Source organism: Squalius cephalus, assembly GCF_949319135.1.
Source record: "Squalius cephalus genome assembly, chromosome: 22".
In the NCBI taxonomy this organism is placed as follows: domain Eukaryota; kingdom Metazoa; phylum Chordata; class Actinopteri; order Cypriniformes; family Leuciscidae; genus Squalius; species Squalius cephalus.
In genome coordinates this window covers 8,952,379-9,024,467 of record NC_137143.1, presented here as the reverse complement: position 1 = coordinate 9,024,467, position 72,089 = coordinate 8,952,379, and the positions used below count along the sequence as shown (strand labels likewise).

At 39.4% G+C, this 72,089-nt stretch overlaps 1 protein-coding gene across 1 annotated transcript; it reads right to left on the bottom strand.

Moving 5' to 3' along the window:
• Positions 1-43,343: 43,343 nt before the first annotated feature.
• LOC307150149 (general transcription factor II-I repeat domain-containing protein 2A-like) lies at positions 43,344-44,750 on the bottom strand (the record flags this gene model as incomplete). The annotated part of the gene is made up of 1 exon (XM_079857003.1): positions 43,344-44,750. One exon carries the CDS (start codon positions 44,748-44,750, stop codon positions 43,344-43,346), a length of 1,407 nt encoding a protein of 468 aa, XP_079713129.1.
• Positions 44,751-72,089: the final 27,339 nt, after the last annotated feature.

Here is a 72,089-nt window from a genome sequence, read left to right as displayed (position 1 = left end):
AGGACGGACAGAAGAAGCCCCGTTTATGCGTCTCCTACCTGGGCTGCTAATTTCAGCTGATAGGTGACAGCGTGTCACTAGAGCACACACCTGCGCTCTAAACCTGCTATCTGTATTGACGGGGTGCTATTGCTGTGGCTTAGAGCAGCCCTGGTTTATAAAGCAGACTATTGGTGAGAAAAAGGTTTAAACAATACACAAAAGAACTCTGAAAAACAATGGAAGGGTGAAGAACAGACATGGAGAGGATGTTAAAAGACAAGCTCTACCCCAGCGCACAGTCATGCTCCACAAACCTGAAATCAGCGGCTATGTCCGTCCTTTGAACCAGCGGCACGCCAAACGTTGCTATCAGCTTTTCTACCGCTACTGTCAATCAGTGTCATTCTGGATCAACAATGCAGAACCCCTCCATACCTCCAACCATTCCCTGGGCAGAATTCCCCACAAACTGTCTTCACATTTATTTATTTCTTTAATAGTGGTCGCAGATCAATAAAACGTACTCGGTTACTAATGTAACCTCGGTTCTCTCTAGAAGAGGGAACGAGTATTGCGTAAGGTTAGCTTACGCATCGGGAAAGTCTTCTTTCTTCGAGATCTGAAGCCAAAAAATTATCCTTAATTTTGTATACATTGTCAACGCAGTGCAGCAGCCGACAGACCTAGGCAGACTGTATAAGCGTGCTCATAGGCTTCGCGCCCTCCACACCCTTCTAACCGTCAGAATGGGTGTGGCCAGCGTGTATAAATTCAGCGCTCACAGGCTAAAATTCTGGTTTTCGCAGTCTGAAGCGCAAAAGCTCGTGGCGCGACACGGCAGGTTACGCAATACTCGTTCCCTCTTCTAGAGAGAACCGAGGTTACATTAGTAACCGAGTACGTTCTCTTACGAGAGGTCTCTCGTATTGCGTAAGGTTAGCTTACGCATCGGGAACCCTTTGTCAACGCCGTGTGCGCCGAGCATCCAGCCCATGAATCCCAGGGAAACCGGGGAAAACACTCTGCTGGGAAAAGTGGCCGGTCGGAGAGACGGGCCAGCGCAGTACAGGCACTTCATGCAGCATATGAAATAGAGCGGCGCGGCCGGTCTATAAACATATAACAGTACAAACAGTAGGGCCGGCAGAGCGAGCCCATACAGTACATAAGCACTCATAAGGGTAGGAGAAAAACGACATAGTCGGTCTCACATGAAGGGAAAAATTCCCGCGCGACAGAGAATAATACGGGCGGCCAGCAACGCGGGCCAGCACCGACAACAGCGCGTAACGGGAAATAGGAAACAGAGCGGATCAGCCGGTCTGAGTCAAACACTTCACCCTGAGTATAGTACCAGAATAGCGCCAGCATATGAACGTAGTCTGCACACGAGAAATGGGCAGAGCATACACGTCACTTATACTGACAGTATTTTTGCCTGTAGGGCAGGAACTTCCAGGTTATAAAACCTCACGAATGTTGACGGGGAGGCCCAGCCCGCCGCCATACAAATATCGTGAATAGAAATTCCGCTGGACCAGGCCCACGACGAGGCCATGCCTCTAGTGGAGTGGGCTCTGATGCCCACAGGGCACTGCAGGTGTCTGGAGGCATAAGCTGCTGCTATCGCGTCCACTATCCACCTGGACAAGCTCTGCTTCGAGGCGGCGAGACCCTTGGTGCGTCCGCCGAAGGAAACAAAGAGCTGCTCTGAACGCCTGAAAGCGGCGGAGCGCGTGATGTAAACTCTCAGCGCCCGGACAGGGCAAAGGAGGTTATCACTGTCCCCACTATCGGATGCTGGCAGAGCCGAGAGGGAAATAACTTGTGCCCTAAACGGGGTTCCAATCGCTTTGGGGATGTAACCGTGTCTCGGTCTGAGAATGACTTTCGAGTCATTCGGCCCGAACTCAAGACATGCAGGGCTAACAGATAGCGCGTGCAAATCACCCACTCGTTTGACTGAAGACAGAGCTATCAGAAAAACGGTTTTAAGCGACAGATATTTTAGATCCGCGGATTCAAGCGGTTCAAAGGGAAAAGCCTTTAGGGCCGCTAGGACCAAGGACAGATCCCACGAGGGAACCGAGGGGGGCCGCGGGGGGTTCATCCGTCTAGCTCCTCTGAGGAAGCGGATAATGAGCTCATTCCTTCCCATTGCCCGGCCGCGCGTCGTCTCAGCGAACGCTGCAATAGCGGCCACATACACTTTGAGCGTGGAAGGGGATCTGCCCTTTTCCAACAGCTCTTGCAAGAAGGAGAGCACCCGCGGGACCCCGCATGCGCGCGGATCCAAGTTTTTAGTAGAGCACCATTTAGAAAACACCGACCATTTAGACGCGTAGAGCCGTCTCGTAGAGGGGGCTCTCGACTGTGTGATCGTGTTCACGACCCCGTCTGACAGGTCAACGGGTATCCGTTGATCACCCATGCATGCAGCGACCAGCGCTCTGGATGGGGATGCCAGATCGACCCACCGGCTTGGGAGAGGAGATCCTGTCTCACCGGGATCGGCCATGGGGGTGAGTGCGACAGCCTCACTAGCTCTGGGTACCAGGTTTGGTTTTCCCATCGCGGGGCTATAAGCAGCACTGAGTGGTGCGTTTCTCTGATCCTCGAAATGACCTGTGGCAACAGGGAGATCGGAGGAAAAGCGTACAGCGGGAGGCTGGGCCATGTCTGGGACAGCGCGTCCTCGCTCTTCGAATAAAACTTCTGGCATTGAGCATTGTCTTTCGACGCAAAGAGGTCGATTTCCGCTCTGCCGAATAGGCGCCAGAGAAACTGGACTGTCTGGGGGTGCAGAGACCATTCTCCCGGGGGAATGTTGTCCCTGGACAGTCTGTCTGGACCGACATTCAGGTGGCCCGGCACGTGCGCGGCTCTCAGCGAGCGCAGCGAGCGGTAAGCCCACACGAGAAGGCGTTCTGTCAGCCTGCACAGATTCCTGGATCTGACACCGCCCTGTTGGTTCACATAGGATACCACGGCCGTGTTGTCCGAGCGGACTAGCACATGGTGATCCCGTATGAATGGGAGGAAGCGCCTGAGCGCGTTCTCGACCGCCATCATCTCCAAACAGTTTATGTGGAGGCATTTTTCCCGGTCTGACCATAGGCCAAAAGCCGGTTTGCCCTCGAACAGAGCGCCCCAGCCGGAGGTGGAAGCGTCCGTCGAGATAACTTTGCGGTGTGAGATAGCTCCCATTGTCACTCCCCGCTGGTACCAGTCGGCCGCTAACCAGGGCTTCAGAGCTGAAACGCAGCTCTGAGTCACTCTGATGCGAATACCGCCGGAAGCCCATGCTCTGTGAGGCACTCGGGCATTCAGCCAGCGTTGTAGCGGGCGCATTCGTAAAAGACCCAGCCGAAGCACTGCTGCGGCTGAGGCCATACAACCCAGTAACCTCTGAAATGTTTTGAGAGGTACGGTGCTGCCCGGCCGGAGGGACGCGGCCAGGCGTCGAATGCAGCGCGCACGCTGTGTCGACAGGCGGGCCGTCATCGCTACAGTGTCCAGATCCAAACCCAGAAAAGAGGTTGATTGACTGGGCACGAGCGAGCTCTTGGTCCAGTTGACCGTAAGCCCCAGGCTGTCCAAATGGCTTAAAAGCACTGTTCTGTGGGCGATGAGTTCGGCCTCTGACTGTGCTAGGATCAGCCAATCGTCCAAGTAGTTCAAAATTCGCATTCCCCGACCCCTCAGGGGAGCGAGAGCCGTGTCCATGCACTTCGTGAATGTGCGAGGTGCCAAAGACAGGACGGTGTACTGATATACCTGACCGTCAAAGGCGAATCTCAAGAATGGCCTGTGACGGGGTATTATCTGGATCTGAAAGTACGCGTCTTTTAGATCGAGAGATATAAACCAGTCCCTCGGGCGAATTTGCGCGAGGATTTGTCTGGTTGTGAGCATTTTGAACGGTCTTTTCATAAGAGCCTTGTTCAAACGTCTCAGATCCAGAATCGGTCTGAGAGCTCCGTCCTTCTTGGGAACGAGGAAATAACGGCTGTAAAAGCCCGACTCGCTCATGGAAGGGGAAACCGGTTCTATTGCCCTTTTGCACAGCAGTGTGGCTATTTCTGCTCGAAGTAGATGTGCTACTTCCCCATTCACTCTGGTCTCGATACGCGCTTGAAAGCGCGGAGGGCGGCGAGCGAACTGCAGAGTATAGCCTCGTTTTACTGTGTTCAGCACCCATTCTGACGCGCCTGGAATAGCTTCCCACGCTCTCGCGTGTGCAGCCAGGGGCAGAATGGTCTCTGGGCTCTGATCGCCGCTGATCGCGGGCTCGAGAGCTCGAGACGGAGGGGCGGGCGTGACGCGCGCGCTCTTGGTGCTTAGATACGGCGGGTCGCACACAGCGGTGACTGGCCGTTTTACACACAGCGTCCCGGTGGCTTTTGACGGGGAACATACAGTGTGAAGCACGACGCTCGAAGGCGGCGTGGGGGGCGAAGTAAGAGAGCGGATGTGTGAGCGCGTGGAAGCGGGCACAGCATCCGTGTTTATAACTTGACCGGTTGTGAGGGGTTGTGTAACAGAGCGGGTAGTGAGTAGGTGTGGGCACAGCGGGGTGGACACGTGACCTACTTTTATCACTCGAGCGGCTTGTGCCAGCTTTATGCGAGTGGGCTCTGTGAGAGACACGGAGTTTACAGTGCTTGTGTGCAGAGGTGAACACAGATAAGTGGGCACATTTTCTGCATTTGAAACACTTACAGCGCGAGGCGCGCGACCAGGCATAATACTCTCTTTGAGATTTCTCTGAGTCGCCGTGAAAACGGCGGTTGTGTGCAGGTGAGAGGGTGAATTCACCGGCTCGTTGGCTGCGAAATGAGTGTCTGCAGTAACCGTAGCAACGGGGACTGACAGAACGTGAAGCTTTGACGACGGTCCGGCCGCGGCGGGACCCAGTCGTCGCTTTTCTCCTCGGGCTAGGAGGATTTTGGAGGCTCAGGCTTCACCGCGATCCTCTGCCGGGGTCCCCGGGGAGGCGGCGGTCTGACGCGGCTGGTCGAGCGAGAGCGAGGGCGGCCGCCCTGTCGTCGCTGCGAGGACGGAGGTCGAGCTGGGCGCTGGGCAGAGCTATGTGCAGGCTGGTCCGAAGGACGGCGTGCAGCAGGTCTGGAGCGTCGAGGCAGAAACAAATTCATTGCCTGTGTAGTTTTTTGAACCTCCGAAAAGCGGTCGACGATCCCGCTAACCGCTGGGCCGAACAGGCCGGTGGGGGAGAGGGGGGCGTTGAGAAACACCGCGCGCTCAGACTCCCTCATGTCCGCGAGCGTGAGCCAGAGATGCCTCTCTGTAACTGACAGAGAGGCCATGCACCTTCCGATGGCCTGGGCAGCGGATTTCGTGGCGCGAAGGGAAAGGTCCGTCGCGCTCCTCAAATCCGTGATGGAAGCAGGCTCCGAGCGCTTCTCGTCCAGATCACGGAGGAGGTTAGCCTGGAGAATCTGCAGTACTGCCATAGAGTGGAGTGCTGATGCGGCCTGCCCCGCGGCGGCGAAAGCGCGGCCGACGAGGGCTGAAGTGGTCCTGCATGCTTTGGACGGGAGGGCAGCCTTTGAGCGCCAACGAGAGGGCGGGCAAAGGTGCGCTGCGACCGCCTCCTCCACAGGGGGGATGGAATTATACCCCTTCTCAGCGGCGCCGTCAACCTGTGAGAGCGTCGATGAGGCGTGTGAAGACACTCTCGCGGAGAATGGAGCATTCCACGATTTAGAGAGCTCGCTGTGAAGCTCAGGCAGGAAGGGTGCTTTTCTGGACGCCAGCTGTCGGCGGCGTTGGTGAAGGAAGCAGCCGTCGAGTCTGTTCGGGGCTGGCTCTTCCGGGGAAGACCAGTCAAGGCCCAGCTGTTCGACAGCACGCGTGAGGAGGCGTAAAAGTTCCGCGTCCTCGCCCGCTCGAGATCGGCCTGAATCCTGGACTGAAGAGGAGGCGGTAGACCATTCCTCGCTGTCAGAAGCCAGGAGAGAACAGGTATCCGCGGCGCGTTCACCAGGCTCATCCGCCTCATCCCCTGAAGCGGCGGCGGCCGGCGGCTGCGCGGCCGTGAGGGGGGGCGGGGAAGGCGAAGGAGAAGCTCGAGGGAAAGGCTCCGGCGAGCTTCTGTACGCCTGGTTGGTCTCCGGTGGTCGCTGTGAGCGGCGCTTTTTCTTGCGCGGCCCAGCAGGGACGGGCGGGGAGACATGTAGGTCGAAAACTCCAAGCCGAGCCCGCAGGGTCGACATTGGAAGTTCCTCGCACTCGGGGCAGCCGCCCGTGGAGAGTGCGGTGGCGGCGTGATCGCGGCCCAGGCAGAGAGCGCAGATGAGATGGCGGTCTCCGTCGCTGAGCGGGGCGTGGCACGAGCCGCATGGAAAACGGGGCATTTTTAGAAAAACGCCCCGCGCTCTTTTAGAAGGAGAGGGTGTGATGCAGTAGGCAAACACACAGCAGTGAAAAGGATATGACGCCGGATAGCGTAGCAGGCACGGAAGGCTGAAGGCGGCGAAGGCGGCCGGCTTCTTCAGGCGCTGTCCTAGGCTTGCTGGTCGCTGGTTTCAACGGCGGCGGCTTCTCCAGATCCAGCGATGCGAAGTGCTTCGCTGAAGACAAGAAAATCAGAATTTTAGCCTGTGAGCGCTGAATTTATACACGCTGGCCACACCCATTCTGACGGTTAGAAGGGTGTGGAGGGCGCAAAGAGCGCTCACCGATAGGCTTAAGCAGTTGCCGCCGAGCAGCCAATGAGCACGCTTATACAGCCTGCCTAGGTCTGTCGGCTGCTGCACTGCGTTGACAATGTATACAAAATTAAGGATAATTTTTTGGCTTCAGATCTCGAAGAAAGAAGACTTTCCAGATGCGTAAGCTAACCTTACGCAATACGAGAGACCTCTCGTAAGAGAACTATTCTTTTCTGCAGCAACATCAGGTTCCCATATCAGAAAGAGTTGCCTGCCAGAGAAAGGCCCTGAGTGACACACACACACAAAAAAAAAAAAAAAAAAAACAGTGAAAAGTAGAAAGAGAACCAGAGAAAAGTAAATAAAAAGAAAGCCCTAAGACAACAGTCATTAAAGGGGTGGTTCAGGATTTTGGACATCGGACCTCATTTCCAAGTTAGCCTGGGTGTTATTTATCAGTGGAGACAATATTCAAAAATGTTCACCCAGTCCTCCCAGTTGCATAGTTCGCCGGTGCTAGGCTAGCGCAAGTCAACGGTAACTGCTAGCCTGCCATTAAAACAGTTTTACCCACTCCACAGTACACCAAAAGCAAATAAATTATAACGCCAGACTATCGATGTAAATGTCTGTTGAGAGAATAATCAAGAAATCAAACTACCCTTTCATCGCATTGCAATAGTTATACTTTGTTCCCTGTATTTATTAGCACAGTCTACAGCAGCGGCTGTAACGTACGGACAGAGGCGGTCGGATCCATATGCAGCACTTTATTTCAGCATCAAACACAAGCAGACATAAACTCCGGCATACAGTTAAACAAGGGGCAATCCAGTAACTCGTAGTGAAAACAGGCTTAGGTCGAGGCAGGCAGCACAGATTCATGAACAGTCCAGAAAGCAGGCAAGGGTCAAAAGTCCAGAGAAACACAGAATACTAAAACAGGAAACAAAGCTCAGAGATGTACGCTTACAGTGTAACAAGACTTCGCGCCGGACACAGAGATCACTCAGACTTATATAAGGAACTCAATAACCCATAATCAAACACCACTGAAACATAGTTAAACATAATGAGTCCATGGTGAAACAATACAGGGAGAGAGTGCCCTCCAGTGGCTCACACGGGCACTCCACATCACATAGCCCCCCCCAAAGGAGCGGCTTCCAGACGCTCCTAAAAGCTCTGGGGGGAGGTCAACGGGGGCTGGGATGGAGGGCCAGGCCCGTGGAGAGGCAGGAGGCCAGGCCCATGGAGAGACCTAGGGCCTGGAAACCAGAGCAGGGTAAGAGACCATGGGGAAGCACGTGTCGTAGGCAACCAGGGTAGAACACACTTGACCGGAAACCAGGGTTGAGCACACTTGGAGAGGTACCAGGACGAAGCACACTTAGGCGGAGACAAGGACGGAGCAGACTCAGGACTGGACGTAACCAGTGGCATGGGAAGCACAGGACCAGACAGGACTAGCGACATAGGAGGCTCAAGTGAAAATAGCACAGACAAAGTCCATGTCAGCGCCACCTCCATGGCCCTCTCAGGATACCTACTGCCCCCCCCCCAAAAAATACTTGGGGAAATCCATGGGAAGAACCTCCTGGCTGTAAACGGGTTCAAGAGAAGCCTCCCGGAGCTTGAAGGGTGCAGGCAAGGCGAGGCGCAGAGGCGGGGCCGGCAGGGCGAGGCGCAGAGGCGGGGCCGGCAGGGCGAGGCGCAGAGGCGGGGCCGGCAGGGTGAGGCGCAGAGGCGGGGCCGGCAGGGCCGGCAGGGCGAGAAGTCTAGGTACGCTCACCGGAGCCTGGCAAGCCGAGCGGGTCCTCTTCCTCCTGCGACGGCGCGCTGTAGGAACTGATAACTCTGAATCCAGGAGAACAGACTCGTTTAGCTTAACTGGACCGGACTCCATAGATTCAGCCGAACTTGATTCACTTGACTCACTTGACTCACTGGATTCCCTAGATTTGGGACTGAATCCATTTGACTCAGGGCTAGATTCACTTGACTCAGGACTTGACTCGGAATTCGGTTCACTTGACTTGAGATTCGGTTCACTTGACTCAGGATTCGATTCACCTGACCCAGGATTCGGTTCACTTGACTTAAGATTCGGTTCACTTGACTCAGGATTCGATTCACTTGACTCGCTTAACCCACTCAATTCACTCGACTCGACACTTGATTCTTTCGAGTCGGCTGGCACGCGCTCGAACTCCGGTTCAGCCGGTGAAACCTCCACTGTCTCTGGATTAACAAATTCAATAGGACCAGTGCGGAATACGGGCTCGAGGGGTCCGACACGATGAATGGGTTTGACAGAAACTGTATACTTGAAAGCCCCTCTAACGGTCATCAAGGGAGGATCGAACAGTTTGGCGAGATGAGGCTTTAGCGGCGTTCGGAAAGAGTGAGAGAAATCCGCCGCAAACGAACCTCCCCGGTGCAAGGACAAGAACAGTTCCTCGGGATCCTCTTCTCCTGCGGGGAGTTTCAAAAGCCTCTCTGAATAGGGCGATAAACACGTCATAAGAAGGGAGCGATATCCGACCTGGTTCCCAGAACGCGCCTACCCACTCCAGAGCCTTTCCAGTGAACAGTGAACAAATGAAGGAAACGCGGTCATCATCCGAGGTGTAAAACTGGGGCTGATGATTCATATACAAGCTGCACTGCTGAAGGAATCCTTCACATGCCACAGGTGAGCCATTAAACCTTTCAGGAAATGACAGACTAGGATAATTAGATACAGCACTCACACTGGGTTGCGGTGGAACAGGTGCAGCGAGAGCTTGGGCTTGATTATTGGTTGTGCTTGAGCTCTGCGAAGACACAGATTGCATAGAGCTTGTAAGTTCCTCGAGGAGAGATGTTAGTCTCGTCAGCTGTAAATGATGAGAGGCTAGCATGGAAACTTGGGTCTTGGTCACGGTGGATAGATGCTGAAAGTCCGCTGGATCCTGTAGAGGCGAAGTCTTCTGTAACGTACGGACAGAGGCGGTCGGATCCATATGCAGCACTTTATTTCAGCATCAAACACAAGCAGACATAAACTCCGGCATACAGTTAAACAAGGGGCAATCCAGTAACTCGTAGTGAAAACAGGCTTAGGTCGAGGCAGGCAGCACAGATTCATGAACAGTCCAGAAAGCAGGCAAGGGTCAAAAGTCCAGAGAAACACAGAATACTAAAACAGGAAACAAAGCTCAGAGATGTACGCTTACAGTGTAACAAGACTTCGCGCCGGACACAGAGATCACTCAGACTTATATAAGGAACTCAATAACCCATAATCAAACACCACTGAAACATAGTTAAACATAATGAGTCCATGGTGAAACAATACAGGGAGAGAGTGCCCTCCAGTGGCTCACACGGGCACTCCACATCACAGCGGCGGAGTGATATTAAGTTACCTAGGCAACCGAGACTACTACTAACTAGCTAGATGTCCCGACTGTAGTCCGCTTCTGTTCTGTGTTTACTTTTCGGCGCAGTACTAACCGGAGCAAAGTAAAATTCCGCCGCTGCTGAGAAACTAGTTCCTGTAAATGTAATGCGATCATTGAGATGCAAGAGTAGTTTGATTTCTTAGTTTGAAAACTGTCTCCACTGATAAATAACACCCAGGCTAACTTGGAAATGAGGTCCGATGTCCAAAATCCTGAACCACCCCTTTAATACAATTGGTACTCATTATAGAGAGACTATACTTGTCACACAGGGAAGTTGTGGGCGTTTTCACTCCGAACTCGTCACATATTGAGGCTTGGTCGGGATCCCTTAGTGTCTCTTTTTAGCGCACTTTAACTTCATTTCACTATTGTACCATTTTTGCAATAAATAATAAATTATTCCAATAAATAAATTACTTGTGACTGTACTTTTATTTGCCTGTTAACAGACAACTGAAACCAATGGAGTACCCTGCAAGGGACACTAAGGAGTCCTGCCCAAGCGTCTGTATTTGACGTGTTGGTAGTGAGAATGTGTTGTTGTGGCAATGTCCAGTTGGTTTCAAACACCTAGTTTGAAGACCTCTTAAATTAATATCAGTTCTGTCCTCCAAAATAAAATTACAGTATCTTCATATTTTTGCAATAGCTGGATTACTACACAATAAAAACAACATACATCAATTCAGACAACAGTCTACTTTATAAACATTATTTATTGGCTAGAATAATGGTTTGATATTTCTGTATGTTGCTTCTTAGACTTTTGCTGTTTTAGAATTGTTTTTATGTTCATTATTGTTTTACTGTTTTGCTAAAAAGCATGTAATAGGCTGCTTAGATGCTTCCATTGTGACAACTCACCTAATTGACTGCGACAAAAATGGGTGTTCAGAAACCTGTATTTTTTTCCCCCTGGGCAATAACAATGTATCAAATGATTGTAGGTTCAAAATGTTCATTGTCTCTTTGTTTAAAATCTGTTTTATACACTTGGACTGAGATGGACTTCAACCTCAAATGGACTTCACCTGCAATTGGGTCTCTGTGATTCCTGCTGATGCATGGAGGTGGTGTGTTTCGCTCTCCTGCTTGCTATGGTCCTTCATCCGGCCTGCCTGATTCCACCTGACGGTGTTTGTCGCATGGTTGCTGCGGACAAAGCGTCTTTGATGGGAGGATTTCGTGGCGTGGTGGCCGTCGTCGTCAGGTGTTCCTGTTCTCCATTTGGGATCCAGGTGTTTATACTCATTCGGGCTGAATGGCATTCAAGATGCAGTTTGAAGCGGGTGGCTAGTTGTACCGACTACTACTCTACGTACTTCATTTTATTCTGCTGCTCATTCCATATAGACTGTTGGTGTCAGGTTTGCATACACGAAGCAGACAAGATGGTAGGTTTGATATTTTAATAGCAGAATGGATCGGATACAGCGTGAAAGGTGAGTAAACAGAAAGTAGATAATTAGATGAAGCTTAACTGAATGATAGCCAAGTCTATCTCTCTCTTGCAGATGAAGATGATGAAGTTACTCTGAAGACAGTTCTGAAGAAGATCGGGATCGACGGTGAGTATGCAGGTAGGTAATGTAGAGGGTCTGTGTGTCATGAATCGACATATTGACGAGACCAGACAAAGAGTGAGTGACTGAGTGCTGAATATAAAGGTGAGCTGGTGATGGGATCCAGGTGACGTTGATTACTACTTAGAGGAGAGTGAGTGCAGGTGTGCGCCAAGAAGGATTCTGGGGAGCGTAGTGCAGAGACAGATGAGGAAGACAGACGATGGATGTGACAGTTGGTCAGATATTTGTATATTTTTCATTCCACTCAATGCATCTGATTTCATTAAAACCTGTGGCATTTAATGTGTAGCCTGTATTGTATTATTCATTGTATTTGTCCTGTTTTTAAAAAAATTTTTTTTATGGATTTATGTTTAGTAATTATAAAGTGTTTGAGCTTGGGAAAAGCGCTATATAAATTAAATATTTTTATTATTATTACATTACATATTATTACATTATTACATTACATTACTTATTATGTACATATTTGTTTACATTGTACTTATACTTACTATAGTACTTACTATAGGGTTAGGTTGAGGGTTAGTTTCATGTAATTATGCATAACTTACTGTTATTACTATGGTAAGTACATGTAACGTAATAAGGAGAAAAAAACAAACAAACTATGCATGTAATTACATCTGTATTTACAATGTTGACCCCTACACTTTTCTTTATTGGCATCGATGGTTCCATGAGAAACATTTAACACTTTTTTCCCCCATTCCATTGTACAAAAGGTTCTTCAAAAGAACTGTTCACTGAAAGGTTCTTTCAGGAACCAAAAATGGTTCTTCTCTGGAATCACAGTAAAAAACCTGGAACCTTTATTTTTAAGAGTGTTAAGCCACCCTTAAAACTAACCATGCAATCCTGTCCCTAACCTTACCTGTATTCCAACCTCAATAGCAGCAAAAGTGTTTTGCAATACAAAACGAACACAATTACATTGTACCAAACAATTATTAATAATTATTATTTTTAGTTTTTATTATTTTTATCCAAGTATATTTATAGCCACATAATATAAATTTAAACATAAGATGTAATATAAGAAATAATTTAATTTAGATTTTCAGAGCCTACAACAATAAAAATTGATCTAACAGTTTTTAAAATCTAAAAAAATCTCCATCAGGCTCTCAAGGCTGCACAACTTATTTTCTTTGCCATTATTTACAGAGAAATAAATAAAGGAAATGAAAACACAGAACACCATTTGGAAGGATCTTTTGACATATCCAAGGTAGCTAAATATGGATATATGTATTAATATTTGTGTTTGTGTGCATCAGTGCATTCAACTTCATATTCATATATGTATCTTTTGGCTGCTGGTTGGATTGCTCTGCTGATCGATTGCTCCTGTCTGCCTCGCTGCCTGCTGTGAGTTTGTTTGCTTCGGTGCTGTAAGCTCCGTCTTAGCCTCGTATTTCTTAGTTTTGAACCATCATTTACTACAATTTGTAGTTGTTTATACTAAATACAGCTTACCCAACATCTCAGATTAACCTGACATCGCTAGCTTCCGTTACTAATAGCACAACACGCTAGTAATTCGCTACTGCTAGCCTGTTAACGCGCCACCCGTGCGCTCAGCTATTTTTTTATTTTTTTATTTTTCTCTCGGGCGCCCGTGCCTTTGAGTTCATTAAAAGCTCAGGTGAGTAAGAATCAGTCAACAAACACGGTGAGTAATGTCTTGTCCTGTTATTGTCACCTGCACTTCATGTCACATGTTTAGCATAGCCTTCTCTGTTGGAAATATAGGATTTATATGTGATAAATGCAAGGAGTCACTTAGGCTGACAGAGAAGATTTCAGAACTAGAGACATGCATCCAAACTTTAATTGAGGATAGTAAGAGTGCTAGAGCTTTAGATACTATTTTGGATGCGCATAGCGTGAACTCTTTACATGGTGCTGTTCCAGCTGAAGTAGTGCCTGTGCAGCCAGGCAAATGGGTGACAGTGAGTGATCGCTCTAGTCGCGGATCAAAAAAACACTCTTCCGTTCCGATTACCATAACAAATCGATTTGCCCCACTCAGTGAAACACCCACTGAGAATTCTGTTGATTGTGCCCTAGTAATTGGTGATTCAATCACATGGAACGTGAAAATAGAGACACTAGCGACCATAGTCACATGTTTGCCGGGAGCCAGAGCGCCTGACATCAAAGCAAATTTAAAAGTGCTGGCTAATGCTAATCGTAAATTCTCTAAGATCATTATTCATGTCGGCATTAATGATGTTCGACTCCGCCAGTCGGAGATCACCAAAATTAATATTAAAGAGGTGTGTGAACTCGCAAGTACGATGTCAAGCACTGTAATTTGCTCTGGCCACCTTCCTGTTCGCAGGAGTGATGAGATAGTTAGTAGATTGTGTTCACTGAATCGCTGGCTGTCTAAGTGGTGTCCGCATAATAATATAGAATTCATAGACAATTGGAAAAGTTTTTGGGGCAAACCTGACCTGTTGAAAAGAGATGGTATTCATCCCTCCTGGGATGGTGCTGCTCTTCTCTCTAGTAATATGGCTCATAGTCTTAGAGCTAAAACATGACAAATTGGGCACCAGGTCAGGAAGCAGACAGACTGGCTAATCCGACTGTCTGCTAGCGGCCTCGCGTCACCCAGGTCAGATAAATCCCATCACATAGAGCCTCTTTCACCTAGCTATCATCATATAGAGACTGTAGCCGCGTTTCCATTAAAGATTCGCGCAAAACTTTTGCGATTTTTTCTAAATATCGATAAAAAACTATTGCGAAATGACGGTGTTTCCATTAACCGATGTTATGCGACTAAAACGTCATTTTTTCCTCTCGCGATAACTCATTCCAAAAATCATGACAACGGACGTTGGTAAATTTATATATATATCACAGCAAAAACTGTTTCCATTGCAGTTTTGCGAAAATATTTCTTTTTCGAATTGCCTGAAAAACCACCTCATGTGAGCGTAAAAACTTTTTTGCGATAAAAGCGAAATTGACGTGTTTCCATTGAGCGCATTTTAAATTCGCAATTTCAATTTGCGCAATTTGAAGGGTAATGGAAACGCGGCTTGTGTCTGTTCCCCGAATTTGGAAATCCAAAAAACGTTAAACCCATCTAAGGTTAAAAATTTAATTGATGTTCAACAAATAAAAAACAGCTATAATACAGATGAGCAAATGCTAAAGCTTGGGTTGCTGAATATTCGATCGCTTACTTCAATAGCACTCATTGTTAATGATATGATTTCAGATAATAACCTAGATGTGCTGAGTTTGACAGAAACCTGGCTAAAACCAAACGATTATATTACTTTAATTGAGTCCACCCCGCAAGATTACTCTTATAAACATGAGCCTCGTCTGAAAGCAAAGGGGGAGGTGTTGCTGTAATTTATAGTAATATTTTCAAAACCACTAAGAAATCAAGTTTTAAATATAATTCTTTTGAAGTGTTAGTGCTTAATGTAAAAATATATAGTATAAATGATAAAACATGTTTGAGATTTGTGCTGGCTACTGTATACAGGCCACCAGGGCACCATACAGACTTTATCAAAGAATTTGCGGACTTTCTATCAGAGTTAGTATTGGCTGCAGATAAAGTACTAATTGTTGGTGATTTTAATATACACATCGATAATGAAAAAGATGCATTGGGTTTGGCATTTAAAGACATTGTAAACTCAATTGGAGTTAGACAACACGTGTCAGGACCTACTCATCGTCGTAATCATACTCTAGATCTAATATTATCACATGGAATAGATGTTGATGCCGTTGAAATTCTGCAGCAGAGCGATGACATCTCAGATCATTATCTAGTCTCGTGTAAATTACATTTAGCCAAGGCTGCAAAGCCGACTCCGTGTTTCAAATATGTTAGACCTATCACTTCTGCCACTAAAGATTGCTTTATTAATAATCTTCCTGATCAGTTTCATCATCTTAGCATCCCGGATAGCTTAGAAGAACTCGATATTGCAACAGAAACTTTTAACTCTCTCTTTTCCAGCACTTTAGACACAGTTGCTCCTTTGCGCTTAAAGAAGATTAAAGAAAATAATCCAACGCCATGGTACAACGAGCACACTCAGGCCCTTAAGAGAGCAGCCAGAAAAATGGAGCGCAACTGGAAGAAAACAAAACTAGAGGTATTTCGCATTTCATGGAAAGAGAGCTCGATTGCATACAGAGAGGCTTTAAGGCGAGACACGGCAGGCAAAAACATCGATTTTCATGCAGTGGTCAATTTTGAGATTTTGGGCTAGTTTACTCCTTCAATATGTGTTCTTTCAAGCTGCTATAAAGAAAACGATGAAAATATACATTAAGATGTTTATTTTATTACATTTTGTTTACTTGCGGCTGTAAGTTTCTCCCGAATTTACCAGGAAGTTAGCATTACAACGCGACACGCCGAGCTCCGTCTGTTTACTGAAGTCTGTCATGACCGGTATCACTGTGAAGCTCTGAGTCTCCTGCACAACGCTATGTAACCCAAATATGGGCATTTCCTTTCTATCAGTAACCAATCGTGAATGTCCAAAGGGGGATTTAAAGCTACGACGATTTCTCATTTAGAGCTATTTAAATCTTTAACTGCCGTTTTCTCAAAATGAGTTTTTGTCATTCTCCAGTAGAAACATCTCAGCCTATGTAGCACCTATGTACACCAAACTTTCCAGTTATACACTTAGCAGTATTCTGAAGATATTTTCAGAGGGATTTGTTAATAAATAATTCCTGGCCTGATTTATGTGACATTGTAATCAAAAAAATATGGTGAAAATCTATTTTTTATGGCTATGGACAGTATATTTTGATTTCCTAGGTAATGAAAGCATATATCCTGAAATCCCTCTGAGTTTTAATTTTCATCTTGTTTGTAAACAAAATGAAAAAATAATTTTTCACCTGGCTTTATCATATGTTCAGATCTATCTACCGAAAATATATGCAAAATCGTGCATATTTAATGAGATAATGCCTAATTTGCATAATTAAACATACAAATTTCTAAAACTTGTAATACATTTTTTTTATATACTTGTGAAAGTAATCAACTGAGGAAGTTTCATGGTGATATCTATTATTTTAAAATTTTACCCTATTCACCTGTAGTGTCTCGCCTTAAAAGCTGCTAGATCTGCTTATTTTTCAACCCTATTAGAAGAAAATAAACATAATCCTAGGTTTTTATTTGAAACAGTGGCTAAACTAACGAAAAAGAAAGCTTTAAACACAGAAGTTTCCAAGCAGCACAGCAGTAATGATTTTATGAACTTCTTCACTTATAAGATTGATAATATCAGGGACAAAATTATAACTATGCAACCGTCTACTACAGTATCGCATCAGGCAGTGCATTGCAGTCTCCCTGAGGAAAAATGTGATTAATTTGTTGCTATAGGAGAGGAAGAATTTACTAAACTCGTTAAATCATCTAAATCGACAACATGTATGTTAGACCCTATACTGACTAAGCTACTGAAAGAGATGCTCCCAGAGGTCATAGATCCTCTTCTTAATATCATTCATTCGTCTTTGTCTCTAGGATACGTACCAAAAAACTTTAAGCTGGCTATTATTAAACCGCTTGTTAAAAAAACGCAACTTGATCCTACAGAATTAGTCAATTACAGGCCGATCTCGAATCTACCTTTTCTGTCAAAGATACTAGAAAAGGCAGTATCTTCACAACTGTGTTCCTTTTTAGAAAGAAATGATATCTGCGAGGATTTCCAGTCCGGATTTAGACCGTACCATAGTACTGAGACAGCTCTCATTAGAGTCACAAATGACTTGCTCTTATCATCCGATCGTGGTTGTATCTCTCTATTAGTGTTACTCGATCTTAGTGCTGCATTTGACACCATTGACCACAACATTCTTTTAAATAGACTATAAAACTATGTTGGCATTAGTGGAATTGCACTAGCATGGTTTAAATCATACTTATCTGACCGTTATAAATTTGTAGCAGTAAATGAAGAGATGTCTCATCGATCACAAGTTCATTATGGCCTACCACAAGGCTCAGTACTAGGGCCGCTGCTGTTCACTCTGTAGATGCTACCATTAGGAGATATCATTAGGAAATATGGAATTAGCTTCCACTGTTATGCCGACGATACTAAAACCTAACGAAACTTACCAATTCACAAAATTAACGGAATGCATAGCTGATATAAAAAATTAGATGACTCGTAATTTCCTACTTCTAAATTCTGAAAAAACAGAGATTCTAATTATTGGACAAAAAACTTCCTCACGTAATAACCTAGAATACTGTCTAACACCTGATGGCTGTTCTGTTAAGTCTTCGTCGTCAGTTAGGAACCTGGGTGTGCTCTTTGATACCAATCTTTCATTTGAAAGTCACGTGTCTAGTATCTGTAAAACCGCATTTTTCCATCTTAAAAATATATCTAAATTACGTCATATGCTCTCATTGACAAATGCGGAACAATTAGTTAATGCTTTCATGACATCAAGGCTAGATTATTGTAATGCTCTACTGGGTGGTTGCCCTGCATGCTTAATAAACAAACTACAGCTAGTTCAAAACGCAGCAGCTCGAGTTCTTACCAGAACCAGGAAGTATGACCATATTAGCCCAGTTCTGTCAAAAATGCACTGGCTCCCTATTAAACATCGCATCAATTTTAAAATATTGCTGATTACTTACAAAGCACTAAATGGTTTAGCTCCGCAGTACTTGAGCGAGCTCTTAACGCATTATAGTCCTTCACGTCTATTGCGATCTCAAAATTCCGGCCAGTTGATAATACCTAGAATATCAAAATCGACTGCTGGCGGTAGATCCTTTTCCTATTTAGCACCAAAACTTTGGAACAATCTTCCTAACATTGTCCTGGAAGCAGACACACTCTGTCAGTTCAAAGCTAGATTAAAGATACATCTCTTTGACATAGCATTCACATATAGACTTCTATAATTCAATGTTAGGCTGCATAGATTAGGTCAGCTGGAACCGGGAACACTTCCCATAAATCCTGATGTACTTGTTACATCATGAAAAGAATGGCATCTACGCTAATTTAGTGTCTTTGTTTATCCCGAGGTCTTCCCGCAGCCTGCCGGATCCAGGCCGTATCCAGATCTGATGAAGGCCCTTGGCCTGGACCCAATGACAACGCAGTGCTGAAGTGCCACCTAGTCTCTCCCTATGGAGGATCCCTTTCCCACTCTACAGATAAAGCGTCGTCGGGAAAACTTAATTTGCGTATCTACCCCGAATTGATAAAAATAAAATAAAATTCAGATTCAAAACTATAAGGAAACACCAGTAATTTGTTTAGGCTTGGTTTGTAGGGAATTACAAACCTGCACACATATATTCAAATGCACATAACTATAGAACCAATTCTTAATGCGCATGTGAACGCCATCAGCGTTTCTCACAGGTTCGCGTTTAAAGTTTGTGTAGAGAGAATGGTGTCGTCTTGGCGGCCCCTAATTTAATAACAAATGATCGTTGCGACGGAAGCGAATCAATCAAAACTAACTTTAGCTGGAAAATAACTTTATTAAAGAACCGCTATAAAGCCAAAACAATCTTACCTTACCTTAATCTTATCTTACAATCTTAAATTATACGTTTATCTCTGTAAAGCTGCTTTGAAACAATCTACATTGTTAAAAGCGCTATATAAATGAAGATGACTTGACTTGACTACAGAATCTACTCTTCTGTTTTTTTTTCTTTGTAATAAGATGGACATTTTTTATATATTTCATATGTAGTGTTATTTATTATTATTATTATTATTATTGTTTATGACTTTATAAAGATTTCTATCTTTGAACAGAAAGAGCAGCCTTGAAAGGTAAAGACCCCAATTGACACATGGCTGAGAGAGAGAAAGGGAGGCAGAAACAGCTGAAATGCAGGAGGACAGAGAAATGGGACCCAGCAAAAGAAAGATGGGACAGAAAGACAGAAAACGAGAAAGACAGAAAGTAGCTGCTCACTGCATTGTCTAACCTCTCTCCCAGCACATGTAGCAGCAGTGACACCATGTCATTATAGAACACCGCAGGCATCTGCTCCCAGAGAGAGAGAGACGGAGGCCAGCATGACAAACACAGACTTGTGCAACTGTTTACTGTAAGTTTAATGATCATAACCATGACTGGCAGTCATAATAATAATAACTAGGGCATCACTTATGATCTGTGACGCCTCTCATTACTGTGGCTGGCAGGGTGAAGTTTGAACATGCAAGCGATGAAAACACTTTTAAAACTGATCCCTGATCAACATCAAGAAAATTTAGTCCAAGTCATTAATGCGCATAAAATATTTGCAGTACCTTGTAATGAACTGTATTTAAAATACATGTAGTTTACATATGATTACTATATGTAGAGCAATACAGGTATGTTAAATATATGAAAAAAAATGTTTTTATTATTATGGCTTCTGTTAAGTAGCTCTTTAAAATAAAATAAATAAATAAAAAAAGTTACTGAAATTGTTCAAAGAGTTTTATACAATTAATTGCTTACACTTATTTTTGAATAATGAAATGTCAATATATGTACACAAGTAACAATGTTTCTTTTCCTGAAAGAAATACCAGTTCCAAGGAATACAACTGGGTTTTTTATATTGCTAAATAAAAGCATGTCAATTTCATGATGACATCATTGCTTTTGCTTAGATTGTGAACATTACTGTTGTACTTCTTGCTACAGATTTTAATGAAAATATCTGGTTTTGGTGCAGTGGATTTTCGTGACAAATGGTTGTTTAATGCATTATGCGTAAGCTGTATGTCAAGTCAAATTCATTGTATGTACTAATAAATAAATAAATAAAATAAAAAAATGTCACAAATTTCAGTTTCCAGTTCCAATTTTAAATACAACAAACCATCTCTATAGAGCATACTACAATGTCAATGACTTAAGTGATACAATAGTTTCAATCACAGATAGCTTCACTGATAAGTTATACCAACTATTTCTCTTTGTGTCCCAAAATGAGCAATCCAAAGGCAACAATGTGGCAAGAAACAAAAACCCCATCAGTGTCACGGACACGCTAGGCTCCCTTGTCACGGACACTCAGTGCTCCCTCTCTCCTGATTTTTGATCACTGGCACCTGTCCCTCATCACCTCAGTACTCAGAACAGGCATGTAAGCACACACATCTGAGGCCTTGTCCACACAGACACAGGTATTTTTATAACCGTGACTTTTTTTATGCGGTTCGGCCATTCGTCCACACGGAAACGCAGTATCTGGTCACTGAAACCGAACATTTTTGAAAACCCCTGCCAGGGTGAGGATTTTCAGAAACGCTGGTTGCAGTGTTGTCGTGTAGACAGTAAAACCGGGGTTTTTGCCTTGCGACATCAGAGTTTTTAAAAAAAAAAAATTTTTTTTTATTGATATTCCTTTAACAAAGAAATACAATATACAGCACTGCATTGAATACATTAACAAAAATAATAATAAAAAATAAAATACAAATAAAAATAAAATAAATAAATAACTGCCTCCTCAAATAAGAAAAAAACTGTACATAGTACTTAAGAAACTTCTTGTTCTTACTATTATCAATGAGTTTAAGAGATTTAACAATAAGGGAAATCTCAGCAATAAAGGCCTCAAGTCTAGGCAAAGTCTTGAGAAATTTGTTTTTGTGAATAAAAAATTTACAATGCAACAAAGAAATTAACAACACTATCAACAGCACAGTCACTCCCAGAAAAGTAGAGGAATACATCCCCCAATGAAAAGCCCAAATCACATTTGACAAAATGAGAAAGATAAAGACCCAAGCTCTGCCAAAGAGGCCCAACCTGACCGCAGTGGTAGAACAAATGAAGCAAAGTTTCTTTCTCAACTTTGCAAAATACACAAAGGTCAGAGACATCAACAAAAGAGGAAATTCGTGAGTTAGTTGGGTAAACACCATGAAGAATCCCAAAGTGTACCTCTCCTATCCCATTGGACATACAATATTTCTCAGGGAGTAACCACGCTCTCCTCCAGTGAATAAAGGAAAAAAAAATATTCCAGAAAAATTTACATCGAGGGGATGTGTAAACAGTGTAATGTAACAATAACTTTATAAGTTTACCACTACATTTTTGTATCAAGAATACTAACTCCATCCAATAAAAGTTTGGGCAAAATAGTTTTTCTCTCATTAAAGAAAAGGTGTGTTTTAAATAAATGCTTTCTAGCAGGCAGAGGAAAATTATACAAAGTCATAAATTCTTCATATTCCAATATACTGTAACAACTGAGACAAGTCAGACACGAATATTTGTTATAGTTTAACAACTGATATTTAGAACTCACTCGGGGAATCTGTGTCCCAGCCCCCAAAACAGGGCAAGAAGATCTCAGTTACCCTGGTTGCCATGGCTGTGATCAGATAGGATGTTTTTTATGGCTCTTAGGAATGCTAACAAGCAACTAACTCAGACACAGATATCAGAACAGAGTCTCCTGCGTTTATTTAATCGTAGACAAACTGATCTATAAATGAACATGCATCCCAGAAACTGTGTGAATGATTTACTGGCTTGTGTACCATTATGTATATACTTTGATATATATTTGATTATACAACCAAAACGGGACTCTCACTTAATTCTCGCTGAGAAGGAGAGATAAACCCTATTAATCATACGTATTCTATGTATAACCTCTTGAGAAATGTGTAGACATGTATCCAATCTTCCCACCTCATGACTTTCAGACTTTGTTGCATACTATGGTTTACCAAAATCAGAGGTGTGGCGTGTTTGGTCTCTATAAACTCCAATCTGCATCCCCAATTTGTTCATTTACATTACATTTTGCTAACTTTGTGACGCATTAGAATTATAAGGATCTTGAAGATTCTTTTCTTAAACACCCAATGAAAGTACACATTGCAAATGAGCATGCTTGAACAAAGGTCATAAAAATGACATTTTCCCTCCAAAGGAAGACACTTCTTATTGGCTCTTACAGCTCCAAATGGGTGTGCCATCTTCACGCTTTAAAAGTCACTGACTACAAGATCTGGCCCTCTTAGCTCTTGTCCTCAGACCTAAACTGCAGCTCCAAGTGAATCCTGTGGGGGAGGGAGGGAACCTGAAAGATACACTTTTCTTAGAATAAATGAATAATCAAAGAGTTCTTTGGAACTGATAAATTGATTGTAATATTAATTTAGCTTACCTCAAAGTTAATCTAATTAATCAACCCAAATATTAATAATTAATCATAATTGGTAATTATGGATTATTATTAATATTTCCCCTTTGAGTTAATGTCCTTACAATACTGCCATCATTTTTAAATAAATCCAAAACAAAAACAATACCTCTATCATACCACTTAGACATAAAAACTGATTTGTTTCGGATTAAAATGTTCAAATTATTCCACATAATTTCTTTATGGGGAGAAAAATTGTGCACATAACACAATTTCCAAGCAAGTAAAACTTGTTGGTGAAATTTGGAGAGAGAAATAGGTAATTTAGAAGGAGTGAAATTACATTTTAAAAGAAACTCTAAACTGCCTAATCTACTAAAAATGGCATTGGGGATATAGTACCAAATTGAGCCATTACTACAAAGACATTTTTTTAACCAACTCATTCTGAAAGAGCTGACTAATTCTTTAAAGTTTAAAACTTCCAATCCACCCTCAGAACGTCTATTAGACAAAACAGATTTCCTAACTTTATGAGATCTGTTCTTCCAAATAAAATTCAATAAGATTTTGTTAATATCATCACAGATTTTGTCACTAAAAAATAAAGATAAAGAGGGATAAACACAACGAGACAAACACTCTGCCTTAGAAATAAGTACTCTCCCATAGATTGAGAGATCACGTTGCAGCCAAAGATTAAAGATGGTTCTTGTTTTCTTTATTTTAGGTGAAAAAATAAGTTGTTGGCAGAGCAATCTATCCTTAGTAAGGAAAATCCCCAGGTACTTGATACAATCTTTTACAGGTATATTGTGCAACATTGATTGTTGAGTGTCATAAAGACAGAATAATTCACATTTTGATACGTTTAAATATAAGCCTGAAGCTTCAGAGAAAGAATTAATAATATTGATACACAAGGGAATTTGACTTTGGTCTTTAAGAAATATAGTTGTATCATCAGCTAGTTGAGATATTTTAAATTCTTTACCAAATATAGAGATACCTTCTAAACTGGGATTTTGTAAAATAACGATTGATAACAATTCAACAGCTAGCAGAAAAAGAAATGGGGAAATGGGACAACCTTGGCGCACTCCTCTATCACAATTAAAGCGTTTAGGTTTGAAGGCCAACCAAAACTGAAGAGTTAATGTCATTATAAAGCATGCTCACCATGTTGATAAAAGTAGATCCAAAACCAAAAAGGCTAAGAGATTTAAGCAAAATTTTGGTGTTCTAAAGAGTCAAATGCTTTATAAAAATCTAAAAACATTATAATAGCTTCTGAATCAATATTCTATGAATAATCAATAAGATCAAGAACTAATCTTATGTTGGAGCTAATATGCCTATTTTTCATAAATCCATTTTGTGTTTCGCCAATTATACTATTAAGGCCAGATTTTAAACGAACCGCTAAAATTAAAGCAAGTAATTTATAACATTTAACAGTGATTTAGGTCTCCAGTTTTCAATTAAAAGTGGGTCTTTATCAGTTTTGGGGATCAAAGAAATAAGACCCTGCTTCATTGAGGAGATCATCTCTCCTTTTTTAATACAGTCTTTAAACAAATTATGTAAAGGTTGCTTTAAGATGTCCCAAAAATATAAATAAAATTAAAGCTGCAAGCAGCATTTATCGGGGTTCAAGCATTTAAGGCCTTTAAGCACATAAGCATTTAAGACATTAAGTTTTATTCAGCAATCTTTTAACCACTGAAATATTAGATGGGAAAAGTCAATTTACAGCCAATACAGGCAATTTACCATAGGAAATATGTGGTTTTAAAAAGTTTTAACAGTTATAGCGCCACCTATGGTCCGATCTCCATAAAATTGTCCATGCTTGTTAATGATGTTATGTCACATATGCTCACCAATTCTTGTGAAGTTCTGAGTTTTCATTTAGGATTTATAGGCTTTTTAATGTATTTTGCCACGCCCATTTTCTAAATGACCCTATTACAGCCATCCAAATGCAAAAGTTCAACTTTTTTTTGATCCGTTCCAATCGGACTTTGTTAACCTTGTTTAATAGGTGCTCAAACCTCATTGGCCAATGGTGGCCATGTTTTTCGAGATACGCCAATATCCTTTTAGACATACATGGCCCCTTAGGCCACGACACTGCATACCAAATTTCAAATCATTCGGAAAAACGGTTAGGTGTCTATAAGTTTTTTTTGTTTTATAGCGCCACCATGTGGCCAATCGACGCAATTTTTTTACTGTGACCTTAGATTGACCTCCTACACATTTGTACTAAGTTTGGTGAAGTTTACTCAATTACTTCTTGAGTTATAGCCATTTTAGTAAAATAGGCTCCTCCCACAACGTTAATTTTGCACCCCCTAGCGACCGTGAATCGAAATCTCAACAATTTTCGATAATTATTGATCTTCAGACTCCAGAGAACAATTCTGCACTGGTTTGGTTCCGATCGGGCAAAAAACCAGGGACTAGTTCGCAAAAGTAGGTTTTCGACAAAATTCAAAATGGCGGAAAATCTATCATGGCGGAAATAAAATCGGAGATATACGTTTTGTTCGTCAGGCGTCCAGCGTTCCACTGATATAAGACACTTGAGTCTATGACTTACGGTCTAGGAGTTATGAGCAGTTTCACGCTTTTGGTTGCTATAGCGCCACCTATGGGCCAATCGGGGTCATAATTTGATAACCTCTCCTCGATTTTTGTACTACCATCTGGCAAAGTTTCGAAGCTCCAGCTCTTACGGTTTGGGCTGCACGATGCGTTTTACGACAGAAGAAAAATAATAATAATTAAAGCTGCAAGCAGCATTTATCGGGGTTCAAGCAGTTAAAGCCTTTTAAGCATTTAAGCACAAAAGCATCAAAAGTTAAGATTTATTTAGCAAGCATGTAACCACGGACATAATAGATGGAAAAGACCATTTACAGCCAATACAGGCAGTTTACCATGGGATATATATGGTTTTAAAGCTTTTTAACAGTTATAGCGCCACCTATGGTCCGATCTCCATAGAATTGTTTACTGTGACCTCAAATTGAACCCATACACATGTGTACTGAGTTTGGTGAAGATATCTCATTTACTTCTTGAGTTATAGCCATTTTAGTAAAATAGGCTCCTCCCACAACAATTTAGCACATTCTAGTATTATTTACTATGATTCTAGCATGATTTGCCATATTCTAGCATAATTTACCATGATATACTACATTCTAGTATGATTTACCATTGTTTACTGTGATTCTAGCATGGATTACCATAGTTTATCATGATTTATCATAGTTTACCATGATTTACCCTGTTCTAGCATAGTTTACCATGATTTACCATGTTCTAGCATGATTTACCATGATATACCACATTCTAACATGATTTACCATAGTTTATTATGATTTATCATGGCTTACCATGATTTACCCTGTTCTAGCATAGTTTACCATGATTTACCATGTTCTAGCATGATGTACCATGATATACTATGTTCTAGAATGATGTACCAGGATTGTAGTATGATTTACCTTGATACACCACATTCTAGTATCATTTATTGATTTACCATGTTTTTAGTGTGATTTAACCATGATTTACCACATTGCTAGCAATTATGTGAAGTATCAGTAAAAATGAAGTGATAAACTCTGACAAAATATGATTGTGCTACAATAGTAATTGTTATATAAGTGATTTTTTAGTGTTTTATTGTTATATAAGTGATTTTTAGTGTCTAATGAATGCAAAAGCATATGTGGGTAGACATTAATAAGTAGAATGGCCAGCAGAGGGCAGTAGAAGACCACATATTGGCTCACTTTCACTTTAAACTTCTTGATTTTCACCATTTTTCTGCACTAAAGCAAACCAGTTTTTCCATTTTAAATCCATAATGCATGTTAACACACACACACACACACACACACACACACACACAAGACAAATGTTGTTTTTTCAATGCTATTGGGATATGTCATTATGAAAATATATTTGAATGGTCTATAAACATTTCACAAAGTCTTTGTAAGCTATTAATCAGATCATTCAGAATTTATTCAGAAACCTAAGACTACACACACACATTATATTGTAGATACAGACATTTGAAATATATGATGTGATCAAACTGTCAATACTAATAATTTAACAGATGGATTTTTGACTAAATGTAATTGTAAATGTTAAAATAGTGATTTTATAAAGTCTAAATATAAATTATAGAACAATATGACAACATGACTATTTTAAACAGCAGGGGGCAGTAAAATACCACTTCTTGGCTTAATATGTCATTATATTCATATCATTTTCACCTTTTTAACTGTTATAGAGGCAAATTTTGTCAGATCTGTCTGAAAATTTTCATGCATGTTCAGAGTGATATTTCACATGTTCTGACTTGTTTTTAAGAAGGTTTGAACATTCATTAAAGAGATATAGGCTTTCGGGGACACTTGGTAAAGGCCACATTTTGAAGTGAACCTATTATAGCTATCCAAATGAAGTAGTTCAACTTTTTCTGACAATTATTGTTCTAGTGAGTCCAGAGAATTGTATTGCACTAGTTTTTAACATTATGATATGAAAATTATATATTCAGAGATGGAAAAGACCATTTACAGTCAATACAGGCAGTTTACCATAGGAAATATATGGTTTTAAAGATTTTTAACAGTTATAGCGCCACCTATCGTCCGATCTCCATGAAATTTTGCATGCTTGTTAATGATGTTATGTCACATAAGTTCACCAATTTTTGTGAAGTTCTGGGTTTTTATTTAGGATTTATAGGCTTTTTAATGTATTTTTCCATGCCCATTTTATAAATGATCCTATTACAGCCATCCAAATGCAAAAGTTCAACTTTTTTTTGATAATTATTGATCTAGAGAGTCCAGAGAATTGTCCTAGACTGGTCTGGTTCCGATCGGGCAAAAAACCTAGGACTAGTTCGCAAAAGTAGGTTTTAGACATATTCATGAATATTTAATGAACGGTTTGATTGACAGAAATGGTTCTTGAGGCAAAGTTGTTCAGCATGAGCAGATATATCAAATGATATGCTGTTTGTGACGATAAGTGTAACACCACGTGATTACAGAGCCAAAAAACTCGTTAGCGCCAACTAGTGGCCGATTTCTTTCAAAATTCTTACAGACCTCTAGGGCCATGAGTCGAACATGCCCATCAAGTTTCGTTCCGATCGGCCTCCGTTAACCTTGTCTAATAGGTGCTCAACTTCATTGGCCAATGGCGGCCATGTTTTTTGAGATACGCCAATGTCCTCATAGACATACATGGCACCTTGGACCAAGACACTGCATACCAATTTTCAAGTCAATCGGACTAACGGTCAGGTGGTTATAGCCCTTTTCATGTTTTTTTCATGTTATAGCGCCACCTAGTGTTCAATCGTCGCGATTTTTTTACTGTGACCCCAGAATGAACCCATACACATGTGTACCGAGTTTGGTGAAGCTATCTTATTTACTTTTTAAGTTATAGCCATTTTAGTAAAATAGGCTCCTCCCACAACGATTATTTTGCGCCCCCTAGCGTCCATGAATCGAAATTTCAACATTTTTTCGATAATTATTGATCTTCAGACTCCAGAGAACATTTCTGCACTGGTTTGGCTCCGATCGGGCAAAAAACCAGGGACTAGTTCGCAAAAGTAGATTTTCGACAAAATTCAAAATGGCGGAAAATCTATCATGACGGAAATGAAATCGGAGATATACGTTTTGTTCGTCAGGCGTCCAGCTTTCCAATGATATAAGACACTTGAGTCTGCGACATACGGTCTAGGAGTTATGAGCAGTTTCGCGCTTTTGGTTGCTATAGCGCCACCTATGGGCCAATCGGGGTCATAATCTCTGAACCTCTCCTCGATTTTTGTACTACCATCTGGCAAAGTTTCAATGCTCTAGCCCTTACGGTTTGGGCTGCACGATGCGTTTTACGGCAGAAGAATAATAATAATAATAATAATTAAAGCTGCAAGCAGCATTTATCGGGGTTCAAGCAGTTAAGGCCTTTAAGGCATTTAAGCACAAAAGCATCAAAAGTTATTAAGATTTATTTAGCAAGCATGTAACCACTGACATAATAGATGGAAAAGACCATTTACAGCCAATACAGGCAATTTGCCATGGGATATATATGGTTTTAAAGCTTTTTAACAGTTATAGCGCCACCTATGGTCCGATCTCCATAAAATTGTTTACTGTGACCTCAAATTGAACCCATACACATGTGTACTGAGTTTGGTGAAGATATCTCATTTACTTCTTGAGTTATAGCCATTTGAGTAAAATAGGCTCCTCCCACAACGATTTGCCACATTCTAGAATTATTTAATATGATTCTAGCATGATTTACTATCATATACCATGTTCCAGAATGATTTATTAGGATTCTAGCATGATTTACCTTGATACACCTCATTTCAGTATTATTTACTATGATTTACAATGTTTCTAGCATGATTAACCACATTACTAGCAATTATGTGAAGTGTCAGTGCAAATGAGGTGATGAACACTGACAAAATATTATTGTGTTATAATAGTTAGTTATATACGTGATTTTTAGTGTGTGTCCAAGTATGAATGCAAAAGCACTTGTAAAATATTTCATTATTAAGTAGAATGGCCAGCAGAGGGCACTAGAAGACCACTTATTGGCTCACTTTCACTTTAAACCAGTTTTCTGCACTAAAGCAAACCAGTTTTTCCATGTTAACTCAATGCATGCTTACACACACACACACACACACACACACACACACACACACACACACACACACACACACACACACACACACACATACACACACAGCATAGTTAACCATGATTTACCATGATATACCACGTTCTAGTATTATTTACCAGGAGATAAACGACAATCTAGTATTATTTACTTTGATTTACCATGTTTCTAGCCTGATTTATCACATTACTAGCAATTATTTGAAGTGTCAGTGCAAATAAAGTGATTAACACTGACAAAATATGATTGTGTTATAATAGTTATTGCTATATAAGTGATTTTTTTAGTGTGTATTCAAGTATGAATGCAAGCACATGTTGAAATATTTCATTAATAAGTAGAATGGCCAGCAGAGGGCAGTAGAAGACCACTTATTGGCTCACTTTCACTTTAAACCAGTTTTCTGCACTAAAGCAAACCAGTTTATCCATGTTAACTCAATGCATGCTTACACACACACACACACACACACACACACACACACACACACACACACACACACACACACACACACAGCATAGTTAACCATGATTTACCATGATTTACCACATTACTAGCAATTATTTGAAGTGTCAGTGCAAATAAAGTGATTAACACTGACAAAATATGATTGTGTTATAATAGTTATTGCTATATAAGTGATTTTTAGTGTGTATTCAAGTATAAATGCAAGCACATGTGGAAAAATTTAATTAATAAGTAGAATGGCCAGCAGAGGGCAGTAGAAGACCACTTATTGGCTCACTTTCACTTTAAACCTCATGATTTTGACCAGTTTTCTGCACTAAAGCAAACCAGTGTTTCCATGTTAACTCAATAATGCATACTTGCTACATATGCTACACACACGAATGCTACACACACACACACACACACACACACACACACACACACACACACACACACACACACACACACACAAATGTTTCAGTGATATTAGTGTCACATTCACCTTCATCACATTCACCTTCTGTCTTCATCACATTCACCATCTGTCGTCATCACCTGCACCTGCTCCTCATCACCCTCCTCATCATCACCTGCTCCTCATCATCATAACCGTCACCTGTTGTCCTTGTCTTGATCTGTGTATTTAAGTTCCCCTCTCATCCATTATCATTGTCGGTTATTGTTTGTGCACTAGCACTCTGTTATGTTTGTTTTCATGTTGGAAAATAAAACCTTTGTTATATTTGTACCACACACACACACACACACACACACACACACACACACACACACACACACACACACACACACACACACACACACACACCATCATTTATCATGATTTACCATGGCTGATACCAATACCAATATGAGAAAATGACTATTTTAAACAGCAGGGGGCAGTAAAATACCACTTATTGGCTTAACATGCCATTAATTCATATCATTTTCACCTTTTTAACTGTTATAGAGGCAAATTTTGTCCGATCTGTCTGAAAATTTTCATGCTAGTTCAGGGTAATATTTCACACGTTCTGACTTGTTTTTAAGAAGGTCTGAGCATTGATTAAAGAGATATAGGCTTTCGGGGACACTTGGTAAAGGCCAGATTTTGAAGTGAACCTATTATAGCTATCCAAATGAAGTAGTTCAACTTTTTCTGACAATTATTGATCTAGTGAGTCCAGAGAATTGTATTGCACTAGTTTTGAACATTATGATATGAAAATTATATGATCAGAGATGGAAAAGACCATTTACAGCCAATACAGGCAGTTTACCATAGGAAATATATGATTTTAAAGCTTTTTAACAGTTATAGCGCCACCTATCGTCCGATCTCCATAGAATTTTTCATGCTTGTTAATGATGTTATGTCACATATGCTGACCAATTTTTGTGAAGTTCTGAGTTTTTATTTAGGATTTATAGGGTTTTTAGTGTATTTTGCCACGCCCATTTTATAAATGACCCTATTACAGCCATCCAAATGCAAAAGTTCAACTTTTTTTTGATAATTATTGATCTAGAGAGTCCAGAGAATTGTCCTAGACTGGTCTGGTTCCGATCGGGCAAAAAACCTAGGACTAGTTCGCAAAAGTAGTTTTTTAACATATTAATGAATAATTAATGAACAGTTTGATTGACAGCAATGGTTCTTGAGGCAAAGTTGTTCAGGATGAGGAGATCTATCAAATGATATGCATATTGTGTGGATATTTGTAACACCACGTGATTACAGAGCCGTAAAACTCGTTAGCGCCAACTAGTGGCCAATTTCTTTCAAAATTCTTACAGACCTTTAGGGCCATGAGCCGAACATGCCCATTGAGTTTCGTTCCGATCGGCCTCCGTTAACCTTGTCTAATAGGTGTTAAAATTTCATTGGCCAATGGCGGCCATGTTTTTTGAGATACGCAAATGTCCTCATACACATACATGGCACCTTGGACCAAGACACCGCATACCAATTTTCAAGTCAATCGGACTAACGGTCAGGTGGTTATAGCCTGTTTTATGTTTTTTTCATTTTATAGCGCCACCATGAGGCCAATCGTCGCGATTTTTTTACTGTGACCCCAGAGTAAGCTCATACACATGTGTACCAAGTTTGGTGAAGATACCTCATTTACATCGGGAGTTACAGCCATTTTAGTAAAATAGGCCCCTCCCACAACGTACGTTTTGGCGCCCCTTAGTGACCGTGAATCGAAATTTCCACTTTTTTTCGATAATTATTGATATTCAGTCTCCAGAGAACATTTCTGCATTAGTTTGGTTCCAATCGGGCAAAAAACCAGGGACTAGTTCGCAAAAATAGATTTTTGACAAAATTCAAAATGGCGGAAAATCTATCATGGCGGAAATGAAATCGGAGATATACGTTTTGTTCGTCAGGCGTCCAGCTTTCCAATGATATAAGACACTTGAGTCTACGACATACGGTCTAGGAGTTATGAGCAGTTTCGCGCTTTTGGTTGTTATAGCGCCACCTATGGGCCAATCGGGGTCATAATCTCTGAACCTTTCCTCGATTTTTGTACTACCATCTGTCAAAGTTTCAAAGTTCCAGCTCTTACGGTTTGGGCTGCACGATGCGTTTTAGCGGAGAAGAATAATAATAATAATAATAAAAATCCTTACAATTACAATAGGGTTTCAGCACTTCGTGCTTGAACCCCTAATTAAAGCTGCAAGCAGCATTTAGCGGGGTTCAAGCATTTAAGGCCTTTAAGCACATAAGCATTTAAGACATTACGTTTTATTTAACAAGCTTTTAACCACTGAAATTATAGATGGAAAAATCCATTTACAGCCAATATAGGCAATTTACCATAGGAAATATGTAGTTTTCAAACCTTTTTGCCAGTTATAGCGCCAGCTATGGTCCGATCTACATGAAATTTTGCATGCTTGTTTAGAATGTTATGGCACATATGCTCACCCATTTTCGTGAAGTTCTGAGTTTTCGTTTAGGATTTATAGGCTTCTGAGTGCATTTTGCCACGCCCATTTTCTTTATGACCCAATTATACCCATGCGAAAAATGCAAAAGTTCAACTTTTTTTCGATAATTATTGATCTAGAGAGTCCAGAGAATTGTCCTAGACTGGTCTGGTTCTGATCGGGCGAAAAACCAGGGACTAGTTCGCAAAAGTAGGTTTTTAACATATTCATGAATATTTAATGAACAGTTTGATTGACAGTGATGGTTCTTGAGGCAAAGTTGTTCAGCATGAGCAGATCTATCAGATGATATGCATTTTGTGATGATAAGTGTAACACCACGTGATTACAGAGCCTTAAAACTCGTTAGCGCCAACTAGTGGCCGATTTCTTTCAAAATTCTTACAGACCTCTAGGGGCTTGAGCCGAACATGCCCATCGAGTTTCGCTCCGATCGGACTTCGTTAACGGTGCTCAAACCTCATTGGCCAATGGCGGCCATGTTTTTCGAGATACGCCAATATCCTTTTAGACATACATGGCCCCTTGGGCCAAGACACTGCATACCAAATTTCAAGTCATTCGGAAAAACGGTCAGTTGTCTATATGTTTTTATTTGTTTTATAGCGCCACCATGTGGCCAATCGACGCAATTTTTTTACTGTGACCTCAGATTGACCTCTTACACATGTGTACCAAGTTTGGTGAAGTTTACTTAATTACTTCTTGAGTTATAGCCATTTTAGTAAAATAGGCTCCTCCCACAACGTTAATTTTGCACCCCCTAGCGACCATTAATCGAAATTTCAACTTTTTTTCGATAATTATTGATCTTCAGACTCCAGAGAACAATTCCGCACTGGTTTGGTTCCGATCGGGCGAAAAACCAGGGACTAGTTTGCAAAAGTAGGTTTTTGACAAAATTCAAAATGGCGAAAAATCTATCATGGCGGAAATGAAATCGGAGATATACGTTTTTTTCTTCAGGAGCTCTGGATTTCAATGATATAAGACACTTGAAGCTACGCCTTACGGTCTGGGAGTTCTGAGCAGTTTTGCGCTTTTGATTGCTATAGCGCCACCTATGGGCCGATTGGGCTGAGTCCGTGTATCTGAGTAGCGAGCAATAGTACTACCATCTGGCAAAGTTTCAAGTCTCTAGGTCTTACGGTTTGGGCTGCACGATGCGTTTTATGGCGGAAAAATAATAATAATAAAAATCAGGACGATTACAATAGGGTTTCAGCACTTCGTGCTTGAACCCCTAATTAAAGCTGCAAGCAGCATTTATCGGGGTTCAAGCAGTTAAGGCCTTTAAGGCATTTAAGCACAAAAGCATCAAAAGTTATTAAGATTTATTTAGCAAGCATGTAACCACTGACATAATAGATGGAAAAGACCATTTACAGCCAATACAGGCAATTTGCCATGGGATATATATGGTTTTAAAGCTTTTTAACAGTTATAGCGCCACCTATGGTCCGATCTCCATAAAATTGTTTACTGTGACCTCAAATTGAACCCATACACATGTGTACTGAGTTTGGTGAAGATATCTCATTTACTTCTTGAGTTATAGCCATTTGAGTAAAATAGGCTCCTCCCACAACGATTTGCCACATTCTAGAATTATTTAATATGATTCTAGCATGATTTACTATCATATACCATGTTCCAGAATGATTTATTAGGATTCTAGCATGATTTACCTTGATACACCTCATTTCAGTATTATTTACTATGATTTACAATGTTTCTAGCATGATTAACCACATTACTAGCAATTATGTGAAGTGTCAGTGCAAATGAGGTGATGAACACTGACAAAATATTATTGTGTTATAATAGTTAGTTATATACGTGATTTTTAGTGTGTGTCCAAGTATGAATGCAAAAGCACATGTAAAATATTTCATTATTAAGTAGAATGGCCAGCAGAGGGCACTAGAAGACCACTTATTGGCTCACTTTCACTTTAAACCAGTTTTCTGCACTAAAGCAAACCAGTTTTTCCATGTTAACTCAATGCATGCTTACACACACACACACACACACACACACACACACACACACACACACACACACACACACACATACACACACAGCATAGTTAACCATGATTTACCATGATATACCACGTTCTAGTATTATTTACCAGGAGATAAACGACAATCTAGTATTATTTACTTTGATTTACCATGTTTCTAGCCTGATTTATCACATTACTAGCAATTATTTGAAGTGTCAGTGCAAATAAAGTGATTAACACTGACAAAATATGATTGTGTTATAATAGTTATTGCTATATAAGTGATTTTTTTAGTGTGTATTCAAGTATGAATGCAAGCACATGTTGAAATATTTCATTAATAAGTAGAATGGCCAGCAGAGGGCAGTAGAAGACCACTTATTGGCTCACTTTCACTTTAAACCAGTTTTCTGCACTAAAGCAAACCAGTTTATCCATGTTAACTCAATGCATGCTTACACACACACACACACACACACACACACACACACACACACACACACACACACACACACACACACACACACAGCATAGTTAACCATGATTTACCATGATTTACCACATTACTAGCAATTATTTGAAGTGTCAGTGCAAATAAAGTGATTAACACTGACAAAATATGATTGTGTTATAATAGTTATTGCTATATAAGTGATTTTTAGTGTGTATTCAAGTTTAAATGCAAGCACATGTGGAAAAATTTAATTAATAAGTAGAATGGCCAGCAGAGGGCAGTAGAAGACCACTTATTGGCTCACTTTCACTTTAAACCTCATGATTTTGACCAGTTTTCTGCACTAAAGCAAACCAGTGTTTCCATGTTAACTCAATAATGCATACTTGCTACATATGCTACACACAATAATGCTACACACACACACACACACACACACAAATGTTTCAGTGATATTGGTGTCACATTCACCTTCATCACATTCACCTTCTGTCTTCATCACATTCACCATCTGTCGTCATCACCTGCACCTGCTCCTCATCACCCTCCTCATCATCACCTGCTCCTCATCATCATAACCGTCACCTGTTGTCCTTGTCTTGATCTGTGTATTTAAGTTCCCCTCTCATCCATTATCATTGTCGGTTATTGTTTGTGCACTAGCACTCTGTTATGTTTGTTTTCATGTTGGAAAATAAAACCTTTGTTATATTTGTACCACACACACACACACACACACACACACACACACACACACACACACCATCATTTATCATGATTTACCATGGCTGATACCAATACCAATATGAGAAAATGACTATTTTAAACAGCAGGGGGCAGTAAAATACCACTTATTGGCTTAACAATGCCATTAATTCATATCATTTTCACCTTTTTAACTGTTATAGAGGCAAATTTTGTCCGATCTGTCTGAAAATTTTCATGCTTGTTCAGGGTGATATTTCACATGTTCTGACTTGTTTTTAAGAAGGTCTGAGCATTGATTAAAGAGATATAGGCTTTCGGGGACACTTGGTAAAGGCCAGATTTTGAAGTGAACCTATTATAGCTATCCAAATGAAGTAGTTCAACTTTTTCTGACAATTATTGATCTAGTGAGTCCAGAGAATTGTATTGCACTAGTTTTGAACATTATGATATGAAAATTATATGATCAGAGATGGAAAAGACCATTTACAGCCAATACAGGCAGTTTACCATAGGAAATATATGATTTTAAAGCTTTTTAACAGTTATAGCGCCACCTATCGTCCGATCTCCATAGAATTTTTCATGCTTGTTAATGATGTTATGTCACATATGCTGACCAATTTTTGTGAAGTTCTGAGTTTTTATTTAGGATTTATAGGCTTTTTAATGTATTTTGACACGCCCATTTTATAAATTACCCTATTACAGCCATCCAAATGCAAAAGTTCAACTTTTTTTTGATAATTATTGATCTAGAGAGTCCAGAGAATTGTCCTAGACTGGTCTGGTTCCGATCGGGCAAAAAACCTAGGACTAGTTCGCAAAAGTAGGTTTTTAACATATTAATGAATAATTAATGAACAGTTTGATTGACAGCAATGGTTCTTGAGGCAAAGTTGTTCAGGATGAGGAGATCTATCAAATGATATGCATATTGTGTGGATATTTGTAACACTACGTGATTACAGAGCCGTAAAACTCGTTAGCGCCAACTAGTGGCCGATTTCTTTCAAAATTCTTACAGACCTTTAGGGCCATGAGCCGAACATGCCCATTGAGTTTCGTTCCGATCGGCCTCCGTTAACCTTGTCTAATAGGTGCTCAAACTTCGTTGGCCGATGGCGGCCATGTTTTTTGAGATACGCCAATGTCCTCATACACATACATGGCACCTTGGACCAAGACACTGCATACCAATTTTCAAGTCAATCGGACTAACGGTCAGGTGGTTATAGCCTGTTTTATGTTTTTTTCATTTTATAGCGCCACCATGAGGCCAATCGTCGCGATTTTTTTACTGTGACCCCAGAGTAAGCTCATACACATGTGTACCAAGTTTGGTGAAGATACCTCATTTATATCGGGAGTTATAGCCATTTTAGTAAAATAGGCCCCTCCCACAACGTACGTTTTGGCGCCCCTTAGCGATCGTGAATCGAAATTTCCACTTTTTTTCGATAATTATTGATATTCAGTCTCCAGAGAACATTTCTGCACTAGTTTGGTTCCAATCGGGCAAAAAACCAGGGACTAGTTCGCAAAAGTAGATTTTTGACAAAATTCAAAATGGCGGAAAATCTATCATGGCGGAAATGAAATCGGAGATATACGTTTTGTTCGTCAGGCGTCCAGCTTTCCAATGATATAAGACACTTGAGTCTACGACATACGGTCTAGGAGTTATGAGCAGTTTCGCGCTTTTGGTTGTTATAGCGCCACCTATGGGCCAATCGGGGTCATAATCTCTGAACCTTTCCTCGATTTTTGTACTACCATCTGTCAAAGTTTCAAAGTTCCAGCTCTTACGGTTTGGGCTGCACGATGCGTTTTACGGCAGAATAATAATAATAATAATAATAATTAAAGCTGCAAGCAGCATTTATCGGGGTTCAAGCAGTTAAGGCCTTTAAGGCATTTAAGCACAAAAGCATCAAAAGTTATTAAGATTTATTTAGCAAGCATGTAACCACTGACATAATAGATGGAAAAGACCATTTACAGCCAATACAGGCAATTTGCCATGGGATATATATGGTTTTAAAGCTTTTTAACAGTTATAGCGCCACCTATGGTCCGATCTCCATAAAATTGTTTACTGTGACCTCAAATTGAACCCATACACATGTGTACTGAGTTTGGTGAAGATATCTCATTTACTTCTTGAGTTATAGCCATTTGAGTAAAATAGGCTCCTCCCACAACGATTTGCCACATTCTAGAATTATTTAATATGATTCTAGCATGATTTACTATCATATACCATGTTCCAGAATGATTTATTAGGATTCTAGCATGATTTACCTTGATACACCTCATTTCAGTATTATTTACTATGATTTACAATGTTTCTAGCATGATTAACCACATTACTAGCAATTATGTGAAGTGTCAGTGCAAATGAGGTGATGAACACTGACAAAATATTATTGTGTTATAATAGTTAGTTATATACGTGATTTTTAGTGTGTGTCCAAGTATGAATGCAAAAGCACTTGTAAAATATTTCATTATTAAGTAGAATGGCCAGCAGAGGGCACTAGAAGACCACTTATTGGCTCACTTTCACTTTAAACCAGTTTTCTGCACTAAAGCAAACCAGTTTTTCCATGTTAACTCAATGCATGCTTACACACACACACACACACACACACACACACACACACACACACACACACACACACACACACACACAGCATAGTTAACCATGATTTACCATGATATACCACGTTCTAGTATTATTTACCAGGAGATAAACGACAATCTAGTATTATTTACTTTGATTTACCATGTTTCTAGCCTGATTTATCACATTACTAGCAATTATTTGAAGTGTCAGTGCAAATAAAGTGATTAACACTGACAAAATATGATTGTGTTATAATAGTTATTGCTATATAAGTGATTTTTTTAGTGTGTATTCAAGTATGAATGCAAGCACATGTTGAAATATTTCATTAATAAGTAGAATGGCCAGCAGAGGGCAGTAGAAGACCACTTATTGGCTCACTTTCACTTTAAACCAGTTTTCTGCACTAAAGCAAACCAGTTTATCCATGTTAACTCAATGCATGCTTACACACACACACACACACACACACACACACACACACACACACACACACACACACACACACACACACACACAGCATAGTTAACCATGATTTACCATGATTTACCACATTACTAGCAATTATTTGAAGTGTCAGTGCAAATAAAGTGATTAACACTGACAAAATATGATTGTGTTATAATAGTTATTGCTATATAAGTGATTTTTAGTGTGTATTCAAGTATAAATGCAAGCACATGTGGAAAAATTTAATTAATAAGTAGAATGGCCAGCAGAGGGCAGTAGAAGACCACTTATTGGCTCACTTTCACTTTAAACCTCATGATTTTGACCAGTTTTCTGCACTAAAGCAAACCAGTGTTTCCATGTTAACTCAATAATGCATACTTGCTACATATGCTACACACACGAATGCTACACACACACACACACACACACACACACACACACACACACACACACACACACACACACACACACACAAATGTTTCAGTGATATTAGTGTCACATTCACCTTCATCACATTCACCTTCTGTCTTCATCACATTCACCATCTGTCGTCATCACCTGCACCTGCTCCTCATCACCCTCCTCATCATCACCTGCTCCTCATCATCATAACCGTCACCTGTTGTCCTTGTCTTGATCTGTGTATTTAAGTTCCCCTCTCATCCATTATCATTGTCGGTTATTGTTTGTGCACTAGCACTCTGTTATGTTTGTTTTCATGTTGGAAAATAAAACCTTTGTTATATTTGTACCACACACACACACACACACACACACACACACACACACACACACACACACACACACACACACACACACACACCATCATTTATCATGATTTACCATGGCTGATACCAATACCAATATGAGAAAATGACTATTTTAAACAGCAGGGGGCAGTAAAATACCACTTATTGGCTTAACATGCCATTAATTCATATCATTTTCACCTTTTTAACTGTTATAGAGGCAAATTTTGTCCGATCTGTCTGAAAATTTTCATGCTAGTTCAGGGTAATATTTCACACGTTCTGACTTGTTTTTAAGAAGGTCTGAGCATTGATTAAAGAGATATAGGCTTTCGGGGACACTTGGTAAAGGCCAGATTTTGAAGTGAACCTATTATAGCTATCCAAATGAAGTAGTTCAACTTTTTCTGACAATTATTGATCTAGTGAGTCCAGAGAATTGTATTGCACTAGTTTTGAACATTATGATATGAAAATTATATGATCAGAGATGGAAAAGACCATTTACAGCCAATACAGGCAGTTTACCATAGGAAATATATGATTTTAAAGCTTTTTAACAGTTATAGCGCCACCTATCGTCCGATCTCCATAGAATTTTTCATGCTTGTTAATGATGTTATGTCACATATGCTGACCAATTTTTGTGAAGTTCTGAGTTTTTATTTAGGATTTATAGGGTTTTTAGTGTATTTTGCCACGCCCATTTTATAAATGACCCTATTACAGCCATCCAAATGCAAAAGTTCAACTTTTTTTTGATAATTATTGATCTAGAGAGTCCAGAGAATTGTCCTAGACTGGTCTGGTTCCGATCGGGCAAAAAACCTAGGACTAGTTCGCAAAAGTAGTTTTTTAACATATTAATGAATAATTAATGAACAGTTTGATTGACAGCAATGGTTCTTGAGGCAAAGTTGTTCAGGATGAGGAGATCTATCAAATGATATGCATATTGTGTGGATATTTGTAACACCACGTGATTACAGAGCCGTAAAACTCGTTAGCGCCAACTAGTGGCCAATTTCTTTCAAAATTCTTACAGACCTTTAGGGCCATGAGCCGAACATGCCCATTGAGTTTCGTTCCGATCGGCCTCCGTTAACCTTGTCTAATAGGTGTTAAAATTTCATTGGCCAATGGCGGCCATGTTTTTTGAGATACGCAAATGTCCTCATACACATACATGGCACCTTGGACCAAGACACTGCATACCAATTTTCAAGTCAATCGGACTAACGGTCAGGTGGTTATAGCCTGTTTTATGTTTTTTTCATTTTATAGCGCCACCATGAGGCCAATCGTCGCGATTTTTTTACTGTGACCCCAGAGTAAGCTCATACACATGTGTACCAAGTTTGGTGAAGATACCTCATTTACATCGGGAGTTACAGCCATTTTAGTAAAATAGGCCCCTCCCACAACGTACGTTTTGGCGCCCCTTAGTGACCGTGAATCGAAATTTCCACTTTTTTTCGATAATTATTGATATTCAGTCTCCAGAGAACATTTCTGCATTAGTTTGGTTCCAATCGGGCAAAAAACCAGGGACTAGTTCGCAAAAATAGATTTTTGACAAAATTCAAAATGGCGGAAAATCTATCATGGCGGAAATGAAATCGGAGATATACGTTTTGTTCGTCAGGCGTCCAGCTTTCCAATGATATAAGACACTTGAGTCTACGACATACGGTCTAGGAGTTATGAGCAGTTTCGCGCTTTTGGTTGTTATAGCGCCACCTATGGGCCAATCGGGGTCATAATCTCTGAACCTTTCCTCGATTTTTGTACTACCATCTGTCAAAGTTTCAAAGTTCCAGCTCTTACGGTTTGGGCTGCACGATGCGTTTTAGCGGAGAAGAATAATAATAATAATAATAAAAATCCTTACAATTACAATAGGGTTTCAGCACTTCGTGCTTGAACCCCTAATTAAAGCTGCAAGCAGCATTTATCGGGGTTCAAGCAATTAAGGCCTTTAAGGCCTCAAAGCACAAAAGCATAAAAAGTTATTAAGTTTTATTTAGCAAGCATTTAACCACTGACATCATAGATGGAAAAGATCTTGTTCTAGCATGATTTACCATGATATACCACATTCTAAAATTATTTACCATAGTTCATCATGATTTATCATGGTTTACCATGATTTACCCTGTTCTAGCATAGTTTACCATGATTTACCATGTTCTAGCATGATAAACCACGTTCTAGAAAGATTTAACTGGATTCTTACTGATTTACCTTAATACACCACATTCTACTATTATTTACTATGACTTACCATGTTTCTAGCGTGATTTACCATGATTTACCACATTACTAGCAATTATGTGAAGTGTCAGTGCAAATGAAGTGATAAACACTGACAAAATATGATTGTGTTATAATAGTTATTGTTATACAAGTGATTTTTTTAGTGTCTACCCTAAATATGAATTAATCCAAAAGCACATGTGAAAAGACTTCATTAATAAGTAGAATGGCCAGCAGAAGCCAGTAGAAGACCACTTATTGGCTCACTTTCACTTTAAACTTAATGATTTGCACCAGTTTTCTGCACTAAATCAAACCAGTTTTTCCATGTCAACTCAATAATGCATGCTCACACACACACACACACGCACACGCACACACACACACACGCACACACACACACACACACACACACACACACGTTTTTTGGATATGCTATTGAGAAAATATATTTATTTATTTGTCTATAGGCATTTCTTTGTGATCTAATAATATAAAACCATGTTACCAGTATAGGGCTGTAACGATTCCTCAATTATAGTCAAGTACTCGATTTAAAAAAATCCTTGATTGCAATTTACCCCTAGAGCAGGGGTGGGCAATTAATTCTGACAAGGGGCCACATGAGAAACCTGAATCGTGTCAGAGGGCCACACCAACAATAACACTTAATTCTGCTCAGCTTTCTTCCATTGTACAATTCCCTTAATTATATATTATGAATAGCTGGTACTGGTAATCAGTAGAATAAAACTAAAATAAAATTCTGTTTATATTAGGCTAAGTGAAATTGTGGTGCGTAGGTCAAATAAAACAAAAACAATCACTGAATCAGTGCAATTTAATTTGAACTTGTTCATCTTCAAAAACAAAGAATAACAAAAGGTTTATAGAAATGTAACAACACAGCAACTTGTAATGTTTTCCTCCTCATTTTACCTTTTCAGTACAATTAACACAGTCAGTTCTGGGCTTAAACAAGGGCAGCATGTTTATAGACATGTAATAAATTGTAATGTTTTCCTCCTCATTTTACCCTTTCAGTGAGAATAATCCAGTCTGTTCTGGGCTTGAACAAGGGCACTGAAATCTGGCTGCATGTCTGAGGTGGCTATACGAAGGACAGCTGAGAGGTGGTCATCAGTGATAGAAGATCTGTGTTTGGATTTGTTGAACTTCATCACTGAGAATGTCTGTTCACATACATAAGTAGATCCAAAGAGGACTAGAATCCTCTGAGCATGCCTCCTCAGGTGTGGGAAGTTCTCTTCTTTGAGGGAGGCATAAAAGTCCAGCAGTGAGGCTGACCTGAAGTGCTCTGCCAGAAGTGTGTCAGACTGCAGGTCAATCAGTTCCATCTGAACATCACTTGGAGCATTATCCACATTGCAGTTGAAGGGAGAAGAAACCATGTGCATTTCATTTTCTATAGTTTTGAAATCTTGAAATCGCCTTGAAAACTCTGCATGCAGTGCTTCTAACATGGGTGAGTACTTGTGGATGTGATCGGCTGATGGTGTGGCCTCCTTTAGTGTTGGCAAGTGGGTCAGAAGGTTGTCCTTCACTTGGCTTGAGATAAGCTGCAACTTCCTCATGAAAGCCTTCACTGCACTGTACATCTCATGCACAAAAAGGCCCTTGCACTGCAGTTTGACATTTAGTTCATTCATTAGTGCAGTTACATCTACAGCAAACCCGAGGTCTGCCACCCAGTCCTCATCAGAAAGCTCTGGGATGTCATGTCCTTTCTTCACACAGAAATCCTGAATCTGTTCTCTCAGGTCCCAGACACTTTTCAGTACCTTGCCTAGGCTGAGCCACCTGACAGGGCAGTGGTAGCTGATGTCACCATGTTCCATCTCATTTTCCTCCAAAAGAGCAACAAATTGTCTGTGATTTAATGCTCTCGCTCTGATGAAGTTAACTGTTTTAGTTACTGCATCAACAACATGGTTCATCTTTAACACTGTCTTACACAACACTTCCTGGTGGATAATACAATGCAAAAATGTCAATTTCTGCACAGGATTAAGTTCTGTCACTTTATCCTGCATTCTCTTTAAAAGACCGACATTTTTCCCAGTCAGATTTGGACAACCATCTGTTGTCACACCTGCCAGATTCTCCCATTTCAGTCCTAACTTGTCCAAACATTCATTTACCTCTTTGAATAAGTCATTACCAGTGGTTGTCCCTTTCATTGACTGCATGGATGCCAGCTCCTCCGTGACTTGAAAGTCTGCAGTCATTCCACGTAAGAAGATGAGAAGCTGAGCGGTATCACGCACATCGCAGCTCTCGTCCAAAGCCAGAGAAAAACAGTCAAAGTCTGCAGCTCTGTTCTTCAGCTGAAGCTCCAAGTTTCCACCGATGTCCTCAACCCGCCTCGTCACAGTGCGTCGGGAGAGTGAGATGTTCTCAAACGCGTCCTTTTTCTCCGGGCACATCAGTGCAACCGAGTCCAATAAGCACTCCTTAATAAACTCTCCGTCCGAAAATGCCTTACTTTTTCTGGCGATTTTGTGAGAAATGACATAACTTGTCCTAACGGCTGCTTCTCTGGTGGTGTAAAGTTTTGTAAAAAGTCCTTGTTGAGTGTGCAGTTTTGCTAGCAACGCATCAGACACACTTGCGCGCTCTTTTTCAGACAGATTTCTGTATTTATCCTCGTGTTTAGTCGTGTAGTGCCGATTCAAATTGTAATCTTTTAACACAGCGACCTGTGTACCGCAAATCAAGCACACAGCGTTACCTTTAATTTCTGTGAAGAAGTACTTGGCAGTCCATGTCTTGTTAAAAACACGACATTCATTATCAACTTTTCTTTTCTTAGCGTGTGCTGACATTTTGAGGGTAACACCACTTGTTGCTATTCAACTTCACTGTCGCCTGGCAACAGAGCGCGAGCCTCCGCTGAGTGCGCGCGCATTCCGCGCAACTCCCCAAACAGATCTTCGGATGCGGAGGCGCGCGCGCGCTGTTAAGACGAATCTGCCCGAGCAGACGGATATTAGTTTTTTTATTACCTTCGCGCTCATGCGGACGCGTCGAGTTTGACTGCAGTATCTTCTATTCTATGCGCCTTATAATCCGGTGCGCCTTATAGTGCGGAAAATACGATAGATATTTTTATAATCTATGTTGGGCCGGGGCCGGACAGGGACACACAAAGGGCCGGATGTGGCCCGCGGGCCGTAATATGCCCAGGTCTGCCCTAGAGTAATTGGCAAAATACCAAAAGTGGTGCATTCCACAGACGAGAATCAAACAACCGCAGAATTACAGTTTTCTAGGACAACGCGATATTTAAAACCATTTACAGTCATAGTATAGCATAGTGCCATTGTGAAATCACAAAGTCTGTGATTCAGTTAAATAAATATATCTTCTGTTTTTTGCTTGTTTGTTTTTTTTTCACACAGAAGACTAGCCTACATGTTAAAATTACCTCAGCTCCATCCACAGTAAACGCTGCTCCAAGCAAACTCAGTCTCTGCAGTGCTGTTTGTTTAGGTTTCCAATAACGTGCAAATGGGAACGCAAGTCGGACGCAATTTGTGTTTCATAGTTGCACTGTTATCATTTGTGGAGCACATCTGGGTTTCTCAAACTGCTGTCCATCGCGATTTCAAAATAAAAGTTTAAACTCTTGCTCTGAATTTGCATGTTTTGATGTGCACATGTTCTCGTTCAAGAAATTACAGTGACTGTAGCATTTCTATCGTACAGAAGTGGTCAAATATTAAAGTTTAAGTTGACATTTGAATTAGTTGTTTGGACAATATTAAACAAGGATTTGATAATGCCAGGCTTAGTGTAACAACAACCAGACAGCTGGCGCCCTCTGCAGGCATTTGTTATTTATGTACATAAGTTATGTTTATATTAATTTATATAATTTATTTTACATGGGTATATTTTAACAGTGTTCTTCAATAAAACCAATATAATTACTTACATTGATACTTTACTTGAACCAATTATTGTTGCTTGTTATTATATATTTCTATTTTAAGTCATTTTAAAGGCTGTTGTTAACTTGAATCTATTTTTTACCACAATTTTTTTTATCCGATTACTTGAATAGAATACTAAAATACTAAATACTAAAATACTAAAATAATCGATAGCTACAGCCCTATCATAATAAAAAAGATTGCTTTTTAAAGCATTTGTTTGTTTCCCAATACTGAAAGCTAATGAAAAGGTAATGTGAAATCCTGCTGCTCCCTCGAGTGGACAAAAGTGGTATTAAAGCTTGCATTTTACAATTGAAGTGATTTAATGAATTAATGAATGGGAATTTATATCTCGGGAACCAGAAGGCGAAAAAGCATATATAGTGCTTGAGGAGCCCTGTTAAATGAGACCATGAATGTGTTTTTGGGCGATTGATGCTGGAAGTTATGACTGTTCAAATGCAAATATTTGGGGGCTTTTATCTCTGGAATGCGCAGGACAAATTACACCACATTTGAATCGAAGCTAGCCAAGGATGGGCCCTTTCCAACGAGCTCTCACACAAGGTTCGGGGTGGTCTGGATCGGGAGTTACGGCCGTTCAAAATCGGGGGTCCCGCGGACTAGATCCGCGCGGGGGGCGCGCTCCCGAGGCCCGCGACGACACGTTTCGATCAAGAGCCTGGAGAAGACCTTACCATCAAAATTTGAGCGCGAAACGACTTCCCGTTTTCGAGTTATGAGTGAATTTGTATTTGGGGGCGTGGCTTAAATGCCCGTTTTACTTTCGTTTCATTTCATTAATTTACTTTAGTCCATTTCCACATCTCAGTGTGACACAATTTTCAAGTAATACTCCAATAGAGAATAGATACAAAATATGATTTAAAATGTTAAAATAATGATTTTATAAAGTCTAAATATGAATTATATGACAATATTAGGGAGCAGTATGATGAAATGGCAGCAGGGGGCAGTAAAATACCACTTATTGGCTTAATGACATGTTATATAATTTTTACCTTTTTAACTGTTATAGAGGCAAATTTTGTCTGATCTGTCTGAAATTTTTCATGCTTATTAAGAGTCATGAACATTATTATATGAGAATTATATGAACATAGATAGGAATAGGAATTTTTCCTAGGAAAAGACCATTCACAGCCAATACAGGCAATTTACCATAGGAAATATATGGTTTTAAAGCGTTTTAACAGTTATAGCGCCACCTTTGGTCCGATCTCCATACAAATTTCCAGGCTTCTTTAGCATGTTATGACAAATATGCGCATCAATTTTTGTGAAGTTCTGTGTTTTCGTTTAGGATTTATAGGCTTTTGAGTGCATTTTGCTACGCCCATTTTCTTTATGACCCAATATACCCATGCGAAAAATGCAAAAGTTCGACTTTTTTTTGATAATTATTTATCTAGAGAGTCCATAGAATTGACTTAGACTCGTTTGGTTCCGATCGGGCGAAAAACCAGGGACTAGTTCGCAAAAGTAGGTTTTTAACATAATTACGAATATTTAATTAACGGTTTGATTGACAGCAATGGTTCTTGAGGCAAAGTTGTTCTCCATGAGAAGGTCTATCAAATGATATGCATATTGTGTGGATATTTGTAACACCACGTGATTACGGAGCTGTAAAACTCGTTAGCGCCAACTAGTGGCCGATTTCTTTCAAAATTCTTACAGACCTCTAGGGCCATGAGTCGAACATGCCTACCGAGTTTTGTTCCGATCAGCCTCCGTTAACCTTGTCTAATAGGTGCTCAAATTTCATTGGCCGATGGCGGCCATGTTTTTTGAGATACACCAATGTCCTCATAGACATACAAGGCACCTTGGACCAAGACACTGCATACCAATTTTCAAGTCAATCGGACTAACGGTCAGGTCGTCATAGCCCTTTTCATGTTTTTTTCATGTTATAGCGCCACCTAGAGTTTAATCGTCGCGATTTTTTTACTGTGACCCAAGATTGAACTCCTACACATGTGGACCGAGTTTGGTGAAGATACCTCATTTACATCTTGAGTTATAGCCCTTTTAGTAAAATAGGCTCCTCCCACAACATTAGTTTTGCGCCCCCTAGCGACTGTGAATCGAAATTTCAACTTTTTTTCGATAATTATTGATAATCAGACTCCAGAGAACATTTCTGCACTGGTTTGGTTCCGATCGGACGAAAAACCTAGGACTAGTTCGCAAAAGTAGGTTTTTGACAAAATTCAAAATGGCGGAAAAATTTGCATACCGCAAATAAAATCGGAGATATACGTTTTGTTCTTCAGGGTTTCAGCTTTCCAATGATATAAGACACTTGAGTCTACGACATATGGTCTAGGAGTTATGAGCAGTTTCGCGTTTTTGGTTGCTTTAGCGCCACCTATGGGCCAATCGGAGTCATACTCTCTGAACCTCTCCTCGATTTTTGTACTACCATTTGGCAAAGTTTCAAGTCTCCAGCACTTACGGTTTAGGCTGCACGATGCGTTTTACGGCAGAAGAAAAATAATAAAAATCAGCACAATTACAATAGGGTTTCAGCACTTCGTGCTTGAACCCCTAATAATAATTAAAGCTGCAAGCAGCATTTATCGGGGTTCAAGCAGTTAAGGCCTTTAAGGCATTTAAGCACAAAAGTATCAAAAGTTATTAAGATTTATTTAATAAGCATGTAACCACTGACATAATAGATGGAAAAGACCATTTACAGCCAATACAGGCAATTTACCATGTGATATATTTGGTTTTAAAGCTTTTTAACAGTTATAGCGCCACCTATGGTCCGATCTCCATAGAATTGTTTACTGTGACCTCAAATTGAACCCATACACATGTGTACTGAGTTTGGTGAAGATATCTCATTTACTTCTTGAGTTATAGCCATTTTAGTAAAATAGGCTCCTCCCACAACAATTTAGCATATTCTAGTATTATTTACTATGATTCTAGCATGATTTGCCATATTCTAGCATAATTTACCATGATATACTACATTCTAGTATGATTTACCATTGTTTACTGTGATTCTAGCATGGATTACCATAGTTTATCATGATTTATCATAGTTTACCATGATTCATCATAGTTTACCATGATTTACCCTGTTCTAGCATAGTTTACCATGATTTACCATGTTCTAGCATGATTTACCATGATATACCACATTCTAACATGATTTACCATAGTTTATTATGATTTATCATGGCTTACCATGATTTACCATGTTCTAGAATGATGTACCAGGATTGTAGTATGATTTATCTTGATACACCACATTCTAGTATTATTTATTATGATTTACCATGTTTTTAGTGTGATTTACCATGATTTACCACATTGCTAGCAATTATGTGAAGTATCAGTAAAAATGAAGTGATAAACTCTGACAAAATATGATTGTGCTACAATAGTAATTGTTATATAAGTGATTTTTTAGTGTTTTATTGTTATATAAGTGATTTTTAGTGTCTAATGAATGCAAAAGCATAAGTGAGTAGACTTCATTAATAAGTAGAATGGCCAGCAGAGGGCAGTAGAAGACCACATATTGGCTCACTTTCACTTTAAACTTCTTGATTTTCACCATTTTTCTGCACTAAAGCAAACCAGTTTTTCCATTTTAACTCCATAATGCATGTTTACACACACACACACACGCACGCACGCACGCACGCACGCACGCACGCACGCACGCACGCACGCACGCACGCACGCACGCACGCACGCACGCACGCACGCACACACACACACACACACACACACACACACACACACACACACACACAAAGACAAATGTTGTTGTTGTTATTTCAATGCTATTGGGATATGTCATTATGAAAATATATTTGAATGGTCTATAAACATTTCACAAAGTCTTTGCAAGCTATTAATCAGATGATTCAGAATTTATTCAGAAACCTAAGACTACACACACACATTATGTTGTAGATGCAGACATTTGAAATGTATGATGTGATCAAACTGTCAATACTAATACTTTAACAGATGGATTTTGACTAAATGTAATTGTAAATGTTAAAATAGTGATTTTATAAAGTCTAAATATAAATTATAGAACAATATGACAAAATGACTATTTTGAACAGCAGGGGGCAGTAAAATACCACTTATTGGCTTAACATGCCATTATAATCATATCATTTTCACCTTTTTAACTGTTATAGAGGCAAATTTTGTCTGATCTGTCTGAAAATTTTCATGCATGTTCAGAGTGATATTTCACATGTTCTGACTTGTTTTTAAGAAGGTCTGAGTCATTCATTAAAGAGATATAGGCTTTCTGGGACACTTGGTAAAGGCTACATTTTGAAGTGAACCTATTATAGCTATCCAAATGAAGTAGTTCAACTTTTTCTGACAATTATTGATCTAGTGAGTCCAGAGAATTTTATTGCACTAGTTTTGAACATTATGATATGAAAATTATATGATCAGAGATGGAAAAGACCATTTACAGCCAATACAAGCAACATACCATAGGAAATATATGGTTTTAAAGCTTTTTAAAGGTTATAGCGCCACCTATCGTCCGATCTCCATAAAATTTTGCATGCTTGTTAATGATGTTATGACACATAGGCTGACCAATTTTTGTGAAGTTCTGAGTTTTCATTTAGGATTTATAGGCTTTTGAGTGTATTTTGCCACACCCATTTTATAAATGACCCTATTACAGCCATACAAATGCAAAAGTTCAACTTTTTTTTGATAATTATTGATCTAGAGAGTCCAGAGAATTGTCCTAGACTGGTCTGGTTCCGATCGGGCGAAAAACCTAGGACTAGTTCGCAAAAGTAGGTTTTAGACATATTCGTGAATATTTAATGAACGGTTTGATTGACAGCAATGGTTCTTGAGGCAAAGTTGTTCAGCATGAGCAGATCTATCAAATGATATGCATATTGTGTGGATGAGTGTAACACCACGTGATTACAGAGCCATAAAACTCGTTAGCGCCAACTAGTGGCCGATTTCTTTCAAAATTCTTACAGACCTCTAAGGCCATGAGACGAACATGCCCATCGAGTTTCGTTCCGATCGGCCTCCGTTAACCTTGTCTAATCGGTGCTCAAACTTCATTGGCCGATGGCGGCCATGTTTTTTGAGATACGCCAATGTCCTCATAGACATACATGGCACCTTGGACCAAGACACTGCATACCAATTTTCAAGTCAATCGGACTAACGGTCAGGTGGTTATAGCCTGTTTTATGTTTTTTTCATGTTATAGCGCCACCATGTGGCCAATCGCCGCGATTTTTTTACCGTGACCTCAGATTGACCTCTTACACATGTGTACCAAGTTTGGTTAAAATACCTCTTTTACTTCTGGAGTTATAGCCATTTTAGTAAAATAGGCTCCTCCCACAACGTTAATTTTGCACCCCCTAGCGACCGTGAATCGAAATTTCAACTTTTTTTCGATAATTATTGATCTTCAGACTCTAATGAACAATTCTGCACTGGTTTGGTTCCGATCGGGCGAAAAACCAGGGACTAGTTCGCAAAAGTAGATTTTCGACAAAATTCAAAATGGCGGAAAATCTATCATGGCGGAAATAAAATCGGAGATAAACGTTTTGTTCGTCAGGCGTCCAGCTTTCCAATGATATAAGACACTTGAGTCTAGGACTTACGGTCTAGGAGTTATGAGCAGTTTCACGCTTTTGGTTGCTATAGCGCCACCTATGGGCCAATCGGGGTCATAATTTGATAACCTCTCCTCGATTTTTGTACTACCATATGGCAAAGTTTCAAAGCTCTAGCCCTTACGGTTTGGGCTGCACGATGCGTTTTACGGCGGAATAATAATAATAATTAAAGCTGCAAGCAGCATTTATCGGGGTTCAAGCAATTAAGGCCTTTAAGGCCTTTAAGCATAAAAGCATCAAAAGTTATTAAGATTTATTTAGCAAGCATGTAACTACTGACATAATAGATGAAAAAGACCATTTACCATAGGAAATATATGGTTTTAAAGCTTTTTAACAGTTATAGCGCCACCTATGGTCCAATCTCCATAAAATTTTGCATGCTTGTTAATGATGTTATGTCACATATTTCCACCAATTTTTGTGAAGTTCTGAGTTTTCATTTATGATTTATAGGCTTTTTAGTGCATTTTGCCACACCCATTTTCTTTATGACCCTGTTATAGCCATGCGCAAAATGCAAAAGTTCAACTTTTTTTTGATAATTATTGATCTAGAGAGTCCAGAGAATTGTCCTAGACTGGTCTGGTTCCGATCGGGCAAAAAACCTAGGACTAGTTCGCAAAAGTTGAGTTTCGTTCCGATCGGCCTCCGTTAACCTTGTCTAATAAGTGCTCAAACTTCGTTGGCCGATGGCGGCCATGTTTTTTGAGATACGCCAATGTCCTCATACACATACATGGCACCTTGGACCAAGACACTGCATACCAATTTTCAAGTCAATCGGACTAACGGTCAGGTGGTTATAGCCTGTTTTATGTTTTTTTCATTTTATAGCGCCACCATGTGGCCAATCGCCGCGATTTTTTTACTGTGACCCCAGAGTAAGCTCATACACATGTGTACCAAGTTTGGTGAAGATACCTCATTTACATCGGGAGTTATAGCCATTTTAGTAAAATAGGCCCCTCCCACAACGTACGTTTTGGCGCCCCTTAGCGACCGTGAATCGAAATTTCCACTTTTTTTCGATAATTATTGATATTCAGTCTCCAGAGAACATTTCTGCACTAGTTTGGTTCCAATCGGGCAAAAAACCAGGGACTAGTTCGCAAAAGTAGATTTTTGACAAAATTCAAAATGGCGGAAAATCTATCATGGCGGAAATGAAATCGGAGATATACGTTTTGTTCGTCAGGCGTCCAGCTTTCCAATGATATAAGACACTTGAGTCTACGACATACGGTCTAGGAGTTATGAGCAGTTTCGCGCTTTTGGTTGTTATAGCGCCACCTATGGGCCAATCGGGGTCATAATCTCTGAACCTTTCCTCGATTTTTGTACTACCATCTGTCAAAGTTTCAAAGTTCCAGCTCTTACGGTTTGGGCTGCACGATGCGTTTTACGGCGGAATAATAATAATAATAATAATAATAATAAAAATCAGCACAATTACAATAGGGTTTCAGCACTTCGTGCTTGAACCCCTAATAATAATAATTAAAGCTGCAAGCAGCATTTATCGGGGTTCAAGCAGTTAAGGCCTTTAAGGCATTTAAGCACAAAAGCATCAAAAGTTATTAAGATTTATTTAGCAAGCATGTAACCACTGACATAATAGATGGAAAAGACCATTTACAGCCAATACAGGCAATTTGCCATGGGATATATATGGTTTTAAAGCTTTTTAACAGTTATAGCGCCACCTATGGTCCGATCTCCATAAAATTGTTTACTGTGACCTCAAATTGAACCCATACACATGTGTACTGAGTTTGGTGAAGATATCTCATTTACTTCTTGAGTTTTAGCCATTTGAGTAAAATAGGCTCCTCCCACAACGATTTGCCACATTCTAGAATTATTTAATATGATTCTAGCATGATTTCCTATCATATACCATGTTCCAGAATGATTTATTAGGATTCTAGCATGATTTACCTTGATACACCTCATTTCAGTATTATTTACTATGATTTACAATGTTTCTAGCATGATTAACCACATTACTAGCAATTATGTGAAGTGTCAGTGCAAATGAGGTGATGAACACTGACAAAATATTATTGTGTTATAATAGTTAGTTATATACGTGATTTTTAGTGTGTGTCCAAGTATGAATGCAAAAGCACATGTAAAATATTTCATTATTAAGTAGAATGGCCAGCAGAGGGCAGTAGAAGACCACTTATTGGCTCACTTTCACTTTAAACCAGTTTTCTGCACTAAAGCAAACCAGTTTATCCATGTTAACTCAATGCATGCTTACACACACACACACACACACTAGGGATCGACCGATATGGATTTTTTAGTGCCGATGCTGATACCGATTTTTTTTCATCAGCCTTAGCCGATGACCGATACGGGTTGCCGATTTTCTTGGGCCGATATTTGGAGCCGATACTGCTTTTGCTCACTCAGTTTACATCATAAAAATGACATGTATATAATATATAATGATAACAACTGTTACAAGTCTCAATTAAGAAAGGAACATTTATTGAACTTAAAAAAAAAACAATATTTGACAAATATTAAAAACATGTGAGGTAGAACAGAAAAAAAGTTCAGTGCTGAAAATACTGAAAATAAATATTTAAGCATAATTCAAATTCTGAAAATAAATTCTGAATATAAATATTTAAGCATAATAAAATAATTTTACTGGAACATGTTATTCTGTGTAGTTGTCTGTTTTATGTAATCGTGATCTCCATTTTAAACAAAACAAAAACGATTTTAAACCAAATAGATTCTAAGTTTATTATGAATTAGGGATCGCGTCTAAAACGTGTGGAAAGCACGGCCGCGCCGCTTCAACAAGCGCTTGCGTCTGTTGTTGCTATGCAAACATGAACTGCTCTCTCCATGATGACGAGGAAGTAAGGATTAATTTATTTCTAGCCCTTTACGACTACATATATTTATGGAGATGAGAAATAAAAACCCGCCCTGTCCAGCTATGATCCGCTGTTCGACCGAGCTTCCGATGTTGTCATGGAAAGGTCAGTTGTTTTTTGTCACATGACCTGCGTGCGCTTGCGGCATTCTAAGAAAGTTTAGATGTTTTCATCTCACCACGGCATAGGAGCGCCTGGACAAACTGTTTATACTGTCTATGGGACAAACCGTTTATATACTGTCTATGGAACAAACGAGCGCGCTGCATCGCGTGCGTGTCACAACCGCGTCGCTTCTTTTATGAGCACACGTCCAAACGTCAGCCAGGTAGTCGCTGAATAAAACTCCCACAAATATCACGGAATCACCGAACAACGTCGGCATTATTTAATCCTATGACCAGTGTTTGTAACAGCTGCCTTATGCATATGGATAGCCTCAAACTTAGCTATTTGCAGCTCCCTAAATACAATGACAAGCAGTTTTATAGATGAGGCATTCGCGTTTTCCATTTGGACCCACAAACTTGCTTAGCTATAGTTGCACGCACATATAGAGCAACGTGTTTCCACTTTCAAAGTGTATTTCAGCTAAGTCAAACAGTTAAAAAGATGCTTTGAAATTTTAAAACTAACCGTTGTCTTGAAGAGGCTTCCAGCACTCTGCTAGAGTGGGAGGGGCAGTGCATGGGCTGCACGTGAACTGCAGCGTCTCCAGCAACACAGAGCTGCCTGCGGACGCCTGTCTGTAATTAATGCCGGGAAAAAAACTATCGGCGAACGCAGCAGCCGCGTATCGGCCGATGCCGATACACGTCAAACCCGCAAATATCGGCCCGATTTATCGGCCGACCGATATATCGGTCGATCACTAACACACACACACACACACACACACACACACACACACACACACACACAGCATAGTTAACCATGATTTACCATGATTTACCACATTACTAGCAATTATTTGAAGTGTCAGTGCAAATAAAGTGATTAACACTGACAAAATATGATTGTGTTATAATAGTTATTGCTATATAAGTGATTTTTAGTGTGTATTCAAGTATAAATGCAAGCACATGTGGAAAAATTTAATTAATAAGTAGAATGGCCAGCAGAGGGCAGTAGAAGACCACTTATTGGCTCACTTTCACTTTAAACCTCATGATTTTGACCAGTTTTCTGCACTAAAGCAAACCAGTGTTTCCATGTTAACTCAATAATGCATACTTGCTACATATGCTACACACAATAATGCTACACACACACACACACACACACACACACACACACACACACACACACACACACAAATGTTTCAGTGATATTGGTGTCACATTCACCTTCATCACATTCACCTTCTGTCTTCATCACATTCACCATCTGTCGTCATCACCTGCACCTGCTCCTCATCACCCTCCTCATCATCACCTGCTCCTCATCATCATAACCGTCACCTGTTGTCCTTGTCTTGATCTGTGTATTTAAGTTCCCCTCTCATCCATTATCATTGTCGGTTATTGTTTGTGCACTAGCACTCTGTTATGTTTGTTTTCATGTTGGAAAATAAAACCTTTGTTATATTTGTACCACACACACACACACACACACACACACACACACACACACACACACACACACACACACACACACACACCATCATTTATCATGATTTACCATGGCTGATACCAATACCAATATGAGAAAATGACTATTTTAAACATGAGGGGGCAGTAAAATACCACTTATTGGCTTAACATGCCATTAATTCATATCATTTTCACCTTTTTAACTGTTATAGAGGCAAATTTTGTCCGATCTGTCTGAAAATTTTCATGCTTGTTCAGGGTGATATTTCACACGTTCTGACTTGTTTTTAAGAAGGTCTGAGCATTGATTAAAGAGATATAGGCTTTCGGGGACACTTGGTAAAGGCCAGATTTTGAAGTGAAACTATTATAGCTATCCAAATGAAGTAGTTCAACTTTTTCTGACAATTATTGATCTAGTGAGTCCAGAGAATTGTATTGCACTAGTTTTGAACATTATGATATGAAAATTATATGATCAGAGATAGAAAAGACCATTTACAGCCAATACAGGCAGTTTACCATAGGAAATATATGATTTTAAAGCTTTTTAACAGTTATAGCGCCACCTATCGTCCGATCTCCATAGAATTTTTCATGCTTGTTAATGATGTTATGTCACATATGCTGACCAATTTTTGTGAAGTTCTGAGTTTTTATTTAGGATTTATAGGCTTTTTAATGTATTTTGACACGCCCATTTTATAAATTACCCTATTACAGCCATCCAAATGCAAAAGTTCAACTTTTTTTTGATAATTATTGATCTAGAGAGTCCAGAGAATTGTCCTAGACTGGTCTGGTTCCGATCGGGCAAAAAACCTAGGACTAGTTCGCAAAAGTAGGTTTTTAACATATTAATGAATAATTAATGAAAAGTTTGATTGACAGCAATGGTTCTTGAGGCAAAGTTGTTCAGGATGAGGAGATCTATCAAATGATATGCATATTGTGTGGATATTTGTAACACCACGTGATTACAGAGCCGTAAAACTCGTTAGCGCCAACTAGTGGCCGATTTCTTTCAAAATTCTTACAGACCTTTAGGGCCATGAGCCGAACATGCCCATTGAGTTTCGTTCCGATCGGCCTCCGTTAACCTTGTCTAATAGGTGCTCAAACTTCGTTGGCCGATGGCGGCCATGTTTTTTGAGATACGCCAATGTCCTCATACACATACATGACACCTTGGACCAAGACACTGCATACCAATTTTCAAGTCAATTGGACTAATGGTCAGGTGGTTATAGCCAGTTTTATGTTTTTTTCATGTTATAGCGCCACCATGTGGCCAATCGCCGCAATTTTTTTACTCTGACCTCAGACTGACCTCATAAATAATTGTACCGAGTTTGGTGAAGATACCTCATTTACTTCTGGAGTTATGGCCGTTTTAGTGAAATAGGCTCCTCCCACAACATACAATTTGGCGCCCCTTAGCGACCGTGAATCAAAATTTCAACTTTTTTTCGATAATTATTGATATTCAGACTCCAGAGAACATTTCTGCACTGGTTTGGTTCCGATCGGTCGAAAAACCTAGGACTAGTTTGCAAAAGTAGGTTTTTGACAAAATTCAAAATGGCGGAAAAATTTGCATACCGGAAATAAAATCGGAGATATACGTTTTGTTTGCCATGAGGTCTTGATTACATTGATATAAGACACTTGAGTCTACAACATACAGTCTAGGAGTTATGAGCAGTTTCGCGCTTTTGGTCGCTGTAGCGCCACCTATGGGCCGATTTGGCTAAGTCCGTGTATCTGAGTAGCGAGCAATACTACTACCATTTGACCAAGTATCACATCTCTAGGCCTTACGGTTTTGGCTGCACGATGCGTTTTAGGGAATAATAATAATAATAATAATTAAAGCTGCAAGCAGCATTTATCGGGGTTCAAGCAGTTAAGGCCTTTAAGGCATTTAAGCACAAAAGCATCAAAAGTTATTAAGATTTATTTAGCAAGCATGTAACCACTGACATAATAGATGGAAAAGACCATTTACAGCCAATACAGGCAATTTGCCATGGGATATATATGGTTTTAAAGCTTTTTAACAGTTATAGCGCCACCTATGGTCCGATCTCCATAAAATTGTTTACTGTGACCTCAAATTGAACCCATACACATGTGTACTGAGTTTGGTGAAGATATCTCATTTACTTCTTGAGTTATAGCCATTTGAGTAAAATAGGCTCCTCCCACAACGATTTGCCACATTCTAGAATTATTTAATATGATTCTAGCATGATTTACTATCATATACCATGTTCCAGAATGATTTATTAGGATTCTAGCATGATTTACCTTGATACACCTCATTTCAGTATTATTTACTATGATTTACAATGTTTCTAGCATGATTAACCACATTACTAGCAATTATGTGAAGTGTCAGTGCAAATGAGGTGATGAACACTGACAAAATATTATTGTGTTATAATAGTTAGTTATATACGTGATTTTTAGTGTGTGTCCAAGTATGAATGCAAAAGCACTTGTAAAATATTTCATTATTAAGTAGAATGGCCAGCAGAGGGCACTAGAAGACCACTTATTGGCTCACTTTCACTTTAAACCAGTTTTCTGCACTAAAGCAAACCAGTTTTTCCATGTTAACTCAATGCATGCTTACACACACACACACACACACACACACACACACACACACACACACACACACACACACACACACACACACACACACACACACACACATACACACACAGCATAGTTAACCATGATTTACCATGATATACCACGTTCTAGTATTATTTACCAGGAGATAAACGACAATCTAGTATTATTTACTTTGATTTACCATGTTTCTAGCCTGATTTATCACATTACTAGCAATTATTTGAAGTGTCAGTGCAAATAAAGTGATTAACACTGACAAAATATGATTGTGTTATAATAGTTATTGCTATATAAGTGATTTTTTTAGTGTGTATTCAAGTATGAATGCAAGCACATGTTGAAATATTTCATTAATAAGTAGAATGGCCAGCAGAGGGCAGTAGAAGACCACTTATTGGCTCACTTTCACTTTAAACCAGTTTTCTGCACTAAAGCAAACCAGTTTATCCATGTTAACTCAATGCATGCTTACACACACACACACACACACACACACACACACACACACACACACACACACACACACACACACACACACACAGCATAGTTAACCATGATTTACCATGATTTACCACATTACTAGCAATTATTTGAAGTGTCAGTGCAAATAAAGTGATTAACACTGACAAAATATGATTGTGTTATAATAGTTATTGCTATATAAGTGATTTTTAGTGTGTATTCAAGTATAAATGCAAGCACATGTGGAAAAATTTAATTAATAAGTAGAATGGCCAGCAGAGGGCAGTAGAAGACCACTTATTGGCTCACTTTCACTTTAAACCTCATGATTTTGACCAGTTTTCTGCACTAAAGCAAACCAGTGTTTCCATGTTAACTCAATAATGCATACTTGCTACATATGCTACACACACGAATGCTACACACACACACACACACACACACACACACACACACACACACACACACACACACACACACACACACACACAAATGTTTCAGTGATATTAGTGTCACATTCACCTTCATCACATTCACCTTCTGTCTTCATCACATTCACCATCTGTCGTCATCACCTGCACCTGCTCCTCATCACCCTCCTCATCATCACCTGCTCCTCATCATCATAACCGTCACCTGTTGTCCTTGTCTTGATCTGTGTATTTAAGTTCCCCTCTCATCCATTATCATTGTCGGTTATTGTTTGTGCACTAGCACTCTGTTATGTTTGTTTTCATGTTGGAAAATAAAACCTTTGTTATATTTGTACCACACACACACACACACACACACACACACACACACACACACACACACACACACACACACACACACACACCATCATTTATCATGATTTACCATGGCTGATACCAATACCAATATGAGAAAATGACTATTTTAAACAGCAGGGGGCAGTAAAATACCACTTATTGGCTTAACATGCCATTAATTCATATCATTTTCACCTTTTTAACTGTTATAGAGGCAAATTTTGTCCGATCTGTCTGAAAATTTTCATGCTAGTTCAGGGTAATATTTCACACGTTCTGACTTGTTTTTAAGAAGGTCTGAGCATTGATTAAAGAGATATAGGCTTTCGGGGACACTTGGTAAAGGCCAGATTTTGAAGTGAACCTATTATAGCTATCCAAATGAAGTAGTTCAACTTTTTCTGACAATTATTGATCTAGTGAGTCCAGAGAATTGTATTGCACTAGTTTTGAACATTATGATATGAAAATTATATGATCAGAGATGGAAAAGACCATTTACAGCCAATACAGGCAGTTTACCATAGGAAATATATGATTTTAAAGCTTTTTAACAGTTATAGCGCCACCTATCGTCCGATCTCCATAGAATTTTTCATGCTTGTTAATGATGTTATGTCACATATGCTGACCAATTTTTGTGAAGTTCTGAGTTTTTATTTAGGATTTATAGGGTTTTTAGTGTATTTTGCCACGCCCATTTTATAAATGACCCTATTACAGCCATCCAAATGCAAAAGTTCAACTTTTTTTTGATAATTATTGATCTAGAGAGTCCAGAGAATTGTCCTAGACTGGTCTGGTTCCGATCGGGCAAAAAACCTAGGACTAGTTCGCAAAAGTAGTTTTTTAACATATTAATGAATAATTAATGAACAGTTTGATTGACAGCAATGGTTCTTGAGGCAAAGTTGTTCAGGATGAGGAGATCTATCAAATGATATGCATATTGTGTGGATATTTGTAACACCACGTGATTACAGAGCCGTAAAACTCGTTAGCGCCAACTAGTGGCCAATTTCTTTCAAAATTCTTACAGACCTTTAGGGCCATGAGCCGAACATGCCCATTGAGTTTCGTTCCGATCGGCCTCCGTTAACCTTGTCTAATAGGTGTTAAAATTTCATTGGCCAATGGCGGCCATGTTTTTTGAGATACGCAAATGTCCTCATACACATACATGGCACCTTGGACCAAGACACTGCATACCAATTTTCAAGTCAATCGGACTAACGGTCAGGTGGTTATAGCCTGTTTTATGTTTTTTTCATTTTATAGCGCCACCATGAGGCCAATCGTCGCGATTTTTTTACTGTGACCCCAGAGTAAGCTCATACACATGTGTACCAAGTTTGGTGAAGATACCTCATTTACATCGGGAGTTACAGCCATTTTAGTAAAATAGGCCCCTCCCACAACGTACGTTTTGGCGCCCCTTAGTGACCGTGAATCGAAATTTCCACTTTTTTTCGATAATTATTGATATTCAGTCTCCAGAGAACATTTCTGCATTAGTTTGGTTCCAATCGGGCAAAAAACCAGGGACTAGTTCGCAAAAATAGATTTTTGACAAAATTCAAAATGGCGGAAAATCTATCATGGCGGAAATGAAATCGGAGATATACGTTTTGTTCGTCAGGCGTCCAGCTTTCCAATGATATAAGACACTTGAGTCTACGACATACGGTCTAGGAGTTATGAGCAGTTTCGCGCTTTTGGTTGTTATAGCGCCACCTATGGGCCAATCGGGGTCATAATCTCTGAACCTTTCCTCGATTTTTGTACTACCATCTGTCAAAGTTTCAAAGTTCCAGCTCTTACGGTTTGGGCTGCACGATGCGTTTTAGCGGAGAAGAATAATAATAATAATAATAAAAATCCTTACAATTACAATAGGGTTTCAGCACTTCGTGCTTGAACCCCTAAAAATCAGGGCAATTACAATAGGGTTTCAGCACTTCGTGCTTGAACCCCTAATTAAAGCTGCAAGCAGCATTTATCGGGGTTCAAGCAATTAAGGCCTTTAAGGCCTTAAAGCACAAAAGCATCAAAAGTTATCAAGTTTTATTTAGCAAGCATGTAACCACTGACATAATAGATGGAAAAGACCATTTACAGCCAATACAGGCAATGTACCATAGGAAATATATGGTTTTCAAAGGTTTTTAACAGTTATAGCGCCACCTATCGTCCGATCTCCATAAAATTGTTTACTGTGACCTCAAATTGAACCCATACACATGTGTACTGAGTTTGGTGAAGATATCTCATTTACTTCTTGAGTTATAGCCATTTTAGTAAAATAGGCTCCTCCCACAACAATTTACCACATTCTAGTATTATTTACTATGATTCTAGCATGATTAACCATAGTTTATCATGATTTACCATGATATACTACATTCTAGTATGATTTACCATTGTTTACTGTGATTCTAGCATGGTTTACCATATTTTACCATGATTTATCATAGTTTACCATGATTTACCCTGTTCTAGCATAGTTTACCATGATTTACCATGTTCTAGCATGATTTACAATGATATACCATATTCTAACATGATTTACCATAGTTTATCATGATTTATCATGGTTTACCATGATTTACCCTGTTCTAGCATAGTTTACCATGATTTACCATATTCTAGCATGATGTACCATGATATACCACGTTCTAGAATGATGTATCAGGATTCTAGTATGATTTACCTTGATACACCACATTCTAGTATTATTTACTATGATGTACCATGTTTTAGCGTGATTTACCATGATTTACCACATTGCTAGCAATTATGTGAAGTATCAGTACAAATGAAGTGATAAACTCTGACAAAATATGATTGTGCTACAATAGTAATTGTTATACAAGTTATTTTTTAGTTTCTTATTGTTATATAAGTGACTTTTAGAGTATAATGAATGCAAAAGCATATGTGAGTAGACTTCATTAATAAGTAGAATGGCCAGCAGAGGGCAGTAGAAGACCACTTATTGGCTCACTTTCACTTTAAACTTCATGATTTTCACCATTTTTCTGTACTAAAGCAAACCAGTTTTTCCATTTTAACTCCATAATGCATGTTTACACACACACACACACACAAAGACAAATGTTGTTGTTTTTTCAATGCTATTGGGATATGTCATTATGAAAATATATTTGAATGGTCTATAAACATTTCACAAAGTCTTTGTAAGCCATTAATCAGATTATTCAGAATTTATTCAGAAAGCTAAGACTACACACACATTATGTTGTAGATACAGATATCACAACATTGACAAACTGTCAATACTAATACTTTAACAGATGGATTTTGACTAAATGTAATTGTAAATGTTAAAATAGTGATTTTATAAAGTCTAAATATAAATTATAGAACAATATGACAAAATGACTATTTTAAACAGCAGGGGGCAGTAAAATACCACTTATTGGCTTAATATGCCATTATATTCATATCATTTTCACCTTTTTAACTGTTATAGAGGCAAATTTTGTCCGATCTGTCTGAAAATTTTCATGCATGTTCAGAGTGATATTTCACATGTTCTGACTTGTTTTTAAGAAGGTTTGAACATTCATTAAAGAGATATAGGCTTTCGGGGACACTTGGTAAAGGCCACATTTTGAAGTGAACCTATTATAGCTATCCAAATGAAGTAGTTCAACTTTTTCTGACAATTATTGTTCTAGTGAGTCCAGAGAATTGTATTGCACTAGTTTTAAACATTATGATATGAAAATGATATGATCAGAGATGGAAAAGACCATTTACAGCCAATACAGGCAGTTTACCATAGGAAATATATAGTTTTAAAGCTTTTAAACAATTATAGCGCCACCTATGGTCCGATCTCCATAGAATTTTGCATGCTTGTTAATGATGTTATGTCACATATTCCCACCAATTTTTGTGAAGTTCTGATTTTTCATTTATGATTTATAGGCTTTTAAGTGCATTTTGCCACACCCATTTTCTTTATGACCCTATTATAGCCATGCGCAAAATGCAAAATTTCAACTTTTTTTTTGATAATTATTGATCTAGAGAGTCCATAGAATTGTCCTACACTGGTCTGGTTCCGATCGGGCGAAAAACCAGGGACTAGTTCGCAAAAGTAGGTTTTTAACATATTCATGAATATTTAATGAACGGTTTGATTGACAGCAATGGTTCTAGAGGCAAAGTTGTTCATAATGAGCAGATCTATCAAATGATATGCATTTTGTGACGATAAGTGTAACACCACGTGATTACAGAGCCATAAAACTCGTTAGCGCCAACTAGTGGCCGATTTCTTTCAAAATTCTTACAGACCTCTAGGGCCATGAGTCGAACATGTCCATCGAGTTTCGTTCTGATCAGCCTCCGATAACCTTGTCTAATAGGTGCTCAAATTTCATTGGCCAATGGCGGCCATGTTTTTTGAGATACGCCAATGTCCTCATAGACATACATGGCACCTTGGACCAAGACACTGCATACCAATTTTCAAGTCAATCGGACTAACGGTCAGGTGGTTATAGCCTGTTTTATGTTTTTTTCATGTTATAGCGCCACCATGTGGCCAATCGCCGCGGTTTTTTTACTGTGACCTCATATTGACTTCTTACATATGTGTACCGAGTTTGGTAAAGATAACTCATTTACTTCTGGAGTTATAGCCATTTTAGTAAAATAGGCCCCTCCCACAACGTACGTTTTGGCGCCCCTTAGCAACCGTGAATCGAAATTTTAACTTTTTTTCGATAATTATTGATATTCAGACTCCAGAGAACATTTCTGCACTGGTTTGGTTCCGATCAGACAAAAAACCACGGACTAGTTCGCAAAAGTAGGTTTTTGACAAAATTCAAAATGGCGGAAAAATTATCATACCGGAAATGAAATCGGAGATATACGTTTTGTTTGCCATGAGGTCTTGATTACATTGATATAAGACACTTGAGTCTACGACATACAGTCTAGGAGTTATGAGCAGTTTCGCGCTTTTGGTCGCTGTAGCGCCACCTATGGGCCGATTTGGCTAAGTCCGTGTATCTGAGTAGCGAGCAATACTACTACCATTTGACCAAGTATCACGTCTCTAGGCCTTACGGTTTTGGCTGCACGATGCGTTTTAGGGAAGAATAATAATAATAATAATTAAAGCTGCAAGCAGCATTTATCGGGGTTCAAGCATTTAAGGCCTTTAAGCACATAAGCATTTAAGACATTAAGTTTTATTTAGAAAGCTTTTAACCACTGAAATAATAGATGGAAAAGTCCATTTACAGCCAATACAGGCAATTTACCATAGGAAATATATGGTTTTCAAACCTTTTTAACAGTTATAGCGCCACCTATGGTCCGATCAACATGAAATTTGGCATGCTTGTTTAGAATATTATGGCACATATGCTCACCAATTTTTGTGAAGTTCTGAGTTTTCGTTTAGGATTTATAAGCTTTTGAGTGCATTTTGCCACGCCCATTTTCTTTATGACCCAATTCTAGCCATACGAAAAATTCAAAAGTTCAACTTTTTTTCGATAATTATTGATCAGGAGAGTCCAGAGAATTGTCCTAGACTGGTCTGGTTCCGATCGGGCGAAAAACCAGGGACTAGTTCGCAAAAGTAGGTTTTTAACATATTCGCGAATAATTAATGAACGATTTGATTGACAGCAATGGTTCTTGTGGCAATGTTGTTCAGCATGAGCAGATCTATCAAATGATATGCATTTTGTGACAATAAGTGTAACACCACGTGATTACAGAGCCGTAAAACTCGTTAGCGCCAACTAGTGGCCGATTTCTTTCAAAATTCTTACAGACCTCTAGGGCTATGAGTTGAACATGCCCATCGAGTTTCGTTCCGATCGGCCTCCGTTAACCTTGTCTAATAGGTGCTCAAACTTCATTGGCCGATGGCGGCCATGTTTTTTGAGATACACCAATGTCCTCATAGACATACATGACACCTTGGGCCAAGACACTGCATACCAATTTTCAAGTCAATCGGACTAACGGTCAGGTGGTTAAAGCCTGTTTTATGTTTTTTTCATGTTATAGCGCCACCATGTGGCCAATCGCCGCGATTTTTTTACTGTGACCTCAGATTGACCTCTTACACATGTGTACCGAGTTTGGTGAAGATACCTCATTTACTTCTGGAGTTATAGCCATTTTAGTAAAATAGGCCCCTCCCACAACGTACGTTTTGGCGCCCCTTAGCGTCCGTGAATCGAAATTTCAACTTTTTTTCAATAATTATTGATATTCAGACTCCAGAGAACATTTCTGTACTGGTTTGGTTCCGATCGGGCGAAAAACCTAGGACTAGTTCGCAAAAGTAGGTTTTTGGCAAAATTCAAAATGGCGGAAAATCTATCATGGCGGAAATGAAATCGGAGATATACGTTTTGTTCGTCAGGCATCCAGCTTTCCAATGATATAAGACACTTGAGTCTACGACATACGGTCTAGGAGTTCTGAGCAGTTTCGCGCTTTTGGTTGCTGTAGCGCCACCTATGGGCCGATTTGGCTAAGTCCGTGTATCTGAGTAGCGAGCAATACTACTACCATTTGACCAAGTATCACGTCTCTAGGCCTTACGGTTTTGGCTGCACGATGCGTTTTAGGGAAGAATAATAATAATAATAAAAATCAGGGCAATTACAATAGGGTTTCAGCACTTCGTGCTTGAACCCCTAAAAATCAGGGCAATTACAATAGGGTTTCAGCACTTCGTGCTTGAACCCCTAATAAAAATCAGTACAATTACAATAGGTGTTCAGCACTTCGTGCTTGAACCCCTAATAATAAAAATCAGTACAATTACAATAGGGTTTCAGCACTTCGTGCTTGAACCCCTAATTAAAGCTGCAAGCAGCATTTATCGGGGTTCAAGCAGTTAAGGCCTTTAAGGCATTTAAGCACAAAAGCATCAAAAGTTATTAAGATTTATTTAATAAGCATGTAACCACTGACATAATAGATGGAAAAGACCATTTACAGCCAATACAGGCAATTTACCATGGGATATATATGGTTTTAAAGCTTTTTAACAGTTATAGCGCCACCTATGGTCCGATCTCCATAGAATTGTTTACTGTGACCTCAAATTGAACCCATACACATGTGTACTGAGTTTGGTGAAGATATCTCATTTACTTCTTGAGTTATAGCCATTTTAGTAAAATAGGCTCCTCCCACAACAATTTAGCATATTCTAGTATTATTTACTATGATTCTAGCATGATTTGCCATATTCTAGCATAATTTACCATGATATACTACATTCTAGTATGATTTACCATTGTTTACTGTGATTCTAGCATGGATTACCATAGTTTATCATGATTTATCATAGTTTACCATGATTGATCATAGTTTACCATGATTTACCCTGTTCTAGCATAGTTTACCATGATTTACCATGTTCTAGCATGATTTACCATGATATACCACATTCTAACATGATTTACCATAGTTTATTATGATTTATCATGGCTTACCATGATTTACCCTGTTCTAGCATAGTTTACCATGATTTACCATGTTCTAGCATGATGTACCATGATATACCATGTTCTAGATTGATGTACCAGGATTGTAGTATGATTTACCTTGATACACCACATTCTAGTATTATTTATTATGATTTACCATGTTTTTAGTGTGATTTACCATGATTTACCACATTGCTAGCAATTATGTGAAGTATCAGTAAAAATGAAGTGATAAACTCTGACAAAATATGATTGTGCTACAATAGTAATTGTTATATAAGTGATTTTTTAGTGTTTTATTGTTATATAAGTGATTTTTAGTGTCTAATGAATGCAAAAGCATATGTGAGTAGACTTCATTAATAAGTAGAATGGCCAGCAGAGGGCAGTAGAAGACCACTTATTGGCTCACTTTCACTTTAAACTTCTTGATTTTCACCATTTTTCTGCACTAAAGCAAACCAGTTTTTCCATTTTAACTCCATGATGCATGTTTACACACACACACACACACACACACACACACACACAAAGACAAATGTTGTTGTTGTTTTTTCAATGCTATTGGGATATGTCATTATGCAAATATATTTGAATGGTCTATAAACATTTCACAAAGTCTTTGCAAGCTATTAATCAGATGATTCAGAATTTATTCAGAAACCTAAGACTACACACACACATTATGTTGTAGATGCAGACATTTGAAATGTATGATGTGATCAAACTGTCAATACTAATACTTTAACAGATGGATTTTGACTAAATGTAATTGTAAATGTTAAAATAGTGATTTTATAAAGTCTAAATATAAATTATAGAACAATATGACAAAATGACTATTTTAAACAGCAGGGGGCAGTAAAATACCACTTATTGGCTTAACATGCCATTATAATCATATCATTTTCACCTTTTTAACTGTTATAGAGGCAAATTTTGTCTGATCTGTCTGAAAATTTTCATGCATGTTCAGAGTGATATTTCACATGTTCTGACTTGTTTTTAAGAAGGTCTGAGTCATTCATTAAAGAGATATAGGCTTTCGGGGACACTTGGTAAAGGCTACATTTTGAAGTGAACCTATTATAGCTATCCAAATGAAGTAGTTCAACTTTTTCTGACAATTATTGATCTAGTGAGTCCAGAGAATTGTACTGCACTAGTTTTGAACATTATGATATAAAAATTATATGATCAGAGATGGAAAAGACCATTTACAGCCAATACAGGCAGTTTACCATAGAAAATATATGGTTTTAAAGCCTTTTAACTGTTATAGCACCACCTTTGGTCAGATCTCCATAAAATTTTGCATGCTTGTTTGTGATGTTATGTCACATATGCTGACCAATTTTTGTGAAGTTATGAGTTTTTATATGTGATTTATAGGCTTTTTAGTGTATTTTGCCACACCCATTTTATAAATGACCCTATTACAGCCATACAAATGCAAAAGTTCAACTTTTTTTTGATAATTATTGATCTAGAGAGTCCAGAGAATTGTCCTAGACTGGTCTGGTTCCGATCGGGCGAAAAACCTAGGACTAGTTCGCAAAAGTAGGTTTTAGACATATTCGTGAATATTTAATGAACGGTTTGATTGACAGCAATGGTTCTTGAGGCAAAGTTGTTCAGCATGAGCAGATCTATCAAATGATATGCATATTGTGTGGATGAGTGTAACACCACGTGATTACAGAGCCATAAAACTCGTTAGCGCCAACTAGTGGCCGATTTCTTTCAAAATTCTTACAGACCTCTAGGGCCATGAGACGAACATGCCCATCGAGTTTCGTTCCGATCGGCCTCCGTTAACCTTGTCTAATCGGTGCTCAAACTTCATTGGCCGATGGCGGCCATGTTTTTTGAGATACGCCAATGTCCTCATAGACATACATGGCACCTTGGACCAAGACACTGCATACCAATTTTCAAGTCAATCGGACTAACGGTCAGGTGGTTATAGCCTGTTTTATGTTTTTTTCATGTTATAGCGCCACCATGTGGCCAATCGCCGCGATTTTTTTACCGTGACCTCAGATTGACCTCTTACACATGTGTACCAAGTTTGGTTAAAATACCTCTTTTACTTCTGGAGTTATAGCCATTTTAGTAAAATAGGCTCCTCCCACAACGTTAATTTTGCACCCCCTAGCGACCGTGAATCGAAATTTCAACTTTTTTTCGATAATTATTGATCTTCAGACTCCAGAGAACAATTCTGCACTGGTTTGGTTCCGATCGGTCAAAAAACCAGGGACTAGTTCGCAAAAGTAGGTTTTCGACAAAATTCAAAATGGCGGAAAATCTATCATGGCGGAAATGAAATCGGAGATATACGTTTTGTTCGTCAGACGTCCAGCTTTCCAATGATATAAAACACTTGTGTCTACGACATACGGTCTAGGAGTTATGACCACTTTTGCGCTTTTGGTCGCTATAGCGCCACCTATGGGCCAATCGGCGTCATAATTTGATAACCTCTCCTCGATTTTTGTACTACCATATGCCAAAGTTTCAAAGCTCCAGCTCTTACGGTTTGGGCTGCACGATGCGTTTTACGGCAGAAGAATAATAATAAAAATCAGGACAATTACAATAGGGTTTCAGCACTTCGTGCTTGAACCCCTAATTAAAGCTGCAAGCAGCATTTATCGGGGTTCAAGCTATTAAGGCGTTTAAGGTTTTTAAGCACAAAAGCATCACAAGTTATTAAGTTTTATTTAGCAAGCATGTAACCACTGACATCATAGATGGAAAATACCATGTTTTAGCATGATTTATCATGTTATAACACATTCTAGCATTATTTACCATGGTTTACCATGATTTACCATGGTTTACCATGATTTACCCTGTTCTAGCATAGTTTACCATGAATTTATCTTAGTTTACCATGATTTACCATGTTCTAGCATGATTTACCATGATATACCACATTCTAGCATGATTTACCATAGTTTATCATGATTTACCATGGTTTACCATGATTTACCCTGTTCTAGCATAGTTTACCATGAATTTATTTTAGTTTACCTTGATTTACCATGTTCTAGCATGATTTACCATGATATACCACATTCTAGCATGATTTACCATAGTTTATCATGATTTACCATGGTTTACCTTGATTTACCATGTTCTAGCATGATTTACTATGATATACCACATTCTAGCATGATTTACCATAGTTTATCATGATTTACCATGGTTTACCATGATTTACCCTGTTCTAGCATGATTTACTATGATATACCACGTTCTAGAATGATTTACCAGGATTCTAGCATGATTTACCTTGATACACCACATTTTAGTATTATTTACTATAATTTACCATGTTTCTAGCGTGATTTACCATGATTTACCACATTACTAGCCATTATGTGAAGTGTCAGTGCAAATTAAGTGATAAACACTGACAAAATATGATTTTGTTATAATAGTTATTGTTATATAAGTGATTTTTTAGTGTCCAAGTATGAATGTGAGCACATGTGAAAAGACTTCATTAATCAGTAGAATGGCCAGCAGAGGGCAGTAGAAGACCACTTATTGGCTCACTTTCACTTTAAATTTCATTATTTTCACAAGTTTTCTGCACTAAAGCAAACCAGTGTTTCCATGTTAACTCAATAATGCATGCTCTCTCTCTCTCTCACACACACACACACACACACACAAAGACAAATGTTGTTGTTGTTGTTTTTTCAATACTATTGGGATATGCCATTATGAAAATATATTTGAATGGTCTATAAACATTTCACAAAGTCTTTGTAAGCTATTAATCAGATGATTCAGAATTTATACCGAAACCTAAGACTACACACACACATTATGTTGTAGATACAGACATTTGAACTATATGATGTAATCAAACTGTCAATACTAATACTTTAACAGATGGATTTTGACTAAATGTAATTGTAAATGTTAAAATAGTGATTTTATTTTAAACAGCAGGGGGCAGTAAAATACAACTTATTGGCTTAATATGCCATTATATTGATATAATTTTCACCTTTTTAACTGTTATAGAGGCAAATTTTGTCCGATCAGTCTGAAAATGTTCATGCATGTTCAGAGTGATATTTCACTGGCTTTTTAAGAAGGTCTGAGTCATTCATTAAAGAGATATAGGCTTTCAGGGATACTTGCTAACCTATTATAACTATCCAAATGAAGTAGTTCAACTTTTTCTGACAATTATTGACCTAGTGAGTCCAGAGAATTGTATTGCACTAGTTTTGAACATTATGATA